The sequence below is a fragment of the Pteronotus mesoamericanus genome, unplaced genomic scaffold (genome assembly GCF_021234165.1).
Source record: "Pteronotus mesoamericanus isolate MK-2021 breed Mesoamerican mustached bat unplaced genomic scaffold, CSHL_Meso_final contig_20, whole genome shotgun sequence".
Lineage (NCBI taxonomy): Eukaryota > Metazoa > Chordata > Mammalia > Chiroptera > Mormoopidae > Pteronotus > Pteronotus mesoamericanus.
The window spans coordinates 40,410,879-40,482,967 of NW_026555085.1; the positions used below are offsets into that span (position 1 = coordinate 40,410,879).

The window sequence follows — 72,089 nt, forward strand, 5'->3', positions numbered from 1 at the left end:
TATTGTCTGGTGTTTTAGAACAGGGAGAGGAGATAGAGACTCTTTTCTGACAGTTACTTTTCGAACCTGACTTGAAGAGGTGATACCTAGACGCCCACTTTATCGCCTCTTTTTGTTGAGCTGGAGGTCAGCGGCGGCGTTGATTATCAGTGGTACGGGGTTACTGGGTTGATGTTTGAGAATTACAAAGGTGAAATTGACAGCAAGACTAGAGACACTTTGTTGACCAAACATCACCACCATGCAAATGAGCAAGTGCTCAGTATTATAAGAATACAGTAGATTCTTGATATTAGAATGATTAAGTTAGCAAATCAGGATTCTGACAGAAATGTACACGAACAAGCCTGCTGATATCCCATTTATCAATAAAGAGTGGTGTGATGTTAGAGCCCTTGCACTGTGCAGGTTTGCTCACATAAAGCAAGCGACTAAAGGAACGTTTATTCACATTACCGAAAGGATTCTTTATATGTTCCTACCAGAATCCAAACAAACAGTCCATCACATTTCCTTAAAGGACAGAATTTGCAAATGGCCCAGAGAAAATAATTCTGGAAAAAGTGAAAGGAAGGCATTCAGTGTGTAGGGAAAACATGGAGAGTTTGAAGGGGGAGGGGCAGCAATTTCTGTACTGTGCGGTGGAAGCTCTGTTAGGAAGAAAACATAATTAGCCTATTGGGAACCTTACTGAACAAATTTCAAATACATGCAGTTGCTTTTATGCATACAGCTTCACAAATACTCCCTTAATACATCTGTGTTAAGATGTGTGTACATAAGACTAAACTTCTGGGTTCTAAAAATCTAGTTGCAGTGTTTTTTCCTCTTTAATGCTAGTAAATTATAGGAATTATGACTAGTTTGATTTTTTTCTTTAGAAATGGAGGCTGAGGATTTAAGTGGCAAAGAATTGACAATTGATTCAATAATCAACAAAGTGAGAGATTTTAAAAATAAATTTAAAAATGAAGACCTTACTGATGAGCTAAGCTTGAATAAAGTCTCTTCTGATAACACAGGTGAGTTTCTTTTATGGGTTGGTTTTGGTTTTGTTTTTGTTTTTTTTTTGAGTGACCTCTAAGTAAAGGAATAAAATGTTAATCACTCTATGCTCATACTATGTATTTTTCTCTGTAAGTGATACCTTCTGGGAAAAAAACAAACATCATATTTTACAGTGTACTCAGGGGTAGTTTCCCTAACTCTTCTATTATTGTCAGCCGTTCTTTCTACTGATATGCTTGCTATCAATAGATATGCTATTTTTTTATTCCTTTTTTGCTGCAGACTGAGAAAACCTCACCAATCTTAATAAAATAATGTATAATTTTAAAGTCAAAAACTCAAATTTTGATTTAGAGAGTCTTCCTATTATTCCCTCGGCCTGTTTCTCCTGTTCTCCTTGCTCACTCTGTCCCAGAGAGGAAAGCAGTGGCTTTCCTGCTGTTTCTCCTGTATGCTGGACCAGCTCTTAATGCAGTGTGTTTTCTCTTGCCCTCTGCTGTGAAGTGAACACCAATCCCCAGTTACACTCCTTCAGGTCTTTATTCAAATGTCATCTCAGTGAGGCCTTCCCTAACTCACCTATTTAAAATAGTAACCTGTTGAGGTGGGACTACGTCCCCTATCTCCCTTTCCTGTTATTATTTTTCTTCATAGCACTAATCACTTTATATCTAATTTATTTGTGTTTATTTATTGTCTGTCTCTTCTACTAGAATATGGGCTCCTTGAGGCCATAGTTTCTATTTGTTTTGTTATATCTACATAGTTTAGATTTTGCTTATTTATTTTTAGAGGGGAAGGGAGGGAGAAAGAGAAGGAGAGAAACATCAATGTGTGGTTGCCTCTTGTGCACCCCCGACCAGGGACCTGGCCCACAACCCAGTCTTATGCCCTGACTGGGAACTGAACCTGCAACCCCTTGCTTTGCAGGCCAGTGCTCAATCCACTGAGCCACACCAGCCAGAGCAAATATCTACACAGCTTAGAAAGATGTCTGGCACATGGTAGGCACTTAAATATTTGTTGAATGATATATGAATGAAAGTGCCCAAATTTTAACACTCAACTGTTATGCTGCAAATTAGCTCGGAAGCCTAATTTACTGCATTTCAGTTTGTTGAGGTCATTTGAAAAGTGATCTTTAGATTTGTTTGTCATATCTATACTAACCATTAAGTGGATGAAGGGTTGAAAATAAATGGAAGATTCTGTAATCTAGTCATGACAACTGATCATATTTACTTGAAACAAGCTTGGAACTAATCATTTTGGTGTTAAGCAAATTCTTAAAAGAATACCACCATACTTTATTATGTGTATTTAAAACGCACTATCAAAGCTTGTGCACCAAGGTAGATGAGTCCTTATTTAAAGTCCTTAGCTTACTCAAACCTACAAATACCTAACATATATTGATAATTGGGATGTGCAACATTAGATTAAGTATTGAGTAAGACTCAAAAATGCTTAAAAGCATGGTTTGTAGATGAGAAAATTTATGAAATCATTATGCTACATGTAGTGTATGTTTGGCAACAAAGGAATACAAACACAGTAAATACAGTGCTTCATGTGCTGAATAGAAGAATGGGGTATTCAGATGCATAAAGGATATGTCGGCAAAGATACTTTATTAGATATTTGACAGACTAATTTGTTAGGAAAACAATGGGTAGTAACACTGGAAATGAAGTTAAGATTAGACTAGATTAAATTTAAAATAAAAATGCAAAGTTATGAATGTACTATGTTTTAGTAGGAAGCAGAAACAGTAATTTTGTTTGCAAAAGTAAAGATTTAGCCCTTGGCGAAGGTAACCAAAACTGATAGAAGGAATGATAGTTTTTCTGAGATATAAGGATTTAATCATATTTAGTAATGACTAAAATATCGTAAATAGGAGGCTCACATTAATTCAAATTGTCTTTTTAAAACATTTATCACTAAAGAAAGTAACAAATAAATTGCAACATGAAAATTATGGAGGAAAATGAGTAACTTGGAGGGAGAAGAAAATGACCATATTAGCTGCTTATTTTTTGTAAATTGGTTTTTGTTTGGTTGATTTCAAAGTAAGTTTGAAGTATGTGGAGATAATGTTGGATTAAAAAGGTTACAATAGGACTAGGTAATAAGTTTCTAGGTTTTTAACGAAAAAGTCATTAATGAATTCTCTAAGAAAGTTGGTACAGGTGATGGTGGGAAAAGCTTAGATTTCCTTTGAATAGTTAGTATATGAAAATAGAATTATGCCGTTACAGCATAAAATATTTTTAGACTACATTTTTTTTGTTGTTGTTGTTCAGTTACAGTTGTCACGACTTTTCCCCCATTGCTCTCCCCTGCCCCGTCCTACTGTCCCTTCTCCCCGCTGTTGTCCGTGCCCATGAGTCCTCTATTCATGTTCCTTGGCTACTTATAAACAACCATTATTTCCCAATTTTTTCCTTCAAAATATATAGCTTTTTAGAGTAAAATATAGCCTGAAAAAAGATACCTATGCAGTAAATAAGTTGCTTATATTTACACAAATGGTTAAATTTTTTAATATGTATTTTAAGGAAGTTATGTACATGGATATTGAGAGGACAATTGTAATATAACAGAAAAGTGCAATTTGGCATTTGTTTTTATGTCTTTCTTACTGATATGGCATGGTTTGTTTCCTTTATTCAGATAATTCGGGAACTGTTAACCAAATTATGATGATGGCTAACAACCCAGAGGACTGGTTGAATATGTTGCTCAAATTAGAGAAAAACAGTGTCCCCCTAAATGATGCCCTTTTAAATAAATTGATTGGTCATTACAGTCAAGCAATTGAAGCACTTCCTCCAGATAAATATGGTCAAAATGAGAGTTTTGCTCGAATTCAAGTGAGATTTGCTGAATTAAAAGCGTAAGTATTAGTATTTTAACTACATTACAAAAAGGTAAAATGAAAATAAGTCAGGATTACTTGTAAGAAAATTAGTATTTTTTAACAAAATTCTTTTGTTTATGATTAGCAGGCAAATAATGTAAACTCATTTACTATGTATATATTTTCACAACTTCCCTATTCTTGGCTCTTTAAAAAGATTTTTTTAAAATAACCTGATAGTATTTAATTTCACACACAGTAAAAACAATACCCCGTGTCTTTTGGAAAATAAAATGGAGAATTATAAAACTTAGATAGCTGTGCCCTTTTTCTTCACATTTGACTCTGAAATCTTTATTACAGTATTCAAGAGCCAGATGATGCACGTGACTACTTTCAGATGGCCAGAGCAAACTGCAAGAAATTTGCTTTTGTGCATATATCTTTTGCACAGTTTGAACTATCACAAGGTAATTTGAAATATCAAGTCCAAATTTTACATAAAAGAAAACTTCCTTTGTAACTCTTATCCTAATATTAAATCATATATGAAGTAGGAATTTTAGGCAAAAGACAGGAAAGTTGATGAGATAATACTATGGGAGAAGAACCCCATCTAAGTGGAAATGCAGAAAACACTTGTTATACTAACTCTTGCACTTGTAAAGAGTAATCCAGGGAAACAAACATGAACATCATGTTTGCGCTTAGTTAGATGCAGAAAAAATCTAAAGGAAAGTGGCTTATTCACTGAATACTTGTGGGATGAAGGAAATAAGATATTTAAAGCTAGAGTTTAGATAAGCTTTTTTAATCCTCTGATTTCATAGCACCAAAGTAAACATCAAAATATAACTTAGCATTAATTGGTGGTTCCCCTCTGAGGGAAAAAAAAGTGAACTGCCGTAGAAGCTTTTATTTCTTCCTCACCTGGTTCTTTTTATTCTGCACTTTTTGGGTAGGACCAGAGCAATCTCTTCCTCAGAGATTTTAGCCTGGCCCTTCATTGTCTTCTCTTTCTCATTTCCTGGGGTGCCTGGATCTACCTTGAGTCTACCCTCTTGGCCACATGTTCCTGTTTTCCCCCAGCCTTGTTTCTGCTTCATTCCAGATCCCATTTACCACCAGTTACACACATTATCGCTATTGGTTTAGCTCAGCCAGAATCCTTATGATGGTGCCCCCAGAGCAGGGCTCATTACGGGCGAGTATTCTCTAGGACTGAGGTTGGAGAGAAGCATTGTATCAACTCCTTCCTTGTTAAAATAAGTTTTGGCCGGGCCTTTAAGACCCTTTATCTTTCCTTCATTCTACCTCAATTTTTTTTGAGGTATTATGGCCTATCAATAGCAACTGTAAACTTTACATCTTTAGAACACATAAATAATTTATATGTTTAAAAAGAAACACTTTTCTGTACCACTGCAATGTAGTCGTAACTTCAAGGTCAAAACTGTGATTATTTTGAAGAGGGTTGATGAATAGGCTTTCAGGAAATATGCAACATCTCTGAAGTCCTATGTGTAGTTTGGTGTGTATGTGTATGTTTGTAGGACTGGAGGACATTCCATAGTTTTATCAGATTGTAATAGAAATCTATAAGCTGCCTAACTACTAGTTATCTAAGCCTTTTTTGTTTTCTGTCCTAAAATGTTCAATACATGAAATTCTATCACTACTCTCAATAAATTTGGACTTAGTAACCACCATCAAATATATTTGAATTCTTAAAACATGTAAACTCTGAAGCTAGAGGACATCTCTTAATCATCTTAATATCTTAAGTGCCAAGTCCATAGCCTAGTTTTTGTAAGTGTTGATAACATATTCTATAAGATACATGACATGTATATTTTAGTATTTATAACAAAATAGATGAATAGATTGGGTAAGTTTGCAGTTGAAGTTAAATTTGTTTGGTAATTTATCTGTAGTCAGAAAGGTAATTATGGTAGTTATTTTTACATTTTGGGAGTAGTGTAGCTAAATCTGATAACTAAAGATTAATCTTTATCATTGCATTTTTTTTTTACAAGAGTCCTTTTGATGGAGGATTCCCTTTAGCAAAATAGTCATTTTCTAAATGACTGAATGTCATTATGAATGATAATTATTATGCTGCACTGTAACAGATTGATGTTTTGGGGACCATTATAGCATCTAGGGTTTACTTTTTACTTTTACACAATGCCCTCAGGGTCCTGAGTATTTTTGTTGGCCTTCAGTGTCTCCACTTTGTAACTGCTTTGTTATACTTCTTTTACACCTGAAAATGGACAGTGGTCATACACTAATGCATGAACACATCAATTACATATTATACAAGTAAACTTTTTGAGGTGAATTGTTTATCAGGAATAAGGCTGCTTGTTTACTTATGAAATAAAGCCCAAGAGCCTTGGAATGAGTATTTCTGTGTAAAGCTTTTAAATTTTTTTCAAGATCCTGAAGAATAAGAATCTGGAGACTAAGGATGGTTGCATTAAAAAAATGACTGATTTTTACTTTGTTAGGTAATTTCAAAAAAAGCAAACAACTTCTTCATAAAGCTGTAGAATGTGGAGCAGTACCATTACAAATGCTGGAAATAGCCATTCAAAATTTAAACCTCCAAAAAAAGCAGCTGCTTTCAGAGGAGGAAAAGAAAAGTATACCAGGTAACTATACTAGTGTGTGCTAATACTTTTCTGTGGTTGATTACCTGTGAAAAAGGATTAAGGGAATATTTTATAGAAAAATGTCTTTCTTGTAGAATAGGCACAATCTAAGTTTAAATTTCAGATTTAAAGGAGGTAAGGTATGTAGCAGTTATCAAGTCTTTATTATTATGTTGGATATTTTGTTTTTGTTGATCACACTTTCACTGGTAACATTAAAAACAACTCAATCTGAGCAGGACAGTCACTTTGCTTTTAATAATAGGGCATGTGTCTTTACTCTGGGGAAACAATTATGTAATTATGAAATAGTTATAAAATATAGTTAGGTAATTATCTTGAGAACCTCTTTAAGTCTGCATATCTTATTTAGGGACAGATCTACGAATTGACTTTATTCTTATTTGTGAGATTACTTTTTGTGTATTCCTTATGTCTTTATAATTTAATTACAATTTCAAAAATTTTACAGCATCTACAGTATTAAGTGCCCAAGAATCATTCCCTAATTCACTTGGACACTTACAGAATAGGAGCATCAGTTGTGATTCCCGAGGACAGACTACAAAAGCCAGGTTTTTGTATGGGTGAGAAAAACTGAACCAGTTGTTTAAAAATGCTCATTATACATTTATATTATTTAAATGTTTACATATATATTTTTATGTAAGAGTGATAACAGTGTTTAGCAGGTAATGGAAATATATATGTTGATATTATTCTTCCAAAAATTGAGGGTGTTTTTCTGTTTAGGGAGAATGTGCCCCCTCAAGATGCAGACATAAGTCATCGAAATCCCTTAAAACAAACAAATAAAGCTAAACGGGTAAGTTAGTTGTAATATACTTTGATTAGGGTGGTAGTGGTGAGTTTTTTGTCTATTTCCTAGTTGGTCACTTAATCTTTCAAAACACTTTTAGTCATGCCCATTTGGAAGAGTCCCAGTTAACCTTCTAAATAGCCCGGATTGTAATGAAGATACTGATGGTCCAGTTGTACCAACTTTTACAAAAAGGTATGTTTGGGTTTTAATTTTTTCATTTGTCTTCAATATTTGCAGATTGATGGCAGAATGGCCTTAAAGTCTTTTACTGCTTAACAGTAATTATGATTAAATTTTTATTTAGTATTAAATGTTACTGAGTCTCTAAATGTCAGGGATGAAGGAATGAGTGAGGGATATGGCTTTATTTTGCACTTTCACTCATTAAAAATATTCACTAAAGGAAATATTAAAAAATAGGAAACAGAGGAAGAAAACATGGACAACCTGAAACTTAAAAGACTGTGCAGACATACCCAAACCTCTGTTGTTTGAACATTTCTCACTTAAATTGGTAGCCTCTCTGGTAACAGTTCCTTCCTGATGCCATATATAGAAGTCCCCAAAGCAGGGGTGAGGGAGGTCTGGGAAGGATTTCTTTCCCAGCTAGTCCGAGACAAAGAGCAGCTATTAGTGGAAATGATGATTAATCCACTCACTTGTTTCAGAGGCTAGAGCATCAAGAAGTGGGTCAGAGTAGGTGGAGATACAATGTTGTTTATTATATCCAATGTGTTCTCCTTCCTTCAGCTTGAGTGTTTACTCCCTTAAAAAGAAGTGGTCATGTAGTGTTCTAGCTTAGCTAACGGAGTTTTTCTGGTCTATTGCTAACTCTAATCACTACATAACATTATTTCTATTGGAAAAGTCTCTTTGGATGACTGAAAACCATTTGGCAGGTAAACTATAGAAACACGAATGATCGTTTTTAGTTGGTGTCTTCCATACTTAAATTCCAGCTGTATTCAGGGCTGGATTATGTATTAATATTAAAAGAGTACTTTGGTTGTCAGGTTAAGCTCTGAAATGTTATGATTATTACCATTTTCATTTCAAATACCTAGCTGAAGAATAAAGAAGAGTTTCTCATACTCTAACAAAATGAAAACAAAAATAAACTAGTCATTTTTTTGCCTATTACAGTAGACTGTGCTTGGCACTATGGAGGTCCACAGAAGGCTTTATGGTCTAGTTCTTATCCTTAAACATTTGCAATCTGAAGTGTAGTTTCGCTTACCTATTATTGTTCCCTTCTCCTTTCCCACAGTCACACCCTAGTTGCAATTGCTACTTACTACATAAGGAAGAATATAGTCACTTACTAATGCCTGTCACTTTTGTCATTGCTTAGCACCTAAATTACCTTTGTGCTAGAATCATGTTATTTTTAAAATATCTTTTCAAGAGATTTTTTTCCATTTAAAAAAGTATAGTTAAAATGTCAACTTTAAAATAGAAAGAATAATATACTGAAAAAAGTGACTTCAAATTAAACATTAACGTTATTTTGTTGTATGGGTAATAGACGGACCTCTAGAACAGAATGCCGAGAAGTGATTGTGCCTGAATCTAAATCAAGTGGAAGTGATTCCTGTGAATTAAGAAATTTAAAGGTATTTCTATTTTTGAATTTTTATATGGAGCAAGGGTTTTTGAACCAGGGTTAATGGACCTTTTTCTGTGAAAGGCAACCCATAGTTTATATCTTTAACAGTGTCCCTGAAGCCCCAAGAGATGTAGGACCCCTAATGGGAAGTCGTACAGAAGTCCTAAACTCTTTCTCCAAGACTGAGGTAGTGGAGATCAGTCATCTCCTGGGATAAATGAAGTAACACGTCTCATGCATGAGCTTAAGCAGACTCTGTGGTCTCGGTTTGGGAATAGCTGGGGGAGCCATTTCCCCCCGCTTTAGTTTCTTGGTATGTTTAATTGTATGATCTGACAGGACATCTTAGACAAAAATGAGAGAATCAATTGTGATTTGCAGAGGTGAGGCTTAGTCTGATGTGCTGATATAGCAGAGCCACTTCGTGTGAACTTCAGAAACAGGAAAGTTTTAGTCTCTGATACACTGATTTTTAGGGCTTATACTATTCTTAACTGCACTTGAATTAGACCCCTGGCATCATAAAGTGGGTCTTTTCAATTGTATATTCTTTATAATTCCTCTTTCTTCAGGGTCTGTGCTTTAAAATAATAATTTTAACTAATCTCAACTATCTTAGAGAAAAATGCATAGTTTTATTAAAATTTTGCTTTCTAGATTTAGAATAACTTGTCTTAGATTCACACAAATCTTAATTTTAACTAATGCTTTTATTTTTGGTGATAAACTACAATCATAGTAACAAAATAATGAGGCATGGTTTTTGTTGGATTCAAACTTTCTAACCTCACTTTTTAAGTGAACGTATTTTAGCAATTGATTAATATGCCCATTAAAAGCAAACTGACCATATTTATGGTTATGTTCATTCCAATTACTCTAGTCAGTAATTCAAAAAGTTAATCCTTGCTTGGAGTTTGTGAATCTACATGTGATTATAATTGGTAATTTTTCTGGCAGTATTTTCACACATTAGACTTTAGTATATTGAACACTAAGACAAATTAGTACTGCTACTGTTTGTGAGACTTTTATTATTGATATCTTATTTTCATATAGTCTGTTCAAAATATCCATTCCAAGGAATCTCTGGTGTCAGATGAGAAGAGTTCGGAACTTATTAATGATTCAATAACTGTGAAGAATAAAATTGAATCAAGTTTTCTAAGAAAATTAGAAGAAGGTAAGGCTTCTTTAATTAAGAAAATCACTCTGTTGCTTGAGAATGCTAACCAGCCACCTAAGAACTGTAATATAAGTCTGTCTGTACCTTTATCTATCTTATATTTCAGTTGAATTATAAAGAGTGCATAAAAAGCATTGAATTCTCTAGCAAAGTAAGTTTTATTTACCTAAGAGGTGCATAAAAATGAAACCATGCACCTCTTGGAGCAGAGTTATTTTTCTCACTTGGCTTGAAAAATACTTTCTGGAAAGGACACAGAAGCTGTATTTATATGACACTTCTCCTTTTCCTCTTTAGTCAAATATTTGGTTTTCCACTCTATGAGAATATTCTAAGGATATGTCAATGAATGGGCCATACTCCCAAGGGTATTGCCATCCAATGTAGGAGATATACTGGGTAGAATGTAGAGAGTGTCATGAGAACCACGTAAATAAAATGCTCTGAGAATTCAAAGGGAGTGAGAAACTAATTTAGGGGAAATAAGGTAATATTTTGTCGAGGAGAAGAAACGAGAAAAACTACTAGGGTTTAAATAAATAAGAAGGAATAGCAGTGACAGTATTTCAGGTGGAGGGAAAAGTGTATGCAAAAGAATAAAACATTTTAGGAGCTAAAGACAGCCTAATTATGCTCAAAACTTTAACACAGGTAGTATAGAAATGGGAGATGAGACTTGGTAAACTCTAAATGGCTGGCTTAAATTTTTTATTCTTTTAGATGTCAGAGTACCATTAAAGATTTTTGAGCAGAGTCATTGTCCAAACAAAGGTTGTTAGATTGGATGTAATTTTTTTCTTTTAATTGGACTGAGGAGGGGCACTGGGACAAAACTAGGCTTGCCCTGGACTCATTTGTGTTTATCCTGGACTTCCTTGGTTTACCCCTGAAAAGCCCATGTCTCAGGAACGCCCTCAGTCTCCAGCAAACTGAAATGGCTTGTCATCCTAGAATAGTCTATTTGCTATTATTTTGATTGGGAATATATCTTTAATCCTAGTATTTGAGGAAAACTGTTAGATTTTATACTTTCATGGCATCTATTATAAACTGGTATGATTAACTACTAATCAGACACCTAATTTAATGTTTTTAAGTGAAGATGTGCCAATAATACTTTATTATATAGTAAAACTTGTAATTAATAAAGCTGCCCAAATCAGAAAAAAAAAAAGAAAAACTGCCCAAATCATAAGAGTGTAGCCCAATACAATATTTCATTCAGAAACATTCAGAATGAATATATTATTTCTATGTAGTGTATTCAGAGGATGATGTTGTTGGGTCACAGGATGTGCATACGTTCATTCATCTTTAGTAGATAGTGCCCAACAGTTTTCCAAAGTGGTTATACCTTTGGCCAGAAGTTATATTGCTCTTGCTCCATATTCTTTTCAGTCGTTTTATTGTTGGGTTTTAGTTTTAGACATTCTGATGCTGTTAAGTGTTCTTTCTTTGTGGTTTTAATTTGCATTTCCTTGATGTCTAATGATGTTGAACATCTTTTTGATTGTTTATTGGCTATTTGGATATCTTCTTTTGAAGTACTTGGGGTTTATTGCCAATTTTTGTTGGGTTTTTTTCTTATTGATTTTTAAAAGATATATTATTTAGATACACATCCTTTTGTTGGATATGTTGTTACAAATGACTTCATTATGTGGTGAAGACTTTTGATGAAAAGAAGTTTATAATTATGCGTTTTCATTTATTAATTGGGGGGGGTGTTTTCTATGTCTTTAAACAAATCTTTTCCTACTCTAAGATCATAAAGTTTATGTGAGATCATCAAGATCCTTTTTTCTGACATGTATATACAGTTGATCCATTAGTGTTGGTTGAAAAGACCCTTGTTTCCCTCACTGAATTGTTGTAAATTGGGTGATCCTGCATGTGGTTTGTGGATTTGGATTCTTCTTTGTTCCGTAGTTCTTTTTGTCTATCTTTGCGCCAATAGAGTACTGCTCTAATCACTGCAGTAAGTCTTCATATCTGTCAGAAAATCTTCCAGTTTCATTTCTTCATACCTCTGTAAATCTTCCAGCTTCGTTCTTCAAGGTTATTTTAGTTATTCTAGGCCTTTTGGATTTCCATATAAATATTACAATCTATTAGAATATATTTTTTTAAACAGGATTTTGATTGAGATCTGATGGGACAAGCACAAATCTTAGATAAATTTTCTAGTCTACTAACCTAGCATTCATTTAAGTAGTCTTTAAAAGATTGAGAGCATTGTTTTCTCTGTAGAGATTTTGCTTATCTTTTCCTAGAGTTATTCTTAAATATTTGACAGCTTTTGATGCTATGATGAATGGAATCTTTTTAAAAAAATTGCATCCTTTTTTATTTGTTGCTGGTATATAAAAATATAACTGATTTTAGTTATTGATCTTTGATACAGTGACACTGCTAAGTTCACTGAATAATTTTAATATTTTATTATGGAGTCTTTCATGTCATTTGAAAATAATGTAACATTTTCTTCTAAGTCTTTTAATTTTCATTTCCTTTTTTTCCTGTACATGTAACATCTTCAGTATAATGACGAATAGAAGGGGTGATAAGTGGCAGTCTTGTCTCATTCCGTATTTTAGAGGGAAGCTTTCAATATGTTACCCTTGTATGATTTGCTGTAGAGTTTTGTAGCTACTCTTTATCAAGTATCAAAACAGTGAGTTTTGCTCTATTACCTAGATTGTCATTATTTTTTTTGTAAGTGATGGAGTGTTGAATTTTATCAAACTTCTGTTTGTTGAGTTGGTCATATTTTTTCTTCTCTAATTATAACAAATTGATTTTCATATGTTAAGCAAACTTTACCTTTAGGCATATACACAACTTGGTTATAATTTGTTATCATTTTGTGTATGAATTACAAATATTTTGTTAAGGTTTTTGCATCTATTACGATAAGAATGGAATATTGATATTCATAGAATAGTAAATATATTACAGAGGCTCTTTTGTTTTTTTCTTTTTTAATTTAAATTCTAATTTATTGCTTATGCTGTTACAGTTGTCCCAGTTTTTCCCCCTTTGCCCTCCTTCCCGCAGATCCGCCCCCACTACCTCAGGCATCCCACACTATTGTCCTTGTCCATGGGTCATGCGTATACGTTCTCTGGCTACTATATTCCCTATGCTGTACATCCCCATGACTATTCTGTAACAACCCACTTGTATTTCTTAATCCCTTCACCTTTTTATCTCATCCTCCCAACTCCCCTCCCTCTGTATCTATGATTCTTTTTCTGTTCGGTTTATATTGTTTTTTTTAGATTCAATTGTTGCTAGATATGTATTTGTTGCCATTTTATTGTTCATATTTTTGATCTTCTTAAAGGAGATCCTTTACATTTTGTATAATATGGTTTTGGTGATGATGAACTCCTTTAGGTTTTTCTTGTCTGGAAGCTCATCTGTCCTTCAATTCTAAATGATAGCTTTGCTGGGTAGAGTAATCTAGGTGGCAGGTCCTTGCTTTTCATCACTTTAAATATTTCCTGCCAATTCCTTCTAGCCTGCAAAGTTTGCTTTGACAAATCAGCTGACAGTCTTATGGGAGCTCCTGACTGCTTTTCTCTTGCTGCTTTTAAGTTTCTCTCTTTGTCTTTAACGTTTTGCATTTTAATTATGATGTGTCTTGGAGTGGGCCTACTTACATCCATCTTGTTTGGGACTTTGAGCTTCCTGCACTTCTATGTCTATTACCTTCACCAAGTTAGGGAAGGTTTCCGTCATTTTTTCAAATAGGTTTTCAATTTCTTGCTCTCTTGTCCTTCCAGCACCCCTATGTTGGTATGCTTGAAGTTATCCCAGAGGTTCCTTGCACTAACCTCATTTTTTTCTGGATTCTTTTTTCTTCTTGTTTTTCTAATTGTGTGTTTTTACTTCATTGTAATCTAAGTCACCAGTTTGATTCTTGGCTTTATTCACTCTACTGTTGATTCCCTGTAAATTGTTCTTCATTTCAGTTAGTGTATCCTTCATTTTTGACTGGTTCTTTTTTATGGTTTTGATGCCCTTTATTTATGCTGTTGAAGTTCTCACTGAGCATTGTTATAACCAGTATTTAGAACTCTGCATCTTGTCTCCTCATTTTGGCAGCCTCCCTGTGTTTGTTTCTATGTATCAGGTAGGGCTGCTATGACTCTGGTTTGGAAGAGTGGCCTAATGTAGTAAGTGTCCTATAGAGTCCAGCCTGCCCTACCTTCCAGACTGGGGAGTACCCACTGTGTGGGCTGTGCATACCCTTCCTTTGTAGTTGAGCCTTAATTTCTGTTGGGAGGTCAATGGGAGGGATTTACCCAGGCTGAGCAGTTGCAAGGACTGGCTGTAACCACTGACCACAAACTTCTGACCACTGGGGAGGATCAGCTGTGTCAGGGGCCCAATCCACAGAGCCAGACTTACTTTAGCAGGGTTTTGATGCCTGCCGAGTCTGCCCCTTGATTGTGTTGCTTGTGGATGTGGTTGGGTGGTTGTGCTCTAACATGGTCTGAAGCTGTCCCCTAGGTGTGCAGGCTATTGGGCCTGTGGAGGTTCTTTTGTTCAGAGACCCTTAAAGTAAATTGCAAGTCAGTTTAAGGTAAACTTTTTGTTAAAAATTAGAAGTCTGTAAAAACGATGAATACGCTTATCTTTACTAGTAAGAATTTATGACGTGTTTTTAAATTTTTACTTATTTATTTACTTTCTTTGTGGTAAAGACCAGAAAAATTTAAATCCAGAATGCTCTCTGCTAATTAAAATGTATGTAACTACTTAAGAAGGTGGCTGTGTTGCAGGTTTGTAAAACTGGCTTGCTAAAAGCAAATTGTCAACAACTGGCTTAAAGTTTTTAGTTTCTCTCTGTTTTTAAGAGCAAAATGCTAATCATTTATAGCATGTTCTGGTGTTTTTATAAAATGTATCTCTTGTTATTATAAAATATTCTTGCATTTTAATGACAATAACAACAAAACAATTTCAGAACCTAAAGAAGGCCAAGAACCAAAGGTTCCAGAAAGTACCCAGAAACAATGGCAATCTAAGAAAAGGTCAAAATGTATAAATCATAATCCTACTCCATCTTCAAATCAATGGCAGATTCCAGAGATAACGCGAAAAGTTGATGCAGAGGTAACTTTCTTTTCCCCTCTTGTAACATACCATTGTTCAAAATGTAATGATCATGTTAAATATTTTCTTATTTTATTAACTCGTGTACCATATTTAGTGGAATAGTTTACTTAAAGAATGTTTTTATTATTTACAAAACAATGTTCAGTAACAGTTATAGGTTCAGTAAGAGCATATGTCAAGTTGAATTCTTTTTTCTTTTTCTTTTTTTTAATTCTTTTCTACTTTCAGTAGTGTTCCTAGATTGCTGGTAGACTGGTATAGGGATCAGCAAGCTATAGCCCATGGGTCAAATCTGTTTCCCAGCCTGTATGTGTAAGTAATGTTTTATTGGAACACAAACATGCCCATTCATTTACTTACATGAATGGCTACTTTCAAACTGTAACAGCAGAGTTGTGTAGTTGAAACAGAGATCACCTAGGCTCTAGGGCCTAAAATGTTTACTGTATTGCCCTTTACAGAAAACAGTTTGCTGCTCCCTGCTCTAGTGCAGTGCATACCAAAGCGTTTGACAATTTCCTATTGTCATCCTCATGGATGGAATAGAGAACATAAACTAGAAAATATATTTGAATTTGTAGCAGTGGCTAGGGTCCATTTCAAAAGGAATGATCTGGTAGACTACTGGAGACCCATACCTATTTTAGTCCATGGCCATAATTTTTATCATTATTTCTTTTCAGTATATTCTAACTCAGTAGTTGTCAAATATTTGGATGTGGGGCCTCTTTTACACACTTAATTATCAAGACACCCAAAGAGCTTTTGTTTATATAGGTTATATTTATCCATATTTACTGTATTAGAAAGTAAAACTAAGAATTTTTAAAAATATTTATTAATAGGTTAAAAACAATGAGTGGAACCTAATTAACAAAACTAACAAGCACGCAAAATATAACCAGAGACGTGGAAACAAAGAACAAACTGACAGTAACCACAGGGGATGGGGAAGGGGATAACAGGGCAAAGAAGGGGAAGGGTCATCAGGAACATGTATAAAGGACCCCTGGACAAAGACAACAGGGCAGAGGGGGGATTGAATATGGGAGGTGGGGGTAGGTAGGTTGGGGAGAGTAATGAGGGAAATGGGGACAACTGTAATTGCACAACAATAAAAAAAGAGAAAAAAATAAAAACAACAATGTACCTATTACATCTGAATATAGATACACTTTTATGAAAAATAAGTATTTTGTCTTATTGAGGTATAATTGATATGTAACATCGTATTAGTCTCAGGTATACAATATAATGATTTTATATTTGTGTATATTGTGAATTGATCATCATAATAAATCTAGTTAACATCTGTCACCATAGCTGCAAAATTTTCCTGTCTGGCAGTGAGAACTTGAAGACCTACTCACTTAACAACTTTCAAATATGCAATACAGTATTAATAACTATTGTCACCATGCTGTCCCTTACGTCCCCATAAGTTAATTTTGTGACTGGAAGTTTGTACCTGTTGGCCGCCTTCACCCTTTTTGACCATGGTCACATTCACCCCTCCACCTTACCTCTGGCAAACACCAGTCTGAAACTTTTAAGATTTAAAAAATCTTCACCCAAGGACATGCTTATTGATTTTAGAGAGAGAGGAAGGAGAGAGAGAAGTAGAGATACATTGATTGGTTGCACCTCACGTGCATCCTGATGGGCGACCGAACCTACAACCTAGGCATGTTCTATGACTGGGAATCCAGCCCCTGACCTTTTTGGTTTACAGGATGATCCTCCAAGCAGTTGAGCCATACCAGCCAGGGCTAAGATTTTTCCGTTGATGCTAGGTAGTATTTGTCTTTTTCTGTCTGACATATTTCACTTGCCACGATGTCCTCAGGTCCATCCACATTGTCACAAATGGGAACATTTCATTCTTTAGGCTGACTACTACTCTATTGTGTATATACTGTATATCATGTTTTTTTATTCATTTATCCATCAATGGATATGTTGTTTCCATATCTTGACTATTGTAAATAATGCTACAATGAAAATGAACATGAGGGTGCATATTATCTTTTTAGGTTAGTGTTTTCATTTTCTTCAGATAAATACACAGAAGTGGAATTTCTAGGTATATATATGGTAGTTACATTTTTATTTTTATTTTTTTTGGAGCTCTCTTGTTGGGGTTTTTTGGGGGGGTTTTTTTTTTTTTTTTCATTTTTAATTTTTCTATGTTATTTTCCCTAGTGGCTGCACCATTTTATATTCCCACCAACAGTGCACAAGGGTTACTTTTTCTCCACAAAACATTTATATTTTCTTGCCTTTTTGATAATAGCCATTCTAACAGGTGTGAGGAGAGATCTCACTGTGGTTTTTATTTGCTTTTCTCTGAAGATTATTGATGTTGAACATCTTTTCATGTATCCATTGATCCCTGTATGTCTTCTTTATTTTTTTTTAATTTTTTGGGGGGGGGTTTGTGATGTTCTTGTTTCACTCTTCCAAATCTAACTAGCATCTTCAGAATCTAACTTCAGTATACTTACCTGAACTGCCTAACAAGGTAGACTTCAATTATTTTTTTTTAAAGTACTCACTGCCATTATAATTAAGTTTAGACTGTTTTTCTTCTATACTCTCAAGGGATATTGATTTGTATTTTCTTTTTCTTGTAAAGTTTTATGGCCTTGTTTTAGTGCCAGAATTATAACAGCCAAAAAAAATAACTTGGAAAGTATTTTTTAAAAGAATGTATGTAAAATTTGTATCAGTTCTTCCTCAAATATTTCATAGAACTCATCAGTGAGGCCATCTAGACCTGGAACTTCTTGTGGGAAAATGTTCATAATTAATTTTAAAAGCTTTTTAGGCATAGGGCTATTTAGATGTTCTACTTCCTGTTTCCATTCCGGAAATTTGTGTCTTTCAAGGCCTTTGTCCATTTCATTTACATTGTTGAAATTATTGGAATAAAATTGTTCATGACATATTTTTATTGTCATTTGAGTGTTTATAGGGCCTGTAATGATACCTCTTCTTTTGATGCTGATATTAATTTACATCCTCTAATTGTTTTATGTTTAGTCTACCTATATTAGTAATATTAATTTTTTTCAAAGAACTAGTTTTTGTTTTCTTGGTGTTTTCTATCTTTTTTTTTACCGTTTTTTACTCTAATTTTATTATTTCTTCATTCTACTAACTGTGCTCTTCATTTTCTTTCTTTTTTTTAAATTAATTTATTTATTTTTCCAAATACATTTGTCTCTGCCTTCCCCCCACCACTTTCCCCTTCCCCCTCCCCTCTCTCCCTCCCTCAATCCTTCTCCACTTTGGTTTTGTCCATGAGTCCTTGCTATATGTTCCTTGACTTGCCCCTTCCCTTCCTTTTCCCCCCACCCACCCTTTATGTCTTCTCTAGAAAAACGTTTGTTCAGATCTTTTGCCCATTTTTTTTAACCAGATTTTTTTTTTTTTTTTTTTTTGCTGTTGAGTTTATATGAGTTTTTAATATACATTTTGGATATTAACCTTTTATCAATATGTGATTTGCAAATTTTTTTTCCCATTGTTTAGGTTGCCCTTTCATTTTGTTGCTGGTCCTCTTTTCAGTGAAGAAGCATTTTTGTTTGATGTAGTCTCACTCATTTCTGTTTTTTGTTGTCTTTGCTTTTGGTGTCAGATCCAGAAAATCATAACCAAGACCCATGTCAAGGAACTTACCGCCTATCTCTTCTTCTAAAAGTTTTATGGTTACAGATCCTACATGCAAGTGTTTAATCCATTTTGAGTTAACTTTTTGTTCATGGTATATGATGGTTCATTTTCTTTTCTTTCTTTCTTCTTTTTGGTTTTTTTTTTTTTTTTTTTTGCATGTGGTTATCCAGTTTTTCCAAGTTCATTTACTGAAGTTCTTTCCCTATTATATTCAATACATTCTTGGCCTCTTTGTTGTAAATAATTGACCATGTATTTGTGAGTTTATTTCTGTACTCTGTTGTATTCCAATGATCTGTATATCTATTTGTATGCGATTACCATACTTTTTCCAATTACTATAGCTTTGTAATATAGTTTGAAATCAGTGTTGTGATGCCTCCAGCTTTGTTCTTTCTCAAGATTGTTTTAGCTGTTTGGGGTTTTTTGTAGTTTCATACAAATGTCGTTGGAATTGTGATAGGGATTGCATTGAATGTGTAGATTGCTTTGGGTGTTCTGAACACTTTAACAATATTAATTTTTCCAGTTCATGAGCATGTGTTATCTTTTTATTTATTTGTGCCTTTTCCAATTTTTTTCATCAGTGTCTTATAGTTTTCAGTACACACATCTATCACCTCCTTGGTTAAATTTATCCCTAGGTATGTTATTATTTTTGATATAATCATAAATGGGATTGTTTCATTAATTTTTTCCTGAAATATCATTATTAATTTTTAAGAAATATGACAAATTTTTGTATGTAGATTTTGTATTTTGCAATTTTACTGAATTTGTTAGTTCTAACAGTCTTTTGGTGGATTCTTTAGGGTTTTCTATATATAATACCATGTCATCTCCAAATAGTGATAGTTTTACTTTTTCCTTTCAAATATGATGCACTTGATTTCTTGCCTAATTGCTATGGCTAAGACTTCCAATATTTTGTTGAATAAAAGCAGCGAGAGTGGGAGTGCTTGTCTTATTACTGATCTTAAAAGAAAAGCTTTCAGCTTTTTGCAGTCAAATATGATATTATCTGTGGGCTTGTCGTATATGGCCTTTATTATTTTGAGTTACATTCCCTCTGAAAAATAAGTGTTTTTTTGAAACAAAATAATTGTAGTGAGAAGAGTGACATTGTTTTACAATTTCTTTAATGGTTAGCTTAACAGAAGACTGGATTTCTTGTATCTGCTTTTACATTTAATCTATTTTATTATCGTGTGTTCTATAGCCTTGGGAAAACTGTAGTATGTATTCATGAAAGAATGAAAATGCAACAGGCAAATAATGTCTTAATATTGTTGAAAAAGATAATTTTAATCTCTCAGACTCCCTGAAAGGATCTTGAGACTACCCACTTTCTGCTTTCCCTGGATTACTCTTTGAGAACCATCAATCTAAGTGATGATATAGATAATAAATGTTAGATGGAAAGAATCCTAACAGGTTGAATCATGGATCATATTAAACCACGTCTCTTCTTTTCTTGAAACCTGTAAGTCAATAGTATGATAAAGGAAGTCAAAACCACTTATTTGTCATTAGGAAAATGCAAATAAAAACTACAATGAGATTTGTACCTGAATGTTTGTAGCAACTTTATCCATACTTACCAAAAAAGTAGAAATAACCCAAATATCCATCAATTAGAGAGTGACTAAACAAAATGTGGTACTCTAACTTTATTATTATTTTTTTATTATTCAACAATTTAAAAAAATGAAGTACTGATAAATATTGTAACATGGATGAACCTTGAGTACATGCTAAGTGTAAGAAGCATGTTCAGAATAGGCAAATCCGCATAAAAAGAAGGTAGATTAGTGGTTGCCGCAAAGACTGGGAGAAGTGCAGAATGGGGGTGAATGCTAATGGATGTAGAGTTTCTTTTTCTTTTGTTAAATAAAATATTTATTTTTACGCGGGGGGGTGGGGAAGAGGGAGAGAAACATTGATGTGTGAGAGAAACATCAATAGGTTGCCTCTTGCATGCCTCCAACCGGGAACCTGGCCCGCAACCCAGGCTTGTGCCTTGACCTATCACTTTGCAGGATGATGCCTAACCCACTGAGCCATGCCAGTCAGGGCAGGAGTTTCTTTTTAAGATAATGAAAATGGTCTGTGACTAAATAGTGGTGATGATCGCACACTCTTGTGAATATATTAAAAACCACTGAACCACTTAGGAAAAAAGGAAAAGAAACTAGGCATTTTTCTTAGGTCACTGTCTCTCCAGCAGCCCTCTCAAGTGCAGGTTGTTTTTGTCTCACATCTCACCTTAAAGCTAAAAGGTACCCATTACTGTGTCCAGATTATTTCTTCTCTTGTCCTGCTCCTTGCTGTCATCTTTGAATATACTGAGGACTCCCCATTAATTCCTTAAAGATGTCAGCCTATGGATCACTCTCTACTTCAAACCAACAGCTATCATCTTTTCTTGTTGGTTTTATAGCCTTGTCTATCATTAGTCCTATACCCGGATCCCAAATTTATAACTTCTTTCTCCCTTGTGACCATTCTCTTAATTTCACCTAAGCTACCCATTCCTATATCCTTAATTCTAATCTCCAAAAACTCAAATGCAAACGTCCCACTCTATGGCTATAATTACATTTACCTTGCCTAATAATCTTACAACAGTTTCTCAATACCATCCTGACTACTAATCCAAATATATATGTGAGGAAATCTTAAGTGAAATGGAAAATTTATCAGAAAAAGAGATACAGTGGCCATGTTGCTAACTTGAAAATTTAAAGGACAGAAATGTAGAAAGTAGAAGAGATTTATGCATTGTGGCTCTCGAGCATAATGTGGACCAATAGCTTAAAAATTATAATAGAGAAACTGGTTTAATCTAAACATCTGTGAAGCATTTTTAATAAAGCTGTCCCCAAATTGTAGTGAACCTCCTTAAACAGTAGTGAGTGTGCAGTTACTAATAATATTCAAGCAAAATGTGATTCTCGGTTTGGTTGAAAAGCTGTAGAACAGGGGTTGGCAATCTTCTTAAAAAGTTAGTAGGCTTTGCAGACCAAGTGGTCACTGATGTTATTATTCGACTCTGCCACTATAGCATGAAAACAGCTTTAGACAATATGTAAACAAGTGGGCATAGCTATGTTCCAATAAAACTTTATTTACAAAAACAGGTGACAGGCCAGATTTGGCCTACAGGCTGTAATTTGCCCATGATTTCTTTTGTGGAGGATATTCATTCATCATTGCTTTGGGATTTGTATGAAATAAATTCATGTCTCTTACTAGGGAGAACACTAGATAAGTATTTGCTATATCAAATTTTGCTAAATCACTAGTATTTGGCCATTTTGCTCTCAAATATAAAGTGGGGAGGGTGATTTTATTGATTAGAGAAAGTAGTTTTTAGAAGAACAGCAGGGCACTTAATTAGATTATAAAAATTTCAATATTGGTTACAATAGACCTGTCGGGAGAGGATGTTAGATCCTGTTTTGTTAAAACAATACTGTGTGCCTTCTCTTTGGGCAAAATATATCAGGCTTCAGAATTTAGAGTGAAAGACCTCTATTAAAAAGTTACTGAAAGTCTAGAATACATATGTTTATTTACTTTAGCTTTTTTTTTTTTTTTTTTTTTTGTATTTCATGTATTTTTTTATTTTAGGAGTGATTTTTTTTTTCTTTTCAATTTTGATTTAGCAGAAACAAACCACCTTTGAGCAACCTGCCTCTTTAGTTTCAAAGCAGTCACCACCTATGTCAGTACCAAAATGGATTGACCGAAAATCCGTTTGTAAGACACCCAGCAGCAAGGCCTTGGAAGATTACATGAGCTGGTAATTACTTTTAGCTCTTAGCTTGGTAACACTAGAAATAACATGGGCTTTAGGGCCAAACAGATCTGGAGTTGAATCTTGCTCTTATTTAACGACTTTAAATTCAGATTATTTTTCTCAGGATCAGGTTTTTCATCTGTAAAAGAGGAGGGGAAGGTGGCTACATTATATTTTTAAGGATGTTGTGAAAGTCTCTTATATTGTAGTCTGTACCTACAACCTATAACTACTCCAAGTATACAAAACTTGATAATTATGCATTGCCACATGGATACTTCTCTAATTGAGAGAGATTGAAAGGTTACATTCTTAGAGCGGATAAAGGGTGGATACATTTTATAGCAAAGGAGGTGTTAATTGGAATGTGATAGTTTCTCAAAGAGGTTGGTTGTGCAGGTCACATAGTTCTGGGGTGTTCAAAGGTATAAGACATAATGGATGGGAACAAGGGATGAGTGAAAAAATTGGGTGGTCAGTGCTGATTGACAGGAAACACAAGGGCTATTACAAAGGCAAATTAATGATATTCAAAAAAAGAAAGGAATGTGACACATTCTTAAATTAGTGGCTATATTTTAATATGTTTTTTAATGTTTTACTGAATGACTTAAGTCCAAGATGCCTTTTGCTTTTCATGTGCTTAATAAAATATTTAATGTTAATTAGAACTGGCCTTAGAGGATTTATAAGCAGTCTCCTACCTGTTTAATGCAGTGTTGCTGTATATTACCTCATTTGAGTATACTTAGTATATTTTAAAGAATGGCTGCTATCTATGATAGTGATATAACTATTTCTTTTGAAATTAGATTATTTATTGTCAACAAATATTTGTAGACTTCTTTTGTACCAATTACCATTCTAGGTACTGAAGATAAAATAGAGAGAATAAGGCAAGCAAAGCACAAATGTGAACTGAATGGCTTTAAGCTTTGAAGGCCAAACCTCTCTGATGTAATTGGCTTTCAGATATTTTTAGCAGGCTGTTGTAGAACACTGTTGTTAAAAAGCACTCATAACATCTATGATCAGCCATGGGCTGACCTTGACCTTGGCTAAATTCCTATAAACATAACCCCAACCTAATATTTTCAGTGTCATTCTATCTATTTTATAATAAGGATTTTTTTTGTCTGGGGACAAAAATTACTTTCAGAAAGAATTCCCCCAAAATAAAATTTCTCATGCTGTATCTAGACTATATAATTCAGCTATATTATGAAAACCAACTTTGAACTGTTTGATAACACATTTAAGTTTATATTCACCTTTTAAAATCACATAAAAAAACTGAGTCAGAATCTTGTTTTTAAAATTTTAATGTTTTAAATTTTAAAAATATCTTTCTTAGCTTTAGGACTCCAGTTGTAAAGAATGACTTTCCACCTGCTTGTCAGTTGTCAACACCTTATAGCCAACCTGCCTACTTGCAGCAGCAACAGCAGCAAATACCCATTACTCCACTTCAGAATTTACAGGTTTGATAAACTTTATCTATGATGGTATATGTTAAGGTATGATCAGTTTCAAAGATTTTATTTTTCCAGCATCTAGTTGTTAGGAAAAGTCTTAAGGACTTGTCAATTCTTAGTCCCATTAAGCAAAATTCATTTCTGATAACATCCTGACCTTAAGAACTCAGTTCATGAAGAAGCTGATGAAATATTTTTTGTTTGTTTGTTTGTTTGTTTTGTTGTTTTTTTATTAACTAGGCCACAGGGTCCAGTTTGAATAGCTACGTAAAATTTCTCTTGTAATCTAGATTACTTTTTACTTCATTTAACTAATTAAGCTAGCTGTTTGTGAGCAGCCTGATTTCACTGGCTGCTTAATATACAAGTAAATTTTTAAGACTCTCTGAGTAGCAATATGAGATGTCACTAAAATATATTATAAAGTACCATATTTTGCTGTATATAATGAGCTCCCCTGTATAATGCATGCCCATGATTTTGGCCCAAACTTTCAGGAAAAAAAATCTTTCATTTTAATTTTTTAATTCAATTTTTTATTTATATTTAGATACTTGGTTTTTTGTATTATAAAGGAATTTTAGCATTTATTTTTGAACATATTATGGTACAAGACAAGATACTTTATGTAACAGATAATTACAAAACACAAGAACAGATACAAGGTATTTCAGGTACTACCTATGTGTAATGCAGATCCTTATTTTTCCCTCAAAAATTTGGGCAAAAAAAGTGTGCATTGTACATGGTAAAATACAGTAATGATTATAAAGTAAAAAAAATATTTTTGCTGGTGAGACAATTTCGTTGCTATCTAGAGAAAAATTAATTAGGACACTCTCCTGACATCAGTACTAAAATTAGTTTCTAATAACTATCTCAGGGGCAACCTGACTAGTAGAAAATATGAGCTTTGAAGGGAGACTGCCTGGCCTTGAATCTTGGCCTCACTACTACCAGCTGTGTGACCTTTTACAAGTTACTTAAACTTTCTGTACCTATTTCATCACCTGTAAAATGGAGATAATAAAACTACCTATCCCATAAGATGATTGTGAATATTAAATCAGTTAATACATATAACTCTTACAACAAAGTCTGGTATTTATTAAATAATAAAAGTTACCAGCAATTATTTTTTAAATAATAAAACAGCAAAAACAAAAAGAACAAATCACAAGTAATTGATTATACAAATTAAGAGGTAAGGAAATTAGCTGATAGAAAGTACAACAGTGGTTACCAGGGGCTAGTGATGGGGAGGAAGGGGGAGTTATTGTTTAGTGGATATTGAGTTTCAGTATAAGATGATGAAAAGTTTTGGAGATAGATGGTGGTAATGGTTGTATAACAATGCGAATATACTTAATGCCACTGAATTATATACTTAAAAATGGTTAAAGTGGGGAATTTTGTTATGTGTATTTTACCAGTTTTAGAAAATAATTTAACAAAAAAATTAGCCGACGTAGATTGTACTGATTAAATTGTTTAATAAATTATAAATCGTACAATAAATTATAAAGGAGAAAGATGATTAAGTTTGCTTTGTATTGATTCAAATGACATTTATTGAATTATTACTTATGTCAGTCCCTGTTTGAGTTGAAATCTAGAAATCAAGTCAAACATAACCACGCGAAGGGGCTAGGAGACTTCTAGAAGAAGTCAGTGTCAGAAGGAAATGGAAAAGAAGCCAGAGTGTGGCTGGAGCTTCGGAGGGGACAGGAGAGATCCTTAGGGCCCTGCTGTTTTACCTCAAGAGGGATGAAAGCTGTTGGAACTGGTTGGAGCAGGGAAGTGAAGTTATTTGCATTTTGAAACAATTACTCTGGTGACAGTGAGGAGGATGGACCACAGGGAAAGTGGGCTGTGGCCTGTACAGGAAACTAAACTTCACGTTAGCACTGAATTAGAAATAAGTCAGAATTCTTTAGAAAACAACAACAACAACTCAGCAGTTAGGGGGAAATGAAATTAAACTGCTTTCTTCCCTCTGAGAAATTTTCAGTTTAAGTATGAGAGGAAGCTCCAAAAGGAAGTGGGGTGGAGGGGATGGTGAAGAATCTTGATAAAAATTCTTAATAGTGAAGAATCTAATGAAAGATGACAGGTATATATTTCAAAAGCTAATACTTCCTTACAGAAAACATATTATCATGACTCAACAGTGTCTTTCAACCCTAGAGGTTAAAGAAATTAGAATTCTTATCTATTATATTAAGGTTGAAGGAGATTTCATGAGAGAGATTCTACCACATGAGATCTAAAGCAGGACTTTGTTAACCTGAGATTTATTTAGACCTTGTTTCAACTTGGTTAATCAGCTGATCAGGTCCTCTTTGTGTCTCCAGCTTCCTTGTCAGCTCAGAATAAGTCCTCTCACACCACTCCATCCGTTCAAAGCTTTTATAAATGCCCAGAGCTCTGGCATAAGGAAAGGGAAGCAGGGGTATGTATAATAGATTGGTTGAAAGTTTGCTCAGGAAAGTGCTGAAGTTCAAATTAAGTAACTTGAAAATTCTTCAGCAAAAAGGTGGCATTGCTGAAATTTGCATTTGTCAGGTTGACTTTGGGGCCTGTGGTACCTTAGCACACTGCTTCCTTTACAATGTAACGCTAAATGAGAAAATTTGTGTATTTATATATGTATGTACATGTGTATGTAAGCAAACAGGTTTGTGTAAGAAAAAACAATAGATGAGAAAGATGAAAATGATAACTTACAAGTTTGTAGGTTCAACATTATGTGGTTCCCCACTCCCCCGCCCCTTTAAATCTTATATTTACGTATTTAAGAAGTAAAGACAAGTTAGAGAGGGAGACCTTGGAATTTTGTATATTAATTTAATAAGTTTATTTCTTGTACTAAAGTACGTAAATTCCGTCTTTCAAATAATTGTAAGTAATATCTAATTTCTTAAGATAATTTCAAAATTGAAAGCATTTTACTATATTAAGTGCAAGCTAGTTTCTCAGGCATATTCTTTGAACCTTTGAATCTTTTCATATTTTAATTTAGATATCAGCATCCTCTTCAACAAGTGAATGCATTTTAGTTAAAGGAAGAATTTACTCCATTTTGAAGCAGATAGGAAGTGGAGGTTCAAGTAAGGTAAGTATCTACCACAATAATTTGATAACATTTGTTTGCAAAGATATATGTATCTTAGATATTTAAGAAACAAATAAAAATACTTTAAGCTTTTCTTTCTTTGTCTGTTAGCAGTTTTGGTCTCTTTGTTTCCTCATTTGTAGGGGCCCATATTTCCCTTGAGCCAAAAAAATCCTCATTCCTGGTTCCTATTTCCTTCTCCCAACAAATGGCATATCTCTTTAGACCCATTTTTAATTCCAATTCCCTGCTCTTCCTTCCAGATTTCTCCTCTAAATAACATTAACATTGACTTAGGAGTGGCAAATGATAGCTATGTATCCTCATGGAATGTTTCTAAAAGTCAGTCAAGACTGTGATAGAAATGACTAATATGCTTAGCATGATCCAGCAAGGTTTTTGACTAATGGATTTTGCTTTGTTTTGAGTTTATCATTTCAAAAACAGTTTAGTAACTAATGAATTTCTGTAATCGGATAAATATTTCTTAAATTTACCTGAGTTCTGAATTCGAATGCTTCTTACTCTTTGGATAGAGGCCATTTCAAGAGTTGTCTCAAATACCATGTTCAGTTGTTTTCATTCTATTCTCTTAAATCAACTTAAGTCACATTTTTACTTTTAACACCTTCCCACCAAAATAATTACTATCAAAATTACCAGTGAACTCCACATTTTTGCCAAATCTAATTCTTAGCTTTGCTTTTGGGTTATTTGGCATTTGGAATGGTTGGTGTTTCTTTTCTCACTGAAACTTTTTTCTTTTCTTTTTTTCTCCTGACACAGAAGAGTTTTTATTTTGTCATCTACCCTCAGTGACCAAACTCTACCACAGACTGTTTGCTCTCAGTTGGTCCCATTTCTGCCTATAACTTTCAAACCAACCTGCGCTCTCACCTCATCCTCCCTTATGTCCGCTCCCCATCTCCATTTTCTCTAGAAACTTTTTTTCACTAGGCCTATCAGTTTTATTCCTCTCCAACTTTTTAGACTTCTTCATGTCCCTGATCTCAGTGGTGCAACATCCCAGGGCTCAGTTCCCGACCTCTTTTCCACTCTCTCTAAACTCATTTTCTTGGTGTTCTCATCCAGTCTCATGGTTTTAAATACTAGGTAATGCTGACAATTCCCAAATTTATAGTTGCAGCTCAGAACTCTCCCAGAGTTGTATATCCAGTTTGACTGCTCAGCATATCTTCTTGGGTATTTACTAGATATTTAAAACAATATATCCCAAAGATAACTCTTGCTCCATCGTCTTTCTCATTTCAGTAAATGGCTAAAAACCTGGAGTCATTATTGACTACTTACTTTCATATGTACATCCTGCCAATCTGGAAATCTTGGTTCTACCTCAAAGTATATCCAGAATCTAACTTTCTCAACTACCTCCATTATCGTCACTTTGATCCAAGCAACTTTCATCTTTTCACCTGGATTATAACCATAGACTCTAACTAGTCTCATTGATTCAGCCTTTGCTCTCCTGGTCTATTTTACTGTAAGAGTCCATTTTCCTCCAGATATTCTTACGTCTTTGCTTGTGTCTTCTCAATCAGGCACACCCTTAAAAATGGCAACTCCTACTTCTAATTGCTAGTGAGCTACATTCGCCTTTCCTGCTTTATTTTCTTCTAGCATGCTCTGTTTTACTTGGTTTGTTGTTGGTGTCCCCCTCAAATGTGGCTTCTGCCAACATAGGGATGTTTATCTGATTTACTCAGTGATATTTGCTGTTACCTAGAACAGTACATAGAACATAACAGAGACTGAAGTATTTGTTGAATTAATGAACTGTTCCTCCTCAGTTATTTTGCTATTCTAAGTTGTTAAGGATGATATATGAAACACAGCCTGGGTTTAATTTAAATTTTACTGTAATTTTCTAAGCCAGCTATAATAACTAGATTTGCTTAAGACTGTCTGTGTACATTACCATGAGCGGCAGTTGTTCACTATTACTGGTTTCTTTTCTGTATGCAGTGCCTTTGTTCTTTCTCTTGCCTCAAATTTTAGGCGTGGGAATAAAGGGATAATGCACCTGATTTTTATCAGTGTATTTGAATTAGCTGATTTAGTTGCTTTAATAGAAATTCCTTGATTAATACTTATTACTTAATAAACTATATTTTAATAGTATCAAAGTAAGTTATTTATTTAGTGCCATGTTTTCAGAGGATGTAGAATAATCTTATCTGTGCTTAAACAGTTTTTCCTTGAAGTATAATAAAGATGTAAACTTACTTAAGGGCCAAATGAGAAAGCTATGACTGGCCCATATTTTGTTAGCTCAATTAAATACCATTATTTAATTTAAATATTATAATGGAGCTGGCTAAATCAACATGCCTCAGGGGAATAAATCATGCTTTATGAAACCAATACCTTTTATGCTCTTTGTATTCTTGAGTTTAGACAGTGATCCATTTACACTGTGTTAAGAGCATTTAGAAAAATCATGGGGCTAATAGAAATAGTCAAGACATTGGCCTTTCTAGTTCTTTCATTCACTTTCCATAAAACTGACAAATCATAACTGATACTATCTCTACAAAATGGAAATAAGGGCTGTGCAATAATGGGTTATGGCAAGACTTTTGCCAGAGTAGGGACATTACGGGGGAGTAAAAGCACACACATGCAAAAAGTTGGTAAAAAAGTTTTCATTTGCACCCTGACCTAGCGTGGCTCAGTTTGTTGGGCATCATTCCGCAAAGCAAGAAGTCGCCTCTTTAATTCCTGGTCAGGGCACGTGCCTGGGTTGTGGATCTGGGCCCCGGTTGGGGTGCACACAATAGGCAGCCCATGGATGTTTCTCACATTGATGTTTCTCTCCCTCTCTCTAAAAATAAAGGGGAAAAAAGTAGTCATTTGCTCAAAATATTCGAGATCTTATTATATAGTTTTAATGTCCTGCAAATCTTTTTTCTAATCTATCCTGACAACTTTAATGTTTTAGAATGTCTACTTTATTCTGTCTTAATTGCCTTTAATGGTGGTAGGTAACATTTACTACACTCCAAACACGTTATCTCAGTCATCCTTCCAAACCTGTGTGGTACTAAAAACATTTATTGTGTTAAAACAGTAAATACCTCAATTCTTTGAGATTTGTAAGGCTATTTACCTTATACAAAATGGCTTTATGCTATTTTAAAATTCCTTTTGCCTTTTTCCTTTCTATTTTTTGGGGCCTCTTGCCCTGTCATTATTTTATGCCCCTCACCCTCTAATTTGCTGTGTGTGCAAGTAAACCCAGTAATACTTGGTTAGAATTTTGCATTTAAATTTTTTTAAGTAACTCAACTGTACCTAACAGCGCAATATACCCTTTGCCGCTTATTCCTTCCCAGTATCTGCTGTAGAGTCAAGGTTAAATGACTTTAAATAAGTGATGTTTACTTCAATGTGTCAAAAAGGATAAATGAATATAATTTTCCTTGCTTACACTGGCACTTTGTACTTTGAATTATTGCCCTTTAGAAAACCCCATTCCTGTTGCATTTTTTGCCAAAGGTTGGACACATTAGTAGTGTTTTACTTTTTAAAAAAATTTTTACATTTTTTTGTTGTTGTTGTTTTTTGTTGTTTTTTAGAGAGAGCGAAACATCGATTTGTTGTTCCACTTATTTATGCATTCATTAGTTGGCTGCTTGGTGTATGTGCCCTGACCAGGGACTGAACCTGTAACTTTGGCATGTCTGGATAACTCTCTTAACCAACTGAGCTACCAGGGCAGGGCTAATTTTTCAAATATATTATCTGCCCTATCAATATTGCTTAGAAATTGACTTTCCAGCCAGACAGAGATCCTGACAACATGTTACAGCATCTTGTTTCAACAGCATTCAACAGACTGTTATGACATGAAATTTAAATTACCTTTCTTATATGTTATAGAAACTTTTTAGGGCTTATGCCTTTGAGTTACTGAATGTGCCTTGTCATATGTAATTGAGAATGAACTACTGCTCTCCTAACATGTTTTTTTCTATTCTCAGAATAAGCCCAGACATTTTAAATTATTATATCAGTGTTCCTTAACCTGTCTAATAAATTCAGTATTGTGTTAGTACATTCTAAACTTTTCCTTTTGTTCTACTATAAAGGTATTTCAAGTGCTGAATGAAAAGAAGCAGATACATGCTATAAAGTATGTTAACTTAGAAGAAGCAGATAGCCAAACAGTTGAGAGTTACCGGAATGAAATCGCTTATTTGAATAAACTACAACAACACAGTGATAAGATCATTCGACTTTATGATTAGTAAGATTCTTTTTTTAACTTAAGAAGAAAACTTTTTTTGCTATTAATTCTTGAGATAAATATCCAGTAGATCTTAATAGTATAACCTAAGCATTTATTGTTTTGTTGTTTTTATTTGTTTCTTTTTAATGGCAGTGAGATCACAGACCAGCACATTTACATGGTGATGGAGTGTGGAAATATTGATCTAAATAGTTGGCTTAAAAAGAAAAAATCCATTGATCCCTGGGAACGCAAGAGTTACTGGAAAAATATGTTGGAGGCAGTTCACACAATTCATCAACATGGTATTTTAAAATCTCTTTTTATGTAAAGTTTAAATATCCATTAATAATGTCACCTTAGAGACGTACACCTCTAATTTTAAGTTATTGGTTATTGGCAGCATTAGACTAGATAAACTAAATATTTTGGAAGTTTATTTAAAGGGACAAAACCATTTCTTTAAAACACTATTAACCAAACACTAGGACATGAACTCAAGTCCCAAGCCCATGAAGCATAAATAAATGCAAAATGTATTTTTATCAGTATTAACATAGTCATAATCCTAGGTCTCCAAATACTTGGATTTTAACAGATCTGAGATATTTATTTCACTTGTTCTAGTCATTTTATATTGTGTACCTTGTGTGGGAGTTGTTTTTTTATTGTTGTTGTTTTGGTTCTTAACTGTTAGCCCTACCTTCTGGTTTGTTTCTTACTTTACTTGGACTTGGTTGTTGTTAGGGCTTTTTTGCCTTTACCTTATCTTTTAAAAAAACAAACTGTTATCCTAGATAATTGTAATTTGTCTCTTCACATCTTCCTTTTATAAATTAAAGATAATTCACCAGCCATCAAGATCAGGCTATAGGAGTGGAGGCATCCATAGCATTAGGGTCTTCTGTCTGGCAGTGTAATTTAAACTGCCCTCTACTGGGCAGTGAATTACAGTGGTTAGCATAACTGCTGATGCCAGATTGCCTGGGTGCGGCTAATGGCACCTCACTTAGATCCTGTGACATTGAACAAATTATTTGAACTCTCTGCCTTAGTTTCCTTACCTAAAAATGGGGATAATAATAATAATAATAATTACCTCAGCACTGATGGGTTAAATGATTCAATACAAGAAACAGAGTAGCGCCTGGCACATAGCAGGTGCTATATGTTTGTAGGATATAATTAAAATGAATATTTAATCTGATTGACAAATTAAAGGAATCAACCCATCCTATAAATTGTGAAATTTTTTGTACTTAGAATGTTTTACATTCATTGTCTGATATTACAGAGGATTTTTATTTTGAAGGCATTGTTCACAGTGATCTGAAACCCGCTAATTTTCTGATAGTTGATGGAATGCTAAAGCTAATTGATTTTGGGATTGCAAACCAACTGCAACCAGATACAACAAGTATTATCAAAGATTCTCAGGTAAGACTTAATGAATAGTTGGTTACTACCCAGTGGAGTTCAGTTCCTTTTCACTTGTGAAGTATTATTTTTCTAATGGGGATTTTATTTTTACCTACCTCATTCTTCAGAGCATTCAAACCCTTTTTATAAGAATAGAACTATAAAAACAAATCAAAGCCATGATTAATAAAATTTGTATAGAAAGTCAAGGTCTGATGGAAATATACCCAGCAATTTTGAGTGGTTTTCCTATAGTTGAAGTAGAGAGACAGTAATACCTGTCTTGCAAACTATCTTGGTCATCATCTAAGATTCACCTGAAACTTGGTCTCAGAATTTTCTGGTAGCAACCAAAGAGGGATTGCAATTACATGTGTTTTTATTGTCCATGAGGTAAGATAATTTCATTCTTCCAGAGAAGTAAAGCTTTTCTTATCACTTACATTTTAAAAAAAAGAATTCTTAGGGCACCTTTAACTTGAAAACACCATAGTAAATACTGTACTCGACTGCATTTTTATAATAGGATATGCAATAGCAAACTTAATAAAAGTTGTCCCCTTAAAAACTGAGGTGATGACACCAAAGGATAACTATAAACAGTCCTGCTTGGAGCCAAGATGATGGGTTCTATGTATACAGATTTCTGATATGGGTCTGCCTTAATTCTAGGAGTGAAACTAGACTTTTATGGGACGAGTACATGGGCAGCGTGCCCTTCAAACAAGTTTATGTAACACTCACTTCTCCTTATAAAAATATGACTGAACATTTATTTGCAAATTGCCTTGAAGATATCCTCTATACCAAGGCCCTTAAAATACAGTAGTCCATGTTTGGAAGCAGAACTGTTTATTTTAGGATAAAAATGACTGTCTTAAAAGGTTGGCATAATTTTACTGTGAAAGCTCTTGTGTTATTTAGATACCCATCCCATATCAGTTTGGACATGGGCCCAGGGAGTTCTTAGAGGAAAGCTAGATTGTTGGTTGGTTGTTTTATTTAAAGGGGTGGGGTAGGGGGTACATTCTGAGTTTATCCCAGAACAGAAATGAGTGATCAATTCTTTCAAAGTTTATGACCATTAATATAATTTTAGCCTGCAAAGTTTTATGGTAGTAGCCACCATAATCATAGAAAAAGCTCAGCATTCCAGAAAGAGTCAGTTTGCTAATTATGAACTTTATTTTGCTGGAGTTGGGAAGAAATTTATGTTTTAACATTGTTGTCAGGTGTTTTGAGTTTCTCAGATATATTACTGAAATTACTGATATATATATATATGACCGAAGTTTCCAAGAATCTGGCATTCATGTTTTCAAAGATCTAATGCAGAATTTAATATTTTCATTGACTTATGTTTTCTGTGATTTGACAAATAGGTTGGTACAGTTAATTATATGCCACCAGAAGCGATCAAAGATATGTCTTCTACAAGAGAAAATGGGAAATCGAAATCAAAGGTACTATAAAGGTTGTCGGTCATTTATCTAACATTAATAGGGAAAATAGTCTGTTCTCTGAATTAACTTATCAGATAACTGAAAGTGAAGCTTTTTAGGCCTTTACAGAGACCTTGCCTTCTTAGTAGATTGTCATGGGATTTAATTTCACCCTTCTTAATTGATTTGAAATTGTTCTTAAATATTGTGCTTTTAATATGGCGATGCCTCACAGTGTGCTCCTACAAGAAATGCGCCTACAGTATTTCTAAGTTTTAAAATTAAAGAAAAAATTAACACTAAATTAGCTCTAGTTTGGACACCATAAACAACAATGAACTGATAACCTTTGAAGTCCTCTTTGTTTCCTCTCTGATTCTTACATTTTATTTCTTACTAATTATTCATTTGTGAATTATACCTTTTCAAATATGACTCTAGTATATAATCTTTCCTGGCCTGCCACTGGCTACTTTCTCCCTTCTCTTATTTGACCACTTTATTGAGCTTTGTGTTAGCCTCATTAGTGCTCCTTATTGGGCCCATTTTGCCTGCCATGGTGCCTCCTGCTTGGCCCAAGGTAATCCTTTCTCTGGAACAGTGTAACCAGCTAGATGGAAGCACACACTGTTGTCCAGGGACTACAGATCTGTCTCTTCATTAACTGTCTTCGTGACTTAACTTGTCTAATTTCTTCATCTGTAACTTAGGCTTACAAATAGTACCTGTTTTAAAAGTAATAGAGGATTAATGAGAAAGAGTATAAAACACTTGGTACATTGTCCAGTTCAAAATAATTGATCAGTAAATGTGCTTTTATTTACTAAATTACATTTTTTTTCCCTAGAAAATTGTGGCTTCTAAATATCTTTTCAAATAACTGGCATAAAATCATACCATTTTATCTGTTTAGCTTCTCTTTTTCTTCTCATATTTAGATTTGTTGTCATTCTGTTGTTTTTTTTTTTAAGTAGACTTACCATGGTTTTTGTTATTTTTAAAGAAACAGGTCTTGAATTCATTTATTAATTATATTTTCATGTGCTCACTAATTTCTGCTATTATCTTTATTTGTATACCTTTGAGCTTATTTTTTTCTAGCTTCTGGATTTAAATAGTTGCTCGTTTAATTTTAGTATGCTTGCTTATAATTAAAATATTAAAACTGGATTTTTACTGAGTTTTACTTTAACTTCTGTTTATAGGTTTTACTGTAGTGTTTCTTATTTTCATTAATTCCTAAAATCTGTAATTTCAGTAAAATTTTTTTATTCTTTTTACTTTAGAATAAAATTTATTTTACATTACATTCAAAATTTAGAATTTTTTAGTTGTCAACTCAGTGCTTCAATATGTATTGGAAGATCTCAGTTCAGTTGAATCACGTGCTGCTATCCAGTGGCCTTATTGATTCTGTATAGAAGATACATTTTTTTAATTTCAACATGTGAATTTATCCCTGCTATCGAAGAGCTCAAATTGCTTTCCAGTGACTATCTCTTGGCTCTTTGGGCCAGGATTCAAGCCCAGCTCATACTGGCTCTATAGTTTCTGTTCTTGGGTTTAGGATAGCTCAACATAAATAACTTTCTAAAAGTCTATATGTAATATTATAAATTTATATGAAATTTATTATAATCCATTAACATTGAGGAAAACAAGTAAATTTAATATAAGAATGAAAAAGCAGTTTCATTTTTTAGTTTTATATTTTCATAATGATAAGAATGTAATATTTTGTTTTAGTTGAAATATTTTAACTATGAGTGTTGAAAGATTTAAAGTGAAGCTTATTTCTTTTTTTAAGTATATTTTATTGATTATGCTGTTACAGTTGTCCTATTTTTTTTCCCCTTTATTCCCCTCCGCCCTGCACCCCTACTTCTACCAGCATCCCTTCCCCACCCTGCCTTAGTTCATGTCCATGAGATGCACATACCTCCATTTCCTATACTGTTCTTAACCTCCTCCTGTCTATTATGTACTTACCAATTATGCTTCGTATTCCCTTTATCTTTTTCCTCCATTCTCCCCCTATCCCTGTCCCAGTGATAACCTTCCATGTGATCTCCATTTCTGTGATTCTGTTCCTGATCTAGTTGTTTGCTTAGTTTTTGTTTTTAGGTTCAGTTGTTGATAGTTGTGAGTTTTTTGTCATTTTACTGTTCATAGTTTTCATCTTTTTCTTAGGTAAATCCCTTTAACATTTCACATAATAAGGGCTGGGTGATGATGGACTCCTTTAACTTGACCTTATCTGGGAAGCACTTTATCTGCCCTTCCATTCTAAATGATAGCTTGGCTAGATAGAATAATCTTGGATGTAGGTCCTTGCCTTTCATGACTTTGAATACTTATTGCCAGCTCCTTGCCTGCAAGGTTTCTTTTGAGAAATCAGCTGATAGCCTTATGGGAACGCCTTTGTAGGTAACTGTCCCCTTTTCTCTTGCTGCTTTTAAGATTCTCTCCTTAACTTTAATCTTGGGTAATGTAGTTATGATGTGTCTTGGTGTGTGATTCCTTGGGTCCAACTTCTTTGGGACTCTCTGAGCTTCCTGGACTTCCTAGAAGTCTATTTCCTTTGCCAGATTGGGGAAATTCTCCTTCATTATTTTTTCAAATATGTTTTCAGTTTCTTGCTCTTCCTCTTCTTCTGGTACCCGTATGATTCAGATGTTGGAACATTTAAAGTTGTCCCAGAGGTTCCTAAGCCTCTCCTCATGTTTTTGAATTCTTGTTTCTTCATTGTGTTCCAGTTGAATGTTTATCTCTTCCTTCCACTCCAAATCATTGATTTGAGTCCCGGTTTCCTTCCCTTCACTATTGGTTCCCTGTATATTTTTCTTTACTTCACTTTGCATAGCCTTCACTTTTTCCTCCATTTTGCAACCATATTCAACCATTTCTGTGAGCATCCTGATTACTAGTGTTTTGAACTGTGCATCTGAGAGATTGTCTAGCTGTTTATCACTTCGTTCTATTTTTGGAGTTTTGATCTGTTCTTTCACTTGGGCCATATTTCTTTGTCTCAGCACACCTGTTATGTTGTAAATGGCGGAGCCCTAGGTATTCACCAGGGCTGGGCAACCCGCTTGCTCTGTTGGTGGCGTTGTATGTGGGGGAAGGGTCAGAGAGGGAACAATGCTGCTTGCTCCGCTCTCACCCCACTTTTAGTCACTTCTACTACCCACAAGCAAATTGGGTACTTTTGGTGCTGATACCCGAGTGGGTGGGTTTGTGAACATTCTAGGACACCATGGATCTCTCCATTGAACTCTCCTGTGAGCCTGGGAGTTTCTCCTGCCACCACAGCCCCCACAGCCCCCACAGAATTTTACAACCAGAGGTTTTGAAGCTTTAGTTTCCTGTGCTGGAACCCTGAGTTGCACAGGTCTGTCTCATTCCCCAGTTGTTTCTCCCAGTTTATCTAGTCAGATGTGGGACCACCAGCCGGCATCTCACATGCCCAGTCCTCCAGCAGCTGCCTTGCTGCATGTCCTCCCTGCCCCTCCTACTGGTCTGAATGAATGTTTCTTTAATTCCTTGGTTGTTGGACTTTCTGTACAGCGGACAATTTTCTGTCAGCTCTGGTTATTTTTTGTTTTTAAATCTGTTGTCCTTTTGGTTGTGTGAGGAAGGAAGAAAGTAAATCTATCTGTACTTCTATCTTGGCCGGAACTTCTGAAGCTTATTTCTTGATAAAACATAATAAAAGCTAGAAAAAGATGTTTTGTCATGTAAACATAATCTAGTACTTAAATAATAATTGAGGTTTATTTATTTCAAATATTAGGGTGTATATGTGTGTGTGTGTAACATTCTTAAATTTAATTTTTTATGAAAATAATGGCAACATATTCCTATTTTTCCTATTTTTTGTTTGTTTGTTTTACTTAGATAAGCCCCAAAAGTGATGTCTGGTCCCTAGGATGCATTTTGTACTATATGACTTACGGGAAAACACCATTTCAGCACATAATTAATCAGATTTCTAAATTACATGCCATAATTGACCCTAATCATGAAATCGAATTTCCTGATATTCCAGAGAAGGATCTTCAAGATGTGTTAAAGGTAACATTAATAATACATGGATATAGAAGAACAATATATTATATACAGTTGACCCTTAAGCAATGTGGAGATTAAGGGTGCCCATCCCCCTCCTAGTCCAAAATCTTTATATAGATTTTGACTTCCCAAACCTTAGCAAGTAATAGCCTACTTGTGGCCAGAACCCTTAACCATAATATAAACAGTCAGTTAACATGTTTTTGTGTGTTATATATACGAGGTCTGTCCAGAAGGTATTCAGCCATGTAATATGAAAAATACAGACATTTATTGAAGGAGATACAAGGCACAAGAAACATTGTGCATAGGACAATGACTTCTCAGTCCCCTTCAAAGTAGGCACCTTGGGACCATTCTCCCAGTCGCCACCAGCTGCCCTGTCGTATTTTCCTGAATCTCACCAACAGTGTGAAATCTTTTCCCTTTCAAAGGTGATTTTAGTTTTGGCAAAAGCCAGAAGTCACAGGGCACCAAATCTGTACTGCAGTGGGTCTGAGTCACCTACCTGATTTGACGTTTCACCAAAACACTCTGCACAAGACGTCATTCCTGAGTGGGTGTGTTGTCAAGATGAAGCTGCCAATCACCAGTGCCCATAGCAGGGACCTCCTGAATCATCTGAATAGTTCCCACAGAGGAATGTTCAAGCTTAACACAAAATTCGATGCAGATTCATTCCTCTATTTGCTAGTCATTTTGAATGTGATGGCCACACAGAATGTTGAGGCTCACTCAACAGTGTCTACCACCCCCACTGAGCAGTACAGTGAAGTTGTCATTGTTTACACATGCACATTCTGGTCTACTCTCCTTGGCTGCCAGGTTACACCAATGTCACACAAACTTTTCTCGTCATATTAACAATGGCTAGAGTTTTTCCAGATAGACCTTATATGCTGTATTCTTACAATAAACTAGAGAAAAGAAAATATTATTAAAAAATCATAAGGAATAGAAAATGCATTTACAGTTTTTATTGAAAAAGTGGACCACACAGTTCAAACCTGTGTTGTCCAAGGGTCAACTGTATTTAATTGTATACTGAAATGATTGGAATTATCTAAGTGGCTTAGCTATAACTGGTCCGTTGAAAGAAATGGCTGACTGAACTAGCTTTTTGAGACATATTAAATTCACTTTGAATCTGTTAGTTTTTAAATGAATACTTGGGGATTTTGCAAAATATGGCTTGAAATAATTTTATTTCTGTGTAGGCTATCTAGAAAGCAAGTTCTATAATATGATGCAGTCTGAAAAAATATTGATATTATATAAGAAAATTTGTTTTTAAAAAGATAATCTTTCTTTTTATAGTGTTGTTTAATAAGGGACCCTAAACGAAGGATATCCATTGCTGAGCTTCTGGCCCACCCATATGTTCATATTCAAACTCATCCAGGTACTTATTTAAAAATCAATTTATTACCAGATTACTAAAATAAACAGATTTCTAACACGAAAACAATTTGAATTGGCTGCTCTCTTCCAGACTGCCTCCTTCCTTTAAAAAGTTCCTTTTTTATGTGAAGTACTAAAATAAATGGTATTGCTTTTCTTTACTTGCTGGCATATATTTTTACTTATCCTATGTAAGGGGCTATGATCAGGGATAAATTACAAGAATGTCAGTTAAATGGAACGTGTATTTGTATATACAGTTTGTATTTTCTTATTGGTACCAGTGTGTTATTGATTATATTTTTTTTATAGGTAGCCATAAGGGAACCTCTGAAGAAATGAAACATGTTCTGGGCCAACTTGTTGGTCTGAATTCTCCTAATTCCATTTTGAAAGCTGCTAAAGTAAATATTTCTAATGTCTATCTATGTTAATGTTAATTGTTTTATATAGTTTAGTGAGTTAGACACTTAAATGGATAATTCAAAGAAAAGTTGGTCCAATCATCAGATCAACTATGAAGTATTTATCTACATTTATATACTTAACATGTGCTTTTGAAACATGTAGATTTATTTGATTTACATTCTTATTGCTCATATAGCATAATTGAAAGTGGATTGTTGTATAAAGTGCATTCAAAAGATTGCTGTCAAGTCTCAACTGGAATAAATTCAATGAGGATTGATTGATTGATTAATTTTTAGAGAGGAGAAGGGAGGGAGGAAGAGAGAGATCAATGTGTGGTTGCCTCTCATGAGCCCCCTACTGGGGACCTGGCCTGCAACCCAGGCATGTGCCCTGACTGGGAATCGAACTGGCGACCCTTTGGTTCAGAGGCCGGCACTCAATCCACTGAGCCACACCAGCCAGGGCTAATGAGGAATCTTTTAAATCATCACCATTTTTAACACAGCTGTTGAATGCATTTCTTCTACCCAATTTTTTTCGTAAACTATCTTAGAGAAACCATGGTATTTGTCACATATGACTTACGTGAAGCTGTATGTAGCAGTCAGTACATTTCTCAAAGTAAATGTCTTAAACTTTTCAGCTTCACAATGCCTGTTTTTATCTGTACCATAATTTTTGGATCTCGTTGTCACCAAACACCTAATCATTTCTAGAACCTTATATGTGCTTATTTATCAACTTTCTTAGTTACCAAGCAGTTACTAATTATATATTGCAATTATAACATTATAATAAAATTATGGGAGCTTTTAGTTCTCTGAGTGTGGGTAAAGCCAATCTAAGATGTCAAGAAGCTGGACACATTACTGGAAGAATTAACTATTTATTCACTATTGTGCATTTATACAATATAAGGTAAAATTTTTCTCTTAAATATTCTCAAGTGCTAATGGATAAATCAGTGGCTTTAGGAATTAAAACTTGACAAAATTTGTTTTGATTTTTTGCTATATTTCATATCTCCATATTTTAAGTTTCTACCATTGTTTTTATCAAGGTTATGTGTTCCTTGATGGCAAAGATATCGTCTTCCTAAATTAGATGTTGACTTAACCATAAACCGTTTTTAAAATACAGATTTTAATATAGCTAATTATACTTATTAAGTAATTTGTATGAGTTTTAATGTCTCCATTCATTTAAATATCATTGGAAAGTATATTTCCTGATGAGTGTATTTTATAGTATAGGAATTTAAGACTGGCTTTATTTGAGAAAAAGGGAGATCAAGAAGGCCTTGAAGACACTTACATATACTTATTAAAAGCATGTTACATCTCTTATAGGAAAATTGAGCTGTAACTCATAGCTGATTCTTAAGCCAAGCTAGGTGTTAAAATTCTTAATTATTTCCAACCATTTGTAAAATAGTTTCCTAATTATAAGAACAAGAGAGAAGCCCTGGTTGGTGTGGTTCAGTGGGTTGAGCGGTAGCCTGCAAACCAGAAAAAGGTCGCTAGTTCAATTCCCAATTAGGGTACATGCCTGGTTTGCCAGCCAGGTCCCCAGTTAGGGTCATGTAAGAGGCAACTGATTGATGTATCTCTTGCATGTTGATGTTTCTCTATTTCTTTTTCCCTCCCATTTTCCTCTAAAAAAGTAAATAAACAAAACCTTTATTAAAAAATAAAATTATTACACTGTAAAATATACATCTATTAATTTCATAATATTTTGAGTTTTAAGTTATAAAACAGATGTGTGTTTTTAATTTCAGACTTTATATGAACACTATAGTAGTGATGAAAGTCATGATTCCTCTTCATCATGCAAGACTTTTGAAAAAAAATGGGGGAAAAAATGATTTGCGGCTACTCAGAAACTGTCGAATACCATCTATAAAATATATTGGACTGCTATCCTCTTGATTCTGTGGAAGTCTATTCTTGAAGACAACTTCATTCTTCAATGCTTTGGCAGAAAAATTCAGTGGCCTAGCCTCAAAGGAAAACTAAAAATAATTGCCACTAATGGCACTGTATATATTAAATTATAGAATTGTTTTCTCACTTATGCTTTCCTATCATTTCACATTTGGAACAGTGGGTGGACAACTGAAATATATTCTGAAGAACTATGTAAATAAAGCTTTGTAGCATAACATGACACTAAAATGTTAAAGCTGTAAAATTATTTTCTTCGAATATATTGATGTGGTAGCAAAATTCTTAATAAAAATTGGATTAAGAATAGAACTTAATACTGTTGGATTTTCTACATAAATAATCATGTCATCTGCAAACGAGACAGTTTTATTTCTTCCTTTCCAACTTGTATACCTTTTATTTCTTCTTTTCTTACTGCATTAGCTAGCGCATCCATTATGGTGTTGGAAAGGATTGGGGATGGAACTTTCTTGCCTTGTTTCTGATCTTAGTGAGAAAGCTTCAAGTTCCTCACAATTACGTATGATGTTAGCTGTATTTTTTTTGTATATACAGGGAGGGGCAAAAGTAGGTTTACAGTTGTGAGTACGCAAAACACAGTTTATTCATGCATTATTATTTATTAACTTATTAATTATATGAACAGCTGTAAACCTACTTTTGCTCCAACCTGTGTTCTTTATGAAGTTGAGGAAGTTTCCCACTATTCCTAGTTTTCTGAAAGTTTCTATCATGAATAGATGTTGGATTTTGTCAATTGCTTTTCCTACATCTATTAAGAAAGATGGTGTGATTTTTTTCTTTTTTAGCCTGTTCATGTGATTGAGCACATTAATTGATTTTTGTATTTGAACAGGCCTTGCTTACTTGGGATAAATCTCACTTGGTTGTGGTTTATAATTCTTTTCATATATTGCCAAATTTCATTTGCTAATATTTTGTTGAGGATATTTGCAACTATATTGATGGGAGGTATCGGGCTGTATTTTTTCTGTAATGTCTTTGTGTGGTTTTGGTTTAGGGAAATATGGCCTCATAGAATGAGTTGCGAAGTAGTCCCTCTACTTCTATTCTTTGAAAGAGATTGTAGAAGATTTTTTCCTTTAATGTTTGGTTGCATTCACCAGTAAACACATTTTGGCCTGGTGCTTTCTCTTTTGGAAAGTTATTAATTTCTGATTCAATTCCTTGAATAGATATGGATTTATTTAAGGTTTTTTTTCTTTTTGTGTGAGTTTTAGCAAACTGTCTTTCAAAACATTGGTCCATTTCACCTAGGTTATCAAATTTGTAAGCATAATTTTGTTCACATTATCCTTTTACTGTCCCTAGGATCTATGGTAATATCTCTTTCTTTTCTGATAGTAGCAGTTTATGTCCTCTTTTTTTTTTTCTAAGCTAGCTAGAGGTTTATCACTTTTATTGATCTTTTTAAAGAACCAGCTTTTGGTTTCATTGATTTTTTTTTTTTTTTTCTATTGCTTTCCTGTTTTCAGGTTCACTGATTTCTGCTCTTATTCTGCTTATTTTGGGTTTAATTGGCTTTTTTTTTTCTTTTTTTTGTTTACTAAAGTAGAAAGTTAGATCACTGATGGTAAATTTCTTTTTATTTTCCAATATATGCATTCAATGCTATACTTTTTTCTCTATGCACTACTGCATTTCACAAATTTTGTTAAGTTGTGTTTCCATTTTTATTTATTTGAAATACATTACATTCCTTTTGGTGTGAATACCAGGAGGCAGAGATTGTCATGGGACATCTTTGGGGCTTCCTGCCACTAGATGTTAGCTTTCTTTATGATTTATACTTTTCCTATTTTGTACACATTTTTAAAGTTTTTTCTTATGAAGTTTGATCTAAATTACCTTTCCCTTGTTTTTCAAAAATGATTTTATCACATATGTACATATTCTTAAACAATATATTACTATCTCCTGCTTAAATTGCTCTTAAAAGATTAGATGTTCTGTGCAAAAATAACTTCTAACTAGTCACCTATTTTCTATTACGTTAAATGGAAAAATTACAATGTATTGCATGTTTCCTGAAACAGTAAGACACCCACAGATAAGGGAGAAGCTATCAAGTTAGGATGACAGTTTTTAAATATCACTTTCTGATTGCTAAATTATGTCTTTTTGCCTTATATATTTTGAGGCTATTTTGCTAGATGCATACAAACTTAGGATTTTTTTACTATTTCTGGTAAGCATAATGTTTACCATTTCATAGGGATTTTCATGATTTCTAAATTTTTTTTTAAATGTGGTTTTTCAGATTTCCTTTGATTAATAGCTGTCTGGTGTGTGTGTATTCTTTTATTTTAGTTTTTGTGCCCTTTTAGGAATTTCCCTGGTAAATAACATACATGAGTTTTACCTTATCTCCAGTCACTGGGAATGTTTCTCTTTTACCTGACAAATGTAGTCTATTTATATTTGTTATAATTCGTTTCTACCATCATATGTTTGTATTTCTATAAAATCTATTTTATCTATTCATTAATCAATCTTCACTAGCTTCCCCCTACATACTTTTTTTTTCTTAGATTTCTATTCCGCCATTTCTCTGATGCTTTAGAAGATTTAGAGTCTCCTTCTCACTCTCCCTCTTTTTTAGTGATTAGTCTTAATTTTAACCAAACTTACTTTACTTAAACATACTCACTTCCCTACCAAACAATACAAAGACTCTAATCTCTTTTAACTACATTAACATAACTTGCATGACATTATGCTCTAATATTGTAGTTTTATCCTATTATAATCCCATGGACTATTACCATTTTATAAGGGCAATTTTTATTTAGATTCACAGAAAACATTTGCCATTTTATATATGCCTTGTATCTCAGACTATTCTTGGGATCATTTTTTCTCTTTAATGTATGCCATTTGGAACTCTCTTTAGCAAAGATCTGTTAATTCTGTTTACTTAAAAATATTTTAAATTCATCCTCTTTTTCATGAAGATTCTTTATTCAGGGTATTCTAAATTGGCAATTTTCTTTTTGCTCTGAGAATAGTGTACCTACTTCTGGTTCTTATTGATATCAGAAACTTATACTTGTCTAATTATTACTTCTATATACGTGATCTATCTGCCTTTTTCCTCTAGCTGCTTTTAAGATCTTTTAACCTTCTGTGATCTGCTGTTTCACTAAAGTATTCCAGGTGTTGATTTTTTTTCATTTTTAATAGTTTGGTATATATAATACTTTCCATGTCTACGAAATCACATGTTCTTGATTTTGAAAAATTCTCAGCCATTATCTCTTCATACTTTTTCATTTCTAGAAATTCTATTTGGTTCTTTTTCAAATCTCCCCTTTTTCTTGATGACTTTTTGCTTGTTTCTCAGATGATTGATTCTATAATTTTTAGTAATTTTACATGGAGCAGTTTCATGTTCTGTATCTACAATTTCAGTATTTGAAGTTTTTAAGTCTGTCTTTTTTTCTCCTTTGATAATGATTTCTTATTGTGTTGAAGGTCTCCAAGACCACCCCCGAGTCTGATGATTTGCTAGGACTTAAAGGATTCAGCATATAGTCATGCTCATCAGTATGATTTATTACAGTGAAAGGATGTAAAAGCAAAATCAGCAAAGGGAAGAGATGCATGGAGCAGACTACAGGCCACAAGCTTCCAAGGGTCCTTTCCCAGTGGTTCACAGAGATGCACTTAATTTCCTAAGAACAACTTATAAATATACCTGTGAAATATCTATCACATAAGCTCATTAGAGACTTGGCACCCTGGGTTTTTAATGGGGGCTTGTCATGAACTCACTCTTTGACTAGTATGTGCCAACATTTTAGGCTCCCAGAAGAAAAGCAGATGTTTAGTATAAGCCACTTGTTTGTATCTCACAGGTTAGGCATAAGGAACCACTCATTTAGGCAAAGGTGGGAACCCTCCTGAAATCAGTTCCCAGACCCCAGGCATAGTAACAAGTAACCCTAGAAGATATCTGTAACTTTATAAACAACAAAATTCTATTTCTCGTTAATGTCTATGGGGGAGGGAGGAGGACAGCTGCTCTGGGTTGCCCTCACTCTTGGACCCAGGCTATCTGGTATCCCACTATCTGGTTGCCCTGGCAGACAGGAAGAGAAACCATGAAAAATCATGTACTGTCACTTAAAATTACCACTTGAAAGTGACACCCTGTACTTCTCAATTCATTAGCTAAATAAGTTACGTGGTTTTTACGTAATCTGTCGAGAGAACTAAAAGTAAATGATGAATAACCCTAACTAAATGTGTAAGAAAATAGAGCTTTCGTACTTTGCTTCAGTCAGGGGTTCCTACCCTGTATTTCAGACCCCCCCCGCCCCAGGACTACTGGGTAGTGAGTGACACAATAAGTACATATGCTATTTTTGCCATGTCATGTTAAAGGGATTTTTTTTTTTATTTAATGCTACCTTCCTAACGGTTACAAACAACATAAGGATGATCTCCATGTTTCTTCCCCCTTCCTGTTTGTTGTCTCCCTTTCCGCTCTACTTCTCCACTTTTACCTCCAGAAGGAATGTATATTGTATTGAAGAGGGAAATGTATTAGTAATTACATTGATTACTTGCTTAATAAAGTAATAAATAATGTTTATTGTGTTAGAATGTTTGTAGAGGCATATATAGATTTCAGCACAAATAATGTCCCTTTTTATTACAAAATCTTGTTGCAAAATCATAAGCATGTAATTCTGTAACAACAATATCACACTCAAGCACAGCATATGACATTTTAGGTGAAATGTTCAAATTAAAATTATACCCATATTATTACCCTATAAACCACACTCAAGCAGGTGTTCCTTCTGCCGGATGCTGTATATGGAATTAATTTGTGTGCTATGTTATTAGAAATATGTTAAATTAGTTTATTTGAGAGAATAAGGTCAGAAGCATCCCTGTAGACACAGGTGAGGTAAGGAGGAGGAGGTTGTGGATGATTGCATTGTTGCTACAGGAATGAAGTGAGGCAAGAAGACAGCTGGGATTCAATTATGTGGAACAGAAGACCCAGCTCAAACTCTGTTACAGAGACTCCATTTGGTCTAAGGATATAAGAATACCCTTTTAAAGAAAGAATATGTATGAGAATTACGGAGTAATGGTGGACTAGCTTGCTTTACCCTGGAGAAAAATCTCTGGGGTTTAGGGAGTGATGGGTAGGGGTGATGAAAAGATATAAATTCTTTGGAGAAGGGCTAGGAGCCATGCTGGAACTGCATATCTGGGGATACTTGAGCATGCTGCCTCTCTGTTGGGATTCTGATCAGCCTAAATAAACCTGATACATTGCATCTTCCATCTTGTTTATCTTTTTGGAAAAATGGAAAGCAACCATAGATGGAGGGTTTTACTTGTGAATTTCTCTCTCTTTTTTTTAATGTTACTATAAAAGGAAAATAGTCTCATCTTTATCTGCTTAAAAATATAGTAGAAAGAAGCATAAATGACTCCTAATCCCATGAAGCTGAGTTAATTATTTTTAACATTTGGCATATTTGCACAACCGTAATAATATAATTTTATACTTATTTTACCTTTTAACTTTTCTCATAAGCATTTTCCTAACTCATTTAAACCCTTCATAAATATAACTTTGGTTCCTATGAAATATCCTATCTTATGAGTGTATAAGGATATTTCCCTATTTTTTATTTTGTGTAAAATAATCCAGAATAAATCTGATATTTTGTGTCTAGGAATTGGAAGTTAATGTTTGTTGCAAAACATAACAAATAATATGAATTCACAGAGAAAGACCATGATGCCATCATGGTTTGTATGTATGTATGTATGTATTTTGTCTTTTTGAATTATCAGCAATCTGGTATTAGATTTGGAAATTGAAATTTGGTTTTACGTTAGCCATCCTTGATGTGTGGTGACCAACCCAAGACCTTTGTAAGTAGATTTAAACTATTTTAGGGAGGAGACAAAAGCTTTAACCAGAGAATGTGTTGGTTCCACTTTTAAGATACAGCTAGAATTGGAACAGTCCTCACCAACTCCACCTGTATCACCTGGGATCATTGAAATGACTTCCTAACTGTTCAGTTCTACTCTTGTCGCTCTGTATTCTGCTTACTAGACAATGGGATTTGTTTAAATATGGGTCAGGGCACTTTGCTCCTCTGCTCAATACCCTCAAATTGCATCCCATCTAATGAGCAAATGCCTAAGGCCTTGCAGGACAGACCTTTCCTGCTGTATGCAGCCATCTCTTGCCTTATGACCTTGGGCTTGCAGTTACCTCTTTTAGAATGCTTTTTCCCAATAGTCACGAGGCTTGTTTCTTCATTTTGTGTTTGTTCAAGTGTCATTTTCCTAACAAGTATATTTCCTTAAATAGTATATTGAAAATCTGCCCTGGCCAGGTGGCTCACTGGTAAAAGTGTTGTCCCTATACACCAAGATTGTGGGTTCAATCTCCAGTCAGGGCATGCACAAGAATCATGCAATGAAGGCATAACTTAATAGGACAACAAATCAACATTTCTCTCCCTTCCTCTCTAAAATCAAACAATAAAATAAAAATATAATTCCCCTGTTCTCTGTATTCCATAATCCCCTTCCTTGCTTTATTACTTTCTTAATAAGATTTATCCTTCTAACATTCTTTATAACAACTTAGTTTTTTAACTGTTCACCTACCCCCATTGTAATACCTGTTGCCACAATGGGAAGCTTTTTATGGATTTTGTTCACTATTCCCTGTGCCTAATACAATGTCTGGTCCATGTTTGACACTTGAATACATTAATAAAAGCTTTTTTCCCCCTCGGAAAGAAAGCATTATAAAATATTTCTCACAGAAAACCAATATTAACCACATGAGCAAACTGCTAGCCCAGCAGGCTGCTGTAACCCAGAGAGTGCTAGACAAAGTGGTAATGTCCTTTACGGGCTTCACCCATTCTAAGGGACCTAGCTTGCTGCACTGGGATTTTAGGAGTGAAGGAAGCTCACAGAGACAGACTCTTTCCAGACATGCCCTTGACTGATAGAGAGGATTACATACAGAATTAGGGATTTGTCTTTCTATAGAGGCATAACGTGATACATGGTCCTAGATGAAGTGTTTCTATGTTCAAATAAATGAAGTAAACCGAAGTACCTGCCTTCTGGGTGCTTATTTCTGTTTCTCCTCCTCTTCCTATGTTATGAGGGAAATTTCTTCTTCTCTTTTTTTTTGGCTGTAGCCCAGATGCCTTGGCATTGACTTTCTAGCTCTTGTTGATACCCTGCGTGATAGAGCAAATGCATGGAAGTGTTGAAAAGACAGGAGGGACAAGCAGCGTGTAAGCCCAGAACTTTGGGAGGCTATTGCTGTCCCCAAGAAGCATCCCTGGCTCCCTTCTCCGGTGGGGAATCCCCAAGGACTGACAGTCATAAGCAGATATTCTCCCCATCGCAGCCTGGAGTCTTCTTCCCCTCTACTCTCAGGCTTGTCCAAATTCTTCACAGGACAAGAAGTACTGATGGTGTTGCCTATCCCAGAAGTTTGGCAGCTGAAGGCCTTATAAGTCAACGTTCACTGTCCCCAGGTGTGTGTGGAGTGGTAGGGACAACAGCCGTGTTTCCAGTTTTAAGCAAGAATTTCTGGTTTGGGTGTCAATCTGTATAAATGACGTGAAACAAAGCTGCAGGGCTCAGCCACGAACAGGTTGGAAGACATCGTGAGTCACTGCTTACCCCGTCTATCCAGTGAGTGCTTGGAGCACTTTCCTCACACTTGCAAATCTCTGCATTCATTTTGTCCTCACTGGCTTGTCCTTGCTGCTTAACCTTCTTATGACTGAAGGCAACATAATACCAAGCAAAAAGGATTCAACCCAAGCAGCAACTCATTATGATGAAGACTGAGATTTTCATCTTCTTAAAATTAAGATAGTTTTACATGCAACAGTGTCCTTTTTTTTCTTTCGATTCTGGCCCACAAATTTGAACTCAATAATTCTGTCTCCCTTCTTTCTTCGTTTCCCACACCTATTCCAACCACACACCGATCGCTTTCATGGTTCCTCCCTATCTTTCGCTCCCATTTTTAAACCCCCACCGTGGCACTCGAGCATCCCTACCTCACCCTTTATCGTGCTCAGTTCATCGTGGACAGCAGTGGCTCTCAAAGGGCAGTTCCAGGACTAGCAGCATCAGCATCGCGTAGGAACTTGTTAGAAGTGCAAATTCTCCAGCTTCTTCCCAGATCTCCTGGACCAGAAACTTCTGGTCGGTCCCAAAGATTGTAGTTTACGAAGACCTCCAGGAGCCTCTGAGGAATGTCATAACCAGATTCATCAGCTGAAAAAATGGTTTCATTAGTTTCCTCTTCAGCCCAGACATCTTGAATGACTTCCTGTTCCTTACAAGATTGAGTTTGATCTTACCAACTTCTATTCTTCCTCATTACCTTTGCTCCAGTTGGACTCCCTGTTTCCTGAAATTTTTGCCACTTCATGCCATTCGCCTCCCCATGCTCCCAACTCTTACTCATATCCTTTGTGTCTTCAGCAGCGTAACTCAAGTGTTACTCCTGAGCCCAGCCCAGAGTTTTCTCCTCCTGGACTGAATCTGCTCTTAGGCACTTACATGGTCTAATGCACTCACTTGGCACTTATTTATCCCATCTTGTATTGACAACCATCATTTTACACACATGGATCTAGTTTTCACCAAATAGATTATAACCTTCTTAAGGTTTTATAAGATTAAAACTTTTAGCTTCGTATTCACAATACCTAATTTCTTTCTGATGCTTTACGTCAGTCTTTTCAAAACTGGCCTCATAATAAGAACACCTATTACATTTGTGGAAAAATTTTTTAAAGAAAGGATTCTGAAAATCCCACCATAGACCTTCGACATAGGAATCTTCAGGGGAGCGTCCAGAGGACCCACAGTTTGAATAGATACCCAGTATATTTTCATCAGTAAGCGTGCATGGGAAACGGCAATAAACAGTAAGTGTTCAAACATGGGCTTTTTTTTTAAACAGATGACCTTTTATTGAGTTTTTAATTTTTATTTCTAAATTACAGTTTACTTTCAATGTTATTTTGTATTGGTTTCAGGTGCACAGCATAGTGGTTAGATAATCATATACTTTACAAAGTGTTCCCCCCAGTATTTCCCGTACCCACCTGGCACCACACATAGTTAGTGCAATGTTATTAACAATATCCTCAATCTCTTCACTTCTTTCACCCAGTCCCCCAACCCCTCTCCCTCTGGCAACCACCAATTCACTTTCTGTGTCTGTTTTAATTTTGTTTTGTTCATTTATTTTGCTTTATTAAAAGAAACAAACAGGAAAGAAGGAGCCTTTGTGGGACACACCCTGTGAGCACAAGATAAGTCCTTGCTGGATGCCTGGGTCTGAGAAGGGGTTGGGAAGGAAAAATCAAGGAAGGCAAACGGTGGTCAGTTACCAGGAGATACCGGCAAGGGGGAAATCAGGAAAACTGTGCAAGTGGACAGTCTGATTTAAATGACACCCTGCTTCTCCTGGAGGGGCATGCAACCCCAGTACCAGCTGGTGACTGGGTGGGCATGTGAGCAGGAACAAAAGGGAGATAATGATAAAATAAACGTTCCTTGTCCTGGCCGTGGGGCTCAGTTGGTTGGAGTATCTTCCCACACACCAAAAATGTGTGGGTTCGATCCCCAGTCAGGACACATACATGAGTTGCAGGTTCCATCCCTAGTTGCAATGTGTATGGGAAGCAACCGATCCATGTTCCTCTCTCACATCGATGTTTCTCTGTTTTTCTCTCTCCCTTCCTCTCTCTCTAAAATCAACAGACATGTCCTCGGATGGGGATTTTCTTTCAAGTTCTTTTTATCATGCTTCACTCTGTGAGATGAGTGATTTTGACATTTGTGAACCACCAGAAGCCAGGATTTGCTTTCTCCCTGAATAGACATTCTAGGAATCCTTACGAAGACAGTCTTGTTTAGAATATCATTCAGGCCAAATTGTGTCACTTTCTAGACAAAAAAAACTGAACCCAGAAAATGAACAACTTGCCCAACAGTGTATTGCTTTTTATTTTCAGAGCAGAAACAAAGATCTAGATCATCTGACTCAATCACCTAGGCCTCTTTTAAAAAAAAATAATATTAATTTGTAAGGGTCTCTATTTATGAATCTTCATTTTACCTAGACAAGAGTAATAAACAACTAACTTGATCCCAAATTTTTAGAAGTGAGGTCTAATCCTTAAAAATTGTTAAAACCTGAGATGAACTGAGTTAATGATGTGAAAGCAACTGTTACAATAACTGGCATATACCTGGCCTTTAATGGCTGTCTATTCTTCTAGTCTTTGAATTATAATTCAAATATTCACCTGAAAGTTCATCCATTTTGACTGTTTGCATAATTGAGGGTATTGGCTTTGGAGTTATTCAGGTGTTTGAATTTGAATCTTGGCTCTGCCATACACTGTGTGATTTTGTTCATCCTGATTTGATCTATTTAAGCCTTGGTTTCTCTGCCTTCACAGTGGGAGTAATAATAGCCTATATGAGTGCTCTGAAGAGTTAATGTAATGGTGCTTCAAAGTGTTTAGCACAATGCCAGACATTTAGTAGGTATTTAATGAATATGAGTTATTTTTCTAATTGATTTGCGAGAAAACTTCAGTCCGATCTGTCCCATCTCTGCCTAAAGAGGCAGTAATGGAAAGAGAGTGCTGTCTCAGCCAACTACTGACGTTTCAATGTCGGAATCTTGGAAATGTTATCTAACTGTTCCATGCCTCAGTTCTTATGCTGATATTACAGATGAAGACCCTCTACCCTAATTTGCAGGGTTATTGCGGGGAATAAATGAGGTAATATATGAAAAGTGCTTAGTACAGTGCTTAGCACAGCATAAATATTAGTTTCACACGTTAATATACTTCTTCCTGTATTTATTGGCATTGAGGTTTTTTTCTGACTTTGAAGAGAAGATCCCTTCTTCTTGGCAAAGTTGAACTTCCCTTTTTGTCTATTTCCGTGTTAGAGTTATACCTAATGACCTGTACCTCCAAACCTGTCACTTAATTCCTTCCTTTCTTTTTCTTAAGTTTGGAGTAGCTCTTTACCCAATAGTCAGAAACTAATCAATTATGCCTGAAAGAAATGATCAATAATGAAGGAACAAGAAGAATGCTAGTAATATACTAGTTAGAGCAATTCTGGAAATGGAAAAAAAAACACAGAGGAAGTTTAAAAGGATATTTAAAAATGAATTAATGAATGGAGTAATAATAGCCTCTTCAACAAATGGTGTTGGGAGAGCTGGACGGCTACACACAAAAAATTGGAATTGGATCATCAGCTGACACCATACAAAAAAATAAACTCAAGATGGATAAAAGACTTAAATATAAGTCTCAACATCATAAAAGTCCTAGAGGAGAACATTGGCAGGAAACTCTCAGATATCCCACACAGCAATTTTTTCACCGATATGTCTCCTAAAACAAGGGACATAAAGGAAAGAAGAAACAAGTGGGACCTCATCAAAATAAGAAGCTTCTGCATGGCAAAAAGAAAAAAATCAGCAAAATGAAAAGGGAGCCAACCCTATGGGAAAATATATTTGCTAATGATACATCAGCTAGAGGTTTGATCGCCAAGACACATAAAGAACTCACTTGACTCCACTCCAAGAAGACAAATGGTCCAATCAAAAAATGGGCAAAGGGCATGGGCAGACGCTTTTCCAAGGAAGAGATACAGAGGGCCCAGAGGCATTTGAAAGGATGCTCTGCATCACTAGCCATCAGAGAAATGCAGATCAAAACCACCCTGAGGTACCACCTCACACCGGTCAGAATGGCCATCATAAACAGATCCACAAACAACAGGTGCTGGCGAGGCTGTGGAGAAAAGGGAACCCTAGTCCACTGTTGGTGGGAAGGCAGACTGACGCAGCCATTGTGGGAAGCAGTGTGGCATTTCCTCAAAAAGCTGAAAATGGAACTGCCTTTTGATCCAGTGATTCCCTGGCTGGGACTATACCCTAAGAATCCCAAAATGCCAATTCAAAAGAACCTATGCACCCCAATGTTCATAGCAGCACAATTTACAATAGCCAAGTGTTGGAAGCAACCAAAATGCCCATCGGTAGATGACTGGATCAAAAGCCCATGGTACATTTACACAATGGAATACTACACAGCAGAAAGCAAAAAAGAACTACTAAACTTCGTGACAGCATGGATGGAACTTGAGAGCATTATGCTAAGCAAAATAAGCCAGGGGGCGAAAGACAAATACCATATGATCTCACCTATAAGCGGAACCTAACTAACAAAACAAAGATGCAAGGAAAATAAGACCAGCAACACTGAAAGGAAAAGAAACCAACACAGACAAGAGGGAAGTAGGGAGAGGTGGGCGGGGAAAAGGAAGGGAAGGGGCATGACAAGGAACATATAGCAAGGAACATATAACAAAAACCTTTTGGTTTTGTTCATGGACAAAACCAAAAGGGAAGAGTTGAGGGAGGGGGGAGGGAGCAAGGGAAAGTGGTGGGGGGTAGGCAGAGACAAATGTACTTGGAAAAATAAATAAGTTAATTAAAAACCCAAAAACAAAAAAAATAAAATAAAAAAATGAAAATGAATTAATGAAAATAGAAACTATGCAAAAATCCCTTAAAATTGACCCAATTTTCCTGGTATAAAAAAGAAATAATAAAGTATCTTTCTGCTTACCCAAAGATAAATTATTTTATTTGTTCCTTTCTACCTTCTCTGTTCTCAGCAAATAGTTCTAAAAATTCTGTTTGGTGTATTTGATCCAAACCTCTTCACATTAGTATTCTGCGTGTCAAGTTCCCAGAGCCTCACAACCACTCTGTCTTTGTGTGTACTGTAACCACAGTAATTGCCTGCTCTGCTCACAGCCTTTCTCAGATTCTGCCTCCGGGCAGGGCTCTGGTTTTATACAGGTGTTCCTTCCTCCTCCCGGGGGCCCAGAGAAGAGTGGCTCTATTCCTAGCTCTGGGAATCCATCTTGCCTGGTCTAAGCCCAGCTTGCCGGTCTCATTGTCGGCCAGTGATTGGTTTATGCCTGGGCACATATCTTTAAGTCTGGCAAATGAAACATGAGGGGAAGTCTGCTGGGGGTCTCTAGTAAATGTATTCTTGTTCTTAAAAATAAATTCATGGAAAGAAGCAGTACCTATTCTTCTGGATATAGTTGTATCTGCATTTAATATCATGAACTGCAGTAGCTTTCCTGCAACCATGAAGTACACTAGGGTCAGGAAGGCAAAAAAAGAGAGATGAACTAACCATGGGTCATTGGTACTGTTCTAGAGTCTGAGGTTAATCCTGGAGCCATCTTACCTTGGGAAATTTTGTTATATGAGATAATAAAAATTTCCTTAATATTTAAACCACAATGAGTTGTATATCATCTGTTAGACATAGTTGGAAGCATCTTAAATAATATGCAAGTCTTCATTCTGCTCAAAGACATCTCTCTAGGCCTCATACCTTCAAGTCCTACTACCTCTATGAAGCTACTCAGAAAGTCCCAGCTCAGAAAGCTCAGAATAAGAATCCTTTTCTCTGAATTACTTTATCCACTCAGTTTTGACATTCTCTCTCTGTGTCTCTCCCATCCGCCCCTCGCTTTGCACCCCTCTTTGTAAATGCAAGATCCTCTGATAACTTTTGGCATTCCCAATTTCTTGCACACAACCTGAGAAACACAAGCCCTTTACCCTATCCTCAGTGGTACTGGTGGGGAGGGAAAGAGAATAATCTTGGCTTTTAGAGGGTGCACATTGGTTTAAATGCACGTGCATGTTTGGCAGTATGTTTTAATGTAAAGAGTGTGAATTTGGGGGCTGACCAACTTAACTCCAAGCTCCATTACTAACTGCAGGTTTTATGTAACTTGCTCAACCTCTCTCAATTTCTGTTTTCTCTTATGTAAAGTATGGTTAGTAACACCTTGCAACATTATTTTGAGGATTAAATGAAGCAATGACATCATTTATAATAGCCATTTACATATATATCTCTAGATACACAACTTTTTCTTAACTTATTTGGGATTGCTGAAGAAAAAAATTCATGCAAAGAGGACAGTCATCGGTGGCCAGTGGAAGAAGTAAAAAAGTAGAAGATATGGTGCCTTGGTTGGTGTGGGTCAGTGGATTGAGTGTTGGTCTGCAAACCAAACAGTCACTGATTCAATTCCCAGTCTAGGACATATGCCTGGGTTGCAGGCCAGGTTCCTACGAGGGGGTATGCAAGAGGCAACCACACATTGATATTTCCCTTTCTTTCTCCTTCACTACCATTCTCCAAAAATAAATAAATAAAATCTTTTAAAAAAGAAGTAGAAGATATTTAGACATTATCTCACTGATATTCTCATTGTACAAATGAGAAAATGGAAGCCCAGAAATGTTCTAAGACTCACCCATAGTTTTACTGCTCTTTGATGCATTTTAATGTACACAAATGGGTTTTTGCCCCAGAAAAGACTGTGATTTTGATAATTAGGATACATCTATTCTGTCACTTTTTTCCTTTTGCTTGCACTAAGATTTGTATCAAGTAACAAAGAGAGCGATGTCAATGTGAAACACCTTCAAGACCAGCCCAAATTTCATATCACCCTACTCGAGACATGAAACACTGGGAATGTGAACTGTTAACCAAAGCAAAAACTAAGGGAAATGGGGGTCATCTTTATTCTGATTTTGACACTAGGGTAGATGCTATAACCTCACAATTGAAGTAATCTTATTTTCCTCATCAATAAATGGCTTTCTTCTCTAAATCACATTTTCTCCTTCTTATGTGAAAAATCACAATAAATGGGAGAGGAATTGTGGAAGCAAGGAACATAGAATGTGAAATGCCTTGGTCGTCACTAAGTTAACCTTAAACAACAGAGGACAATGGGTACAGGGAGGAGAATGGGGGAAAAAGACACAGGAAATAAGAAGCATAATTGGTAGGTACAAAACAGACAGGGGGAGGTTAAGAATAGTATAGGAAATGGAGAAGGGCAAAGAATTATATGTATGACCCATGGGCATGAACTAAGGGAGGGGGGGAATGCTGGTGGGAGGGGGATGCAGGGCGCAGGGGAATAAAGGGGAGATACGTGGGACAACTGTAATAACATAGTCAATAAAATATACTTAAAAAAAAAAACCTTAAATGAAACGCTGGCATCCCACAGGACTCTTGAAGTGCTCAAATTCATCAAGCTATTGAAATTTGCTCAGAGGAGCAATCACTCCTCTTTTGCAATTCAGGTGTAGCAGGAAATGCAGGGGGAAAAATGATTAGAATTTAGTTGTGTTTATTTGTCTTACATTTAGGGCACTAGATGTTCCTGGATGAGGAATATGTTCACAGGACATGAACATTATGTCCTGAGGCCAATCATTGCTAGAGTGGAGAAGGAAAAGAAAGTGCAAGTAGGTCTTGGGTTCCCAAAGCAGAAGTTGATGTACTTACTTGCAAGTGGTATACAATCAGGTAGGTGAGCCAAGTATGAGACAAAGTGAAACAGTATTTATACTTAAGTTAAGAAATCAATTTCAGAAATCAGCGATAGATCTTGCCAGTCTTTCATCTATCCTTTCCCCAGAAATACCAAAAGAAAAATGGGTATTCCTATAATTCAGCCAGTTTTTCCCATATTCTTTCCTGCCTTGTCCCTCCAGATGCAAATCTATATTGATGATTCTTCTATTATCTTCCTTTTTTAAAACATATTTTTTCATTTTAAACCCAACCATCTAAATTCTTCAATTTACCTAATTTTTTATTGAATTTATTGGGGTGACATGGGTTAATAAAATTATATCGGTTTCAGTGTACAATTCTAAATATTTCTTTACTCCTTCTTCTTGTCTCAGATCATAGTCTGTCTGTTTTGTTACAAGGAAATTTTCTCATTTAAATTGTTCCTTTGTAATTATAATTACCATTGTTAAGGCTTATGAAGCTAAATACATATTCACAGAGTAACATTTAAGAATGTTTATGACAACATATTTATGGGCAAGGGATTGGAGACAATCTGGATGTCCAGCAAGTGGGAAATAGGGAAGTAAGATAGTTCCAGTAAGACTTAGTTGTCTCTAACTTCATTTGAAACAATTCCGTCGCATTATATTATGACAGCTGTCATATCCGCATGCATTAAAAAAAATCCAAATTGGTGAATTTTTGTGTAGCCATTTAATATTGAAGATGGAAGAAAATAAGCAACAATTTTTGGCATATTATGCTTTATTATTTCCAGAAAGGTAAAACTGCAACTGAAATGCAGAAAAACATTTGTGCAGTGTATGGAGAAGGTATTGTGACTGATCGAATGTATCAAAAGTCATTTGGGAAGTTTAGTGATGGAGATTTCTCTCTGGATGATGCTCCACGGGTAGACCAGTTGAAGTCGATAGCGATCAAATCAAGACATTAATGAGAACAAGCAATGTTATACAATGCAGGAGATAGCTGGCATACTTAAAATATCCAAATATATAAAGTTATCGGTGAAAATGAAAAATGTGTCTTTTATTTTACAGAAAAAAAACACACGAACTTTTTAGCCAACCCAATATTATTTGATTAGCATTGTGAAAACTATGGTTAATAGAGGTATAGCACCTGCAACACTGAATAAAAATCATGATTCTAGGTTTTGAAACTTTTATCAAAGTGACTCTAGCTCAGTATTCCCTATTGCTTTATGGATAGAGAATGGCCATCCAACAAAACCACCCACTCTGGAGTGGTCTGGTTTCTGAGCATCAGATTAGGATAATGGGTTCGTGACTTCTGTCATCCTTTTGTTATTTAGATTGCCCTTCACACTGGGTCATCTGTCTTCAACCTAGTTGTCCAGCTTTCTTTTCATCACCGTCCAATTCCCACTTGGCACATTACATGCCACAATTCACAAAGTTCTTTGCTGATGCTCACACTGGGTCCTCCTTACTATTTCTCCTTAAAGGTTCAGTTTATGTCACCTCTCTTAAAAAACTTCCCTTGATTTGGGCTTCTTCTTGGTCCCATAACTCAAGCAGAAGCTCTTCCTGTGTTTCATAGCATTTTGAGTATGCCACAATATTATAATAATGAATGGCTTATTTATTTGTCTCTCCTGCTAGATTGTTAATTCCCTAAGTCAAGATCTCTTTCAGAATCATCTAGGCCTTCCTGTGGCCTAGTGTAGAGCTTGGTACATAAGACATACTCAGTTTAGCTATGAAAATCAGGGCAGCTGGGTGAAGTGATATCCAATGCATTGCCACATGATTAGGTCAACAAGACATTTTGCCAGGTCACACCGCACCTTGTCCAGGTATGCCTTCCTTCAGCCTGATCTCTACTCCTTGGGCTGCCAGTCGCAACAGCTCCTTGTTTTTCTTTTTGGTCTCACTTTGGTCTCCTTTATTCTCAATTTTCATAAACTTACCTTACCTCAAAGTCTCTATGCCTGCTTTAAAAATTAATTTAATTATCACTATTTAATAAAAAAAAACACACCATTTTTTATCTGTCAAAAAGAAACAAACATCAATATGTTTATTGTGCTAAAAATATTCAGGTTTTTTAAAAAATAAAAATATTTATATTTTACAAAATGTCTCTGTGTACACATATACACACACATATACATATAATGTATACATACATATTATAAAATATGGTGTCTATGATCCATTCCTAAGTGCCCAAATTGAGCTTTGGTTAGACTTCGAAGTTTTACGTGCATAATCAAAAATAAATTTGAACCATTCATAGAAAAACTAGAGCTAAAAACTGTTTTTTTAAAAAAAATAAAGTTCATGTTTATCATTACATGTGTAGTCATTCCCTCATTATGCAAACATTTATCAAATCCAGGAGTGGGGTAGGTGCTGAAATGCAAAAATAGTTAAGAGAGTGCCTACCCCCTCAAAGCTGGCTGGGGCACAGCAGTAGCAGAAGCCGGAATGCGGAGTAAGAGCCAGACAGGAAGGACTGTGTACACCATGGTAAAGATTTGGTTCTTTTTCTGCCACCAGCTGAGAATCATTTAAGGCTTTAAAGCAGGATAGAGACACAATCCTCTTTCTATTTTTACTTTAAAATATTTTTCATTCTTTGAGAAAAATGCAATAGTGGGGACGGAAGCAAATAGGTTATTGTTAAAGGCTAGGAGTGAGATTGTAAGGGCTTAAACTATGAGAGTGGACTAGGGATGGGGAGGAGAGAATGGATTCAATAGCTAAGAGGTAAGTCAATAAAATGGTTGCACTTTAACTGGGGAAGGTAAAAAAGGAAAAGGACAATTGCAGGTTTCTGGCTTGGGCAGCATTTATGTGAATAAGAAACACAGAAGATCAAAATAAAATAAAAAGCCAGATGTAAAAGTAACTACCTCTCAGAAATAGCTAAGTTTGAAAGTTAAAGTTACTTTAATAGTTATTTAATGTCATGATCCTGAAAAGGGCACTTTAAACTGTACTTCTAACTGGACAGCAGGAGAGTGCGTCATGTGGTTTTGGTCAGGCTATGACTTTCACACTTAGATTCTTAGACACAACTGCACCGCTTGAATGGGAAGCTGAAGCTGACCAAGCTTGGCTCCAGACGTTCTGAATGGGAATGTGCTATGCTGCTTGGGTGTCTGTGCTGGTAACCATCAATATAGCAATCACCTGGGACTGGTAATACACCAAACTACTGAAAGCATTACTGGCTAGTTGGAAGCAATAAAATTTATTTCTTTAAGTTCAATATTTAAAATCTCTAGCTCTGGGCTTCCAGTCAAGATGGTGACACAGGTAAACATGGCTGGCCTCCTTGCACAACCACATCAAAATTACAACTAAAATATAGAACAACCATCACTCAGAACTTTAAAAATCGAGTTGAATGGGAGTCTGACAACTACAAAATTAAAGAAACTACATCCATCCAGACTGGTAGGAGAGCCGAACTCGGAAAAGTCTGGGCCTATATCCACGTGTGGTAGATAAAAATTCGGGAGGGACATCTCCGGAACAAGGAGTCCCAGCCCCATACCAGGACCCCAGCTCAGGGTTCCAGTGCCAGGAAGAGAAGTCTCCATAACTTCTGGCTGCAAAATCCAATGGGCATTGAGTTGGTGGAAGAAACTTCTAGAGTCCCAAGCAATTCCCCTTAAAGAATCCACTCACTGATTTACTCAGACTCACTCACTGATTTACTCAGACTCACCCTCTCTGAGCTCCAGCACATGGGTATCGGCTTGAAAAGCATCAGTTGCAAATGGGGAGGAACAAAGTGTCTGGCATCAAGGCAAGAGCTTGGGACCAGTTTTCTCTCAGACAGAAAGGCAGACAGAGGACATTGTCCCTTTCTGAGCCATCCATCCATAGAACCACAGAGCTGGCAGGCTGGTTCCATATATGAGACTCTATCCACCTGGCTAACACTGTTTGCCTTGACCTGTAGATCCCCTGAGACTCTGTCCCACCTAACTTACCACCCAAACTATTAACCGTGACTTTTCCATATGAATGGCTGGTTTTGGCTCATACTTCACAATTTCCTAAATCCTATCAAACAAGCAACAGCCAGCCTCAGTGAGCCCCCAGCTCCTGCAACTCTTGCTTGGGAATGTCTAAATGCAGCACAAGTAGCAGACATCACAAACTGATTTATAGCTCATGTAGGGTGGCCTCAGGAACATAAGGAAGAAAAAAACAACCAAGCAGAACAAGAAGAAGAAAAAAGAATCCAAAAAAATGAGAATAGTGTAAGTTGCCTGTGGGACAACTTCAAGCATTCCAACATTTACACCATAGGGGTGTTAGAAGGAAAAGAGAAAGGGCAAGAAATTGGAAATCTATTTGAAACAATAATGAAAGAGAACTTCCCTAATTTGGTGAAGGAAATAGACATGCAAGTCTAGGAAGCACAGAGAATCCCAAACAAGATGGATGCAAAGGGCCCACGCCAAGACACATCATAATTAAAATGCCAAAGTTTAAAGACGAAGAGAAAATCTTAAAAGCAGCAAGAGAAAAGCAATTATTTACATATAGGGGAACCTCCATAAGACTGTCAGCTGTTTTCTCAGAAGAAACTTTGCAGGCTAGAAGGGATTGGCAAGAAATATTCAAAGTCATGGAAAGCAGGGACCTACAGCCAAGATTGCTCTACCCAGTAAAGATACCATTCAGAATCGAAGGGCAGATAAAGAATTCCCAGACAAGAAAAAGTTGAAGGAGTTCATCATCACCAAACCAATATTAAATGAAATGTTTTTTTAAATTAATTTATGTATTTTTTTTTCAAATACATTTGTCTCTGCCTTCCCTCCACCACTTTCCCTTACCCCCTCCCTACCTCCCTCCTCCCTCAACTCTTCCCCTTTGGTCTTGTCCATGAGTCCTTGCTATATGTTCCTTGACTTGCCACTTCCCTTCCTTGTCCCCCGCTCCCCCTCCCTCCTTCCCTCTTGTCTCTGTTGGTTTCTTTTCCTTTCAGTGTTGCTGGTCTTATTTTCCTTGCATCTTTGTTTTGTTGGTTAGGTTCCACTTATAGGTGAGATCATACGGTATTTGTCTTTCGCCCCCTGGCTTATTTTGCTTAGCATAATGCTCTCCAGTTCCATCCATGCTGTCGCGAAGTTTAGTAGTTCTTTTTTTCTTTCTGCTGCATAGTATTCCATTGTGTAAATGTACCATGGGCTTTTGATCCAGTCATCTACTGATGGGCATTTCGGTTGCTTCCAACACTTGGCTATTGTAAATTGTGCTGCTATGAACATTGGGGTGCATAGGTTCTTTTGAATTGGCATTTTGGGATTCTTAGGGTATAGTCCCAGCCGGGGAATCACTGGATCAAAAGGCAGTTCCATTTTCAGCTTTTTGAGGAAATGCCACACTGCTTCCCACAATGGCTGCGTCAGTCTGCCTTCCCACCAACAGTGGACTAGGGTTCCCTTTTCTCCACAGCCTCGCCAGCACCTGTTGTTTGTGGATCTGTTTATGATGGCCATTCTGACCGGTGTGAGGTGGTACCTCATGGTGGTTTTGATCTGCATTTCTCTGATGGCTAGTGATGCTGAGCATCCTTTCAAATGCCTCTGGGCCCTCTGTATCTCTTCCTTGGAAAAGCGTCTGCCCAGGTCCTTTGCCCATTTTTTGATTGGATCATTTGTCTTCTTGGAGTGGAGTCAAGTCAGTTCTTTATGTATCTTGGAGATCAAACCTCTAACAGATGTATCATTAGCAAATATATTTTCCCATAGGGTTGGCTCCCTTTTCATTTTGCTGATGTTTTCTTTAGCCGTGCAGAAGCTTCTTATTTTGATGAAGTCCCACTTGTTTCTTCTTTCCTTTATGTCCCTTGCTTTAGGAGACATATTGGTGAAAAAATTGCTGTGTGGGATATTTGAGAGTTTCCTGCCAATGTTCTCCTCTAGGACTTTTGAGAGGAGGGGAGGGAGGGAGGAAGAGAGGGAGAGAAACATCCATGTGTGGTTGCCTCTTGTGTACCCACTACTGGGGACCCGGCCTGCAACCCAGGCATGTACCCTGACTGGGAATTGAACTGGCAACCCTTTGGTTCCCAGGCCAGCAGTCAATCCACTAAGCCACATCAGCCAGGGCTAAATGAAATGTTAAAGGGATTTATTTAAGAAAAAGAAGATCTAAATTATGAACAATAAAATGTCAATAAATACATATCTATCAACAATTGAATCTAAAAAAACAAACTAACCAAACAAGAACAGAGACAAAATCATGGATATGGAGAGCATTTTGATGGTTGACAGATGGGAGGGAGGTATTGGGAAATGGGTGAGGAGGTGAGGGGATTAAGAAGTTACAAATAGGTAGTTACAGAATAGCCATGCAGATGTAAAATACAGTGCAGGAGATGAAGTAGCAAAAGAACTTATTATGACCCATGGACAGGAACGGCAGTGTGGGGATGGCCTGAGAGTGGAGGGTGCTGGGTGGAGGAGGGGCAAAAGGGAAAAAATTGGGCAAGTGTAATATCATAATCAATAAAAAAAGAAAGAAAAAAGAAAAAAAATAAAACCCCTACCTCCTATTTCTGGTCAATCATTTTGCAAAAGTATGTTACAAAAAAAGCCCAAGTAGAATAAGAGACTATGAATGACCAATACAAAAAGTAATGTTAAACAAAAAAAAAAATCACTTCGATGGCTAAAAACCCTTTTCAACAAAGGCTTTATTGAGCCATATGTTAGCCAGAAAAGGAGTAGATCCTTGGGCATGAAACCTAAACCACCAGCAGCTGGGCTACATGGAGCAGGCAGCATGTCCACCATCCTGAAGTTGACAATCACTTTTATACATTATGTTTTTGGGAAGAAAGATGTAACCTGTTTTGAAAGAATTCTCATTGCTTACAGATGAGGGGGTAGGGGAAGGTGAAGTGGGGGCAGTTCAGTGATAAGAGCACAGTCTATAAGAAAGAAATAATTACTATTTTTCATTGATGCAACAGTCCTGAAAGTCCATGCATATGCAAGATGTGGTAGGTTTTGTGGTAGACTAATAAAAGCCCGGAGGTTTATTTAAAGCTCCAACGTGCATTCAAGGATGTGGGCAGTCTTTTGTTAACCAGCCCACAGCTATTAACTAGTTAATTATTCTTGACTTTCTCACTCTCTGGCTGCCATACTATAATTAGAACATCTCAGAATTTTTTTCTTGTCAATAGTAACAGCTAAAATGTGTTGAGCACATTAATCATCACCACTGCTCATGGAGGTAAAAACTATTGTATCACTATGACCATTTTGCAGATAAGAACTTTAGTTACTTCCTTGCCCTTTTATTCTCAGAACTGATACTGTCAGGAGGAGGCAGAACAGAGGTCAAATGCTGCAGAACCCTGAGGAGAGCGCATCCCAAGAGACTGACCAGATAGGGTTGCAGAAGAGAGTTCAGGGCAATTAAGTTAAGAGGAAGGTGGGGAAAGTACCAAAAGCTTGGGAGTTCTAGCTCTTAGGTTAAAGGCCATGTGGTGTTTAAAATGTGTATTTGCAATGAAAATGATGATAAACATAGAGTATCAGAATAACATTGAAATTAGATGAGTAAAATTGTAAAGTGGGTTCCAAATACGAAGGAATTCTAAATGTAATTTATGTGAGGTGCTTATAGTTTTAAGGAAAAGTGGCATATGATTTTGCAGCATAATAATCTCTCTATATATCAAGTTAACTTCATTGCTTTTTGTGATTAGAATGGTCAATTCTATTTGTGTGTGCTCTCCATAAATTTTTATTCTTGTATCATGGCCCTTTATTCACCACTTGAAGCAGCATAGCAGGAATTCCTTAGAATTTATTTTAAATACAATATATCTGTAGAATTTATTTTAAATACAATATAGCTTTTGATTGCTGCACATTGCGCTGAACAGTTCACAGGCATTAGCTTATTTAAACCTGATGACAATCCTCTGATGTACTATTATGAAACCTGTTTTACATATAAGAAAATGAGATGTAGGGAGGTTAACATAGACAAAATGAAACAATGAGTAATTGTGATGTAAATGAGATTCAAATCTAAGTAATTTGTCTCCAGTGTCTATGCTCTGCCCTTAATTTTGCCTATTCTAGAACTTCATATAAATGGAAACATGCTGTGTGTCATTAAAAATTGATTTTAAAATGTAATTTTGTTTTTAGTAGTATGAGTTTTTCCTCGAAAGTTTTCTAAAGATATTATTCACTGAAATACCAAAACAATAACATCCAATAAAGAAACACCTCTTAATTGCCTTAGCAATTTCTTATTTATGTGTGTATATATGTATGTGTATGTTAGTGTTCCATTATTTGGCCTTTTAATTACATTTTTTCTTTAAAAAATATTTTAATCTCAGAATGATCCTTTTGAAGTGTCTCAATAAATCTGGTGTCCCACCAGGACCTAGCTCTGGCCTTAAACCCAGTAAGTGCTCAATAAATACATAGTAAGTAAATAAATCACTAAATCAAACAGTTATTGCCAGCAATTCCAATTGCTTGAGTGATAAAAGATTAGATTGTGTGGCTCTTTCTTCTTATGATGCATTTTGTCATTCATGCTTTTTAACCTGTAACCCCATAACACAATCATACCAGAAGTAGGTGTGAGATAGCTTCAGCACGAGCTTTCTGTGGCAATCAAAAGCAGCTGGAACAGCATCTTACATCACCATGGACCTGAAGCATATACCCCACTTATTACATGCAAACTTTGGCTGGTAGTTCTGCCTTCAGGAACATCAGAATTAAGTCACAAGGATGGACAAAACACAATTTCTTTTTTCTGAATCCAGCTGTTACCAACCTCTCTGACAAATGATGATTTTTTTTTTTTTGGAGAACATATACATTGTTTAATTCCAAAGATGTCAGCATACAAAAATCTAGGTCTGTTGTATCTATAGCCAATATAGGGTGTGAAAATTCTAGTCTATAATGGAAGTTTTGAAAGGAGATTCTAGTTTGTTATTAAGGAGATGGAGTTATAATTTTCAAATTTTGGCATTAGTGATGATGACCTCTTGGCAGCTCCTAGGTTATCTTCTCACACACTTGGGAGACCAGTTCAAATGTAAATCTGCTCCAGTTACAAGTGGGTCATGAATTTAAAATAATGGGAAGATAATCTTCCATATTTAAAAAGCTGAGTTCACCTTGTATTGATTTTTCTTCATCTTTTCTTATTTTTTTATTTATGCACAGCTTTTATTTTATTTTTTATTTAGGCACAGCGAAAAGTGATCAATATTCCTTGAACCCTAGTCATTAGGGAAGTAAAATGTAGAAAACAAATGACCAGAATATAAATTCTCAAGCCTCAAAATATGATGGAGACAGACATGCCAAAAAAGACTAAAGAGCCAACTTGAACAGGCTCCTACTGGCTAACTCTGGCACAATTCAAAAAACACAATTAATGATGATAGTAATGAATTATAACCCATGAACAAAATAAGAATCCATGAGTCCATGCTGATATAAGTAAGTCATTTAATAAATAATTAAATCCAGAATAAGAAAAAGATAGTTATTAAAATAGAAGTCTAAAAAGTATAGAAAGAACGATGGAAATAGAAAAATCGTATTTGGCAAAAACCACAATAATAATTGTTTAGGCAAGAATCATCGATGGATGCCAAAATTAGTACATGACAGTATTTACATCATATCAAAGTATCTTCCCACAAGGTAATTACAAAGATAATGACAAAGAGAAAAATAGTAACATTACAGTATAAAAATCTAGCAGAAACCACTTTTAACCAACTGACCAAAGTTTGCCTCAACATTAAGGGGACAAATTGATACCATGTGCCTTCTGATAACTCCATGGGGAGAACACAACATCATTTCTGTGGCATTCTCACCAAAAAATGCATAGTCTGAATTTAATCATTAGCAAACACCCATCAAACCCAAACTGAGGGATATCCTTCAAACAATAGGCCTACACTCTTCAAAGTGTCAAGGTCGTAAAAGACAAGTGGAGGTAATATGGAAATTCTTTGTACAAATTTTGCAACTTTGTGTACATCTGAAATGATTTTGGAATGAACTGTTTTAAAAAACTTAAAACAAATCCCCCCCCCTTTCTTGTCTTGTGCTTAATATTGCTCAGGTAATCTGATGGAAGACGTGTGAACAAAATGCGCCTGGGCTGTGAATAATTAGAGAAGCTAACCTATGTAAATTGCCCCCTGAATCATGAGGGAAATTCCATTAATCCCCAGCATTACAGAATGAGCTCCAAACTATGGGTGAAATACTGATTTCAACTTCTACCCAGATGCACTAAAGTACAAGAGGCATTCGCTCTGAATTTAGAGGGAAAAAAAGCATTGGCAATCAACTGGCCTCTCAGCTACAACTCCTTTCAAGAGATACTGCCCGTGAGGAGCTTTCATGGGCAAAGCAGTACTTGACTGGCTTATGACTAAGTCTTCTCTATTATTATTTGTTCTTATTGTTACTGTTATTGTGCTTGATTGTAATAAAATCCCCAGACAGCCAGCTGGTGTCTTTGTAAGGCCCAAAGAAGCATTTTTGGGCTACACATTAGGCTGTGCCCACTTGGATTCAGGAGTGAGAAAGGTTTTCAGCCTCAAGTACACCCCATTCCCAGGGGACTTCTCTATAACTGATTACTGTGCTCCTTCCTCACCTCTTTCCATAGATGGCAAAATAAGGTTTATTCTCATTTCCTTTCTCAACTACCCCAAGCCTTATTAAGCCATGCAGGGTTTTTGGTGGGGGGGTGGGAATTGTTCTATGATCTATCCGTTTCAAGCAAGTAGCTTCAGTGATTTGTAATCCCACACAAGTTTAAAAGTAGCGTATACATATATATATATTTAAAGATTTTATTTATTTATTTTTAGAGAGAGGAAAAAGGAGGGAGAAAGGGAGAGAAACATCGGTTGCCTCTCTCACACCCCCAGCTGGGGACCTGGCCCGCAACCCAGGCATGTGCCCTGACTGGTAATCCAACTGGCAGCCCTTTGGTTCTCAGGCCAGCACTTAATTCACTGAACCACACCAGCCAGGGCTTAAAAGTAACATATTATTTTTTAAAGAAACAGGGCAATGTGCATTTTTTCCCTCTGTGCAACTTTTCACTTTTAGATTGACTTGAAGTTTCATTGTGATGTTTCAGGCCTGGTCTTAGGCACCAAGCTCAAGGAAAAGCTCTCCTGAGTAAAAATGAAGCTCTCACCACATTGCCAGTTGCTTCTTTATAATGGAAATGCTTTCTGGGTAACCTGGGACTAAGTTTCAGCCCTCCTGAAGTTTTATGATCAGGGATAGAAGAGAAGTGGGCAGAAGTCACACCTACTCCAAAAAGGGATCACAGGGATAATATGGGGAACCCAAGTAAAGTCCTTAGAAGCATAGTCTACCCAGTACAACCATGTTCCTATTGGATCTTTTCTACCATGCAAATTCCCCTCGCCCTCACTGTACCAACACTAATGACAGGTAAGCTTCAGCATGCCCTAGCACCTAGGTGAGGAAACCAATGCTTAAGGATAAATGGCTTGCCCAGGCTACACAGCTGGTAGGCCACAGCTTGTTTATATTTGGCTCATTTAAAAAAAATCAAAGATTATAGTTAGTATGCTAAGAGCCCTGTCATAAATACCAAACCAGGTCCCAGATCTTCACAACTTCAATTGAATGATAAAGTCCTTTCACTCATCCCCTGCTGTTTTCTAATTTCCTTTTTCACACAAATCAACACACACACACACACACACACACACACACACACACACACACACACACACACACACGGAACATTTGGGAAATGTCTAGCTTCTTGCTCCCCTTACACATTTCACACCTCCCATTCTAGTCTCACTCATCTAAAGGTATATTTACAAAACAAAAGTACCCTGCCATAGGGCTGAGGAATGAGGCTTTGCTGGAGAGGAGCAGAGATACCCCTTCCATCCAGGACTAGTCGCTTTTGTTTAGAGAACTGGATGCGGATGGCCTCGCATCCTGTGTCAGTGGATGCCACTTACAAGCTCCAGAAGCTGCCAGGGACACTGAATCATCTGAACCTATGCTTTGCTGGACTGCAGGGCTTGTTTGGATCTTGCCTGGGGCTTCGATGTAGCATTTCAAAAATTTCCTCAGCAAGATTAGTTTTTCCTGTTAATTTAAATGTTTTAAAAATCACTGTAGGAATTGAAAATGTTCTTGTATGATAATGGCAATGTATTTATGTAAGAAAATGTGAATGTTTTAAAAATGTACACAACGGAGGAAGCAAGTGGGTCAAATCTTGATGATTATTGAATCCGGGTCATGGATAAATGAGTGTTCCTTGGACCATGACCTCTAGTACTTTTACGTGTATTCCTAAAATTTTTCATAATAAAAAGGAGTGACTTTCTTTCTTCTCCCCTTCCTCTTTTTTTCTTGAATCAAGAGACACCTTTATTAAAGAAGGGCAGAGAGAGATTTTTAGTGGAGGGACTGCTGGAGAGACCTCACAAGGGCCCAAAAGCATCCATCGGCTTTAGCAAGAGAGAGGTCACGAGGACCTTGGGGGAGCACTGGACGGGTGGCAGGCAGCTGGTGTGGCTGGCTGGGATGCGCGAGTTGGTGGGGACATATCTGGGCAGAGAAGGTGGGTGAGGGCATCTGGGCAAAGGGGCATTCTCTCTTGAGGCCTGGCCCCTTGATTGAGCTGAGACAATAAATGAGGAGAAATGCCGGAGATTATACAACAAGGAACTAGAACTGGAATCCTCAGAGATTTACAGAAATAAAAGATTGCCCCAGCCAGGGTCATAATTTGTCTCTCATTCAAACTGGTATTTACTCCACATGCACTTTAAGACGAGCCCAGGCCTGTGTTGGGGAAGAGCTAAGGAGGGGACGTTAGGGACATGGCCTGGTCTCTCCTCTAAGATCCTAAGCCGTTTAGCTCTGGCCCCAAATGGGCACTCCACACACACATAGCAAAGGCAGAGGCCCGCAGCAAATTGGGCAACCACCCCAAAAGGTGATTGAGGAAGTAATCAGCGGTTGCTCCTCAGACATGCCCCTTGAAGCCTCACCCTAGACCCCAAGCAGATTACCAGTGCATTCCCCACAGCCACACACTTTCCCTCTCTAAGAGGAGCACAGCGAAAAGGGGTGATTCTTGAAAAAGATATATAGAGAAGGCAAAGTATGATCTGCCAGGCTCCCTGGGTTTGTCTACTGAGCAAGGCTGTTTGATACTGAAGGCAATGAAACAAGCACCTTGTTCTGCTCTTGTGAACTGAGGCAGGTTACCTAAACTCTCTGAGCCTCAGTTTTAATTCATCCCTTGTTATTAGGTCACTTCTATTTTTAAGAAGCGGCCAAAGTCCCATGAAATCCAACAAACAATGAGAAGGAATGCAATTCTTAAAGGATTGGAACTCTCATTTAGAGCTCTGTCCTATGGCTTAGAACACAAACTTAATTAAATCTTAAGCATTAGATAAAAGCTGATTTTTAGGTAAAAAATAAAAAATAACACTTTCATATATATTATGAACAATGTAATAAATAGTGACATAATATGCAATACAATATATAAGACAGCTTAAAAATAAACTATAGTACTATAAATAATAACTATTATTTTCATAGATTATTATAATTACTAATTATAAATAAACAGGTATAATAAATATTGGTACCCAACTACCGTGATACTATTGATATCTCTGTGTACAATTAAAGAAAGAACAGTTGGCCATGTGACCGTCAGCCTTCTATCAGCTGCTGTATTAGAACAGGCTGGGTCATGCTGTGGTAACAAATCTGACTTGCTTAATCAAGCTGTCCTCTGTGTCTTCTGTATCACAAGGTCTTGTGAAATGGACATCTAAACACATAGCCATCAGCTTGTCACACAAAGAGAAAACTGAAGGGTCATTTGGTCCAGAAATAGGATGTATCCCTTCTACACATTAGTCCATTCTCTATTACCAGTTAGCCACAGGGAGAGTGGGAGAGGGGCGTGTCCATTCAGTGAGCAGTACATTTCTCTGACACAGGTGGATGTATGACAAATATAGCTCTAACCTACATCTGAATGGGAGGACACTTCTGGCTGGGAAGATTAAAAAAGGCTTGGGAAAGAAGTATTGTTTTTGCTGGTTCTTCTGAATGAAAGGTCTCTGGAGAAGCAGTATGGGAAGTGGGGAGGCACCCTGTACATGAAGGAACAGCACGAAAATAATGAAGTAGTAAATGTTTTAGAGATTTATTTTACT

At 35.9% G+C, this 72,089-nt stretch overlaps 1 protein-coding gene across 2 annotated transcripts; it reads left to right on the forward strand.

Moving 5' to 3' along the window:
- The first annotated feature begins 883 nt into the window (after window positions 1-883).
- Window positions 884-42,234, forward strand: TTK (TTK protein kinase). 2 transcript variants are annotated; one of them, XM_054568846.1, is made up of 21 exons: window positions 884-1,022; window positions 3,685-3,907; window positions 4,235-4,341; window positions 6,385-6,528; window positions 7,001-7,115; window positions 7,282-7,354; window positions 7,449-7,543; window positions 8,877-8,964; window positions 10,017-10,140; window positions 15,119-15,267; window positions 22,614-22,750; window positions 24,102-24,228; window positions 27,245-27,337; window positions 31,447-31,604; window positions 31,740-31,891; window positions 32,899-33,023; window positions 34,388-34,468; window positions 38,345-38,521; window positions 39,836-39,920; window positions 40,232-40,323; window positions 42,111-42,234. In XM_054568846.1, the coding sequence occupies exons 1-21, from the start codon at window positions 884-886 to the stop codon at window positions 42,195-42,197; spliced, it is 2,571 nt and encodes an 856-aa protein (XP_054424821.1). In that variant the 3' UTR covers window positions 42,198-42,234. The 2 variants fall into 2 exon arrangements, with proteins under 2 accessions (XP_054424821.1, XP_054424822.1); XM_054568847.1 differs by having other exon boundaries at window positions 22,617-22,750.
- Window positions 42,235-72,089: the final 29,855 nt, after the last annotated feature.

Bases quoted from the DNA above. Each gene is read 5' to 3' on its own strand.
- TTK (XM_054568846.1), top strand. From the start codon at position 884: ATGGAGGCTGAGGATTTAAGTGGCAAAGAATTGACAATTGATTCAATA. The intron at 27,338-31,446 runs GTAAGTATCTAC...TCTACTATAAAG, and splicing joins GAAGTGGAGGTTCAAGTAAG to GTATTTCAAGTGCTGAATGA. The intron at 33,024-34,387 runs GTAAGACTTAAT...TTTGACAAATAG, and splicing joins GTATTATCAAAGATTCTCAG to GTTGGTACAGTTAATTATAT.